The 72,089-nt window shown below is 37.0% G+C and overlaps 1 long non-coding RNA gene and 2 pseudogenes across 1 annotated transcript; 2 read left to right on the forward strand and 1 right to left on the reverse strand.

The window, feature by feature from the left end:
- Window positions 1–1,558: 1,558 nt before the first annotated feature.
- On the forward strand, window positions 1,559–14,661 carry LOC118352020 (peptidyl-prolyl cis-trans isomerase NIMA-interacting 4-like; annotated as a pseudogene).
- A 4,636-nt stretch (window positions 14,662–19,297) lies between these two features.
- LOC125753441 (uncharacterized) lies at window positions 19,298–29,304 on the forward strand. The gene is made up of 3 exons (XR_007405310.1): window positions 19,298–19,926; window positions 20,758–21,091; window positions 28,872–29,304. It is a non-coding gene; the product is annotated as an uncharacterized LOC125753441 (long non-coding RNA).
- On the reverse strand, window positions 27,690–28,225 carry LOC112661193 (chromobox protein homolog 3-like; annotated as a pseudogene).
- Window positions 29,305–72,089: the final 42,785 nt, after the last annotated feature.

The following is a 72,089-nucleotide window of genomic DNA, read 5'->3' on the forward strand; positions in this document are numbered from 1 at the left end:
ATGAGCTGCCCTAAAGCTACCTATTTAAAGAGATTTTAACAGTGCAGGTGATAATGCTTTTCTTAAATCTCATCTGTCTTATTTTTTAGTAATAATCTGCTGCTGTTCAATAAGTAGGACTTGTTCTACACTAAGAAAAAGCAGGGTGTGGTCTCAGTGCTTGCATGTGCAATTGGTCTTTTTGCAGACGCTCCGTCTCTGGCTTTTTCTGAAGAGTATTTTATCTGTAAGCTCTAAATGTAATGTTAGAAAAGAGTGACTTCAAACACCTATAAGAGATTTAAAATGTGCCTTTTGTTTTTAAGAGTTGCTTTATAAATAAGCATAAAATTATTTTTAAATATACATTAACAGTATCATGTAGTACATAGTGGAGATTTACTTAGTGAAATTATTTTTTTCCCATTTTCTTTTTAAGTTGCTTCCTTCCCTCCATTACCTAGCGTTCCCAGACCATAACTCTGTACCACTCCCTGCCAGTAACCCATTAAATTTATTTTTCCTGTTTAAATAAAACTTACATTGTGCTAATATGAGCTGGGCATGTTCTAAGCACTTGACACACTTTAGAAATTTGGTGAATCCCATTGATTTTTCTCACAAAACAATAAAAAAATGCATAACATAAAATATATAGGATTATAAAGTAATCAATTGTATTAAAATTAAGTTATCAAATCTTAAAAATATCACCATACATATGATACTTAATACATTAAATAGACCTAGCGTTAGGTCAGTTGTCATATTTCAAAGTAATGAATATAAATGATATTTTGAGATATTTGTAATATCTCTGATGTGACATGAAAATATCTATAACACAATCATATGTACTGCAAATAACATTGAGGTTTGTTGCCTACATTTATAATTGAAGTGCTAAGCTTTAGTTTGATGTGAAAATAAAGGTATAATTTTTTTTCTACCAAGTTTGTGCATCAAACACTAGGTTAAGATAACACTTTTTGGTGGAGGAATTCCATGTCTGCTAAGTGAACAAAGAGTATTGAATTCTGCATGTTCAAAGCTCATTAGAATATAGTTCAGTATTCAGGGAAACCATGGTTTATGTTTACCCTATTGGTACAGGAACAAATAGGAATTGCAAAGGGTATAGGGAGCATGTATGCTCCCACAAAGAACATCCTGTAATGGGATATAGTGGAATCTCCACATGGTGCTAACTTGACTCTGGGTAGCAAGATTGGTTTAAAATAATATGAAATACAGAGCACTTGGTTGGCTCAGTTGGTAGAACATATGACTCTTGATCTCAGGGTCGTGAATTTGAGCCCTATGTTGGGGGTAGAGTTTACTTAAAAAAAAAAAAAAGAATAGATTTGAAAAAAATATTGTGAAATAAAGGAAGAAAAAAATCCTGAAAAAATATTGGTAGAATTAATTTCAAGTACAAAATATAAGCAAATTGAATTCTCACAGACTGGAAATATTTTTCATATACTTCAAACAAATCTGAAGATGTCAGTGCCTTTATATCACACATTTAAAAAAAAATGCCACTCTGGAGTTGAGAGGTCAGACACAAGTTTCAAAGATGCCACGCAAAGGAAAAAGCAGTTCCAGGAAAGAGGGAATAAGTTCCAGGGGTGATAGTTCTGACAAGAAGACTCAAGACCCAAAGGTGGTGGCAATGCAGTAAAGGTCAGACACATTATGTGGGGAAAAATGTGTGAAAATCATGGAAGCCATGGATAAGTTAAAGTCTAGAATGAGATTCAATGAAGTGAAGATATAGTGAAGATAAAGCCAGGGCACTTGGGTTGGATGACCAGAGGTTCTATGATGGGACCATTTCAAGAAGCAGCATTGGCCTTGCCTGTAAGTGGGCTGGATAAGCCTGTGTTTACAGACCCTCCAGTTAGGATGAAATGTGGATATTATTATGGTTGGAGGGAGAAAATAAAATTGTTCAAAAGACTGAAAAAAAAAATGCCACTCTGGGAGGTTCAGATTTCAGCCTTGATGCAGGAGGTAGGTTTGTTCTGTCAGGCAAAAAGCTGATGATAGTGGTAGAGAGAGCAATGTAATCCTCTTCTAGGTAGGGCAACTCCACTTCATTTCTATCTGAGAAATGGACCCTTCACATCCTTTGATTCTATTGTAAAGAAGACTTAGCCTCAAATCACCCACTTGATGTTTTAGACATAGATTTTGTCTAGTCACTGGAGAAGCCCTACAACTATGCTCTAAACAATGGCTTTCAAACTTTTGTGACTACAGTACCCAATAAAAAAATACAGTTTATCTTGAGAGCCAGTATCCATACACTCACATAAATGATGCAGACTTCATGAAACAACACTGACTTTTACCATGTGGAATGAGCAGATATTTATTTTCTGTTTCAGCTCATTTTATTTTATTACTTTTTTTCTATTTATGCCAGATACTTCATAGAGTTAAAGTTCCTACTTGTTTCCAAAAGGCATTTAAAATAACAGTTCTGGGATGCTTGGGTGGCTCAGTGGTTGAGCGTCATCTGCCTTTGGCCTGGGGCATGATCCTAGAGTCCCGGGATCAAGTCCCACATCGGGCTCCCTGCATGGACCCTACTTCTCTCTCTGCCTGTGTCTCTGCCTCTCTGTGTGTATCTCATGAATAAATAAATAAAATATTAAAAAAATAAATAAAATCACAGCTCCTGTGAAATGTACAGGCATTTAAGGGGCTATTTGCTAGATGAATTTTTTCTAGAGACCTTTTTGGAGCAGTGATTTTCATATCAAGGGTTGGGATATTAATAAAAATTAAAAACAGAGACACATATACATGTATAAATATATTTCATACATATTATATACATATAAATGTGTATATGTACATACACACAAATACATTCATACACACACCTTTTTTCTGTTGATTTCAGTCAAGAATTGAAGGCCACTATCTGAGACTATAATTACTGAGTTTCTTCAGTAATATAGAAGTAAAAATAATAAAATGTGACTCTGATCTTTTCCTTGCATGTCTGAGGCCTGACATGTTGGCCTGTACCCTCAAAGCCGGTCAGGACCTGTGCTCCTTCAGGCATCCCTTCTTTTAGCAACATCACCAACCTCTCCACCTATCTCAGGAGGCCTCCTTACCTGTGCCACATGATCCTATGCAACTGCTGCCCGTGTAATTGTGGCTGCATTCCTTGACAGTTCTTCCCTGCTACAGCAGTACTGGTAGCCTTGGAAAGCTAAGGAACAACTCAGGACACTTTTTAATTTCTGGCAAGGTTGTGCTTGGTTGGATAATAGCACAGCAAAGGCAACATGAAGGAAGTTGATGGGGGATGCCTGGACTTTAGCTCACAGGAACTCCAGTTTTGATAGCACATTGGAGATCTCACTTGACCCTTCTTGCTGTTAACTTTTCTGTGACTATTTTCTCTCTTCCTTTGTGGGTAGGAAATGTTCTGTTAGGGAAACTAGCCTAAGTACTAAAAGATTGTCACAAAATTGTTTTACTATCTTTTTAAAAAAAATATTTTATTTATTTATTCATGAGAGACACAGAAAGAGAGGCAGAGGGAGAAATGGGGTCCATGCAGGGAGCCCAATGTGGGACTTGATCCTGGGAATCCAGGATCAGGCCCTGAGCCAAAGGCAGATGCTCAACCACAGAGCCACCCAGATATCTGTACTATCCTCTTTTTTATTGTATCAGGTGACTCCCCAAAGACACTATTCTGTTGATATGGCAACCCTCCATATTAGGGAATGGAGAAAGGGGGAGCATCAGGGACTTGTGGGCAGATGGGACATTTTGAGGTCTGTGAAGGATGAGTTTTCAAGTTTGTGGGTTAGGAACACTTTTTTATAATGTGTTACTCCTAACAGTCTGGTCTCTGTAGCTGAACAGCATCGTTTGGCTTCTATCTGTCTGTCTAAAAATATATTCATGCTTATTTAATATTTAGGTAGATTTTTAAAATGCCCACTGAATCTTTCCTTCATTCCTTTATTTTATTTTATTTTTTATTTTTTAATGGATTTTTAAAAATTTTTAAAATTTATTTATGATAGTCACAGAGGGAGAGAGAGAGGCAGAGACATAGGCAGAGGGAGAAGCAGGCTCCATGCACCGGGAGCCCGATGTGGGATTCGATCTCGGGTCTCCAGGATCGCGCCCTGGGCCAAAGGCAGGCGCCAAACCGCTGCGCCACCCAGGGATCCCTCATTCCTTTATTTTACCCAATTTATCAGAATCTCCTAGATGTTCATGGCAAATCTTTTTCTCTTTTGTTTTTTTAGATTTTCCTCCTTTATTTATTTTAGAGAGGGAGAGAGACAGTACAAGTGGGGGCGGGGGAGGAGCAGAGGAAGAGGGACAAGCAGACTCTGCACTGAGTGTGGGGCTTGACTTGGGGCTCAAACCCACAACCCTGAGATCATGTCCTGAGCTAAAATCAAGAGTCAGAGGCTTACCTGACTGAGCCACCCAGGTGTCCCCTTGGCAAACCTTCCTACATTGCTTCTTTCTCATGGCCCATGCCCTTGCAAGCATGCTTCTTAGACAGTTACTCTAACAAATGAAACTATTTTTTCAAAAGTTATCAAAACTTTAAAATGACTAAATTTATTTTTGATTATGGAAAATTTCAGAAATATACAAGAGTAATGAGATTAGTATAATGAACTTGTTCATTAGCCAGCTACAATAGTCATCAACATATTGCCATGCTTGGTTTCTTCGTCCTCCCTATTCCCATGACTTTTTTTCTTAATTCACATTCTCTTGACTTCTTTGAAGTGCTTAATTTAACTAAACAGCCCTTTTTCCTTCAAATGGACTCTTCCCTTAGCTTCTGAGAATTTACAGTCCTCTGGACCTTTTCTTATGTGTTGGATTATTTCTTCTTTTTTTTTTTTTTTGGATTATTTCTTCTTAATTAGAAAATGCTAAAGAGTCATTCTGGAGAGGTGTCTTCTCTTATGAAAATGTGCAGAATTTAAAAGTACAGATCACTTATGCTTTTCAGGCCAAACTCTGGGAATAAAGATTGGATCACCCTGAGCAGATACAGAGGAGTCAGGAAAGTAGAGAAGGTAGGAATTAGGAAGATAGAGCCCAGTGTGGGCTGTTGGCACCTGGGAAGACGATGTGGAGGAAAAAGACTTTCTCCTTATTAGTGAAGAGTTCTCTAAATTTTCTGAACTCTCATGAAAGAGTTTATGCCATTTGGTCACATCTGTTAAAGCTAAACGAATGCCCACACAATGACCCAGTAATTCCAATTTTATCTAGCAGAAAAATTAGGGCACATATCTACAAAAAGATATACAAGGATGTTCACAGAAGTTTTATTCAGCATCCTAAGTACTTGCATCAGCCCAAATGTCTGTCAATAGGAAAACGGATAAACAAAATACAGTATATTCAAGCAGTGGAATTCTGTTCCTTATAAAAAGAAATACTGATGCATGATGCAATCTGGATTAATCATCAACACAAAGTGTATACTATGGAGATTCCATTTAGGTGAGTTTCAATAATAGGCAAAAGTCATCTGTAGTGTTAGATTCACAATTCATTCTGGTAGAGATGGTATTGACTGACAAAGGGGTAAGAGGGAGTCATCTCAGGTGTTGAAATGTTCTCTATTTTGATCTGGTGGTGGATATACAAATACATTAATTTTGCCTATTCTTCCACATAATTTAAGTAGAATCATCTAGGGTATATCCCCCCAATATTTCTTTTTTATATCAATTTTTAAATTTACATTTTATTTAGTTAACATATAGTGTAATATTGGCTTCAGGGATAGTATTTAATGATTCATCACTTACATATAATACCCAGTTGTTCATAATGATGAGTATTCTCTTTAAAGCCCATCACCCATTTATCCCATATTCCCTACCAATCTCCTCTCTAGCAACCCTCAGTTTGTTCTCAATTGTTTTTTCTTTTTCAAGATTTTATTTATTTATTTGAGAAAGAGAGAGAGAGAGAGAGAGAGCGAGAGCGAGCACACAAGCAGGGACAGTGGCAGAAGGAGAGGGAGAAGCAGGCTGAGAGGGAGCCTGATGTAGGTCTCAATTCTAGGACCCCAGGATCATGACCTGAGCCGAAGGTCATGCTTAACCAACTAAGCCACCCAGGTGCCCTTGTTCTCTATTAAGAGTCTCTTATGGTTTGCCACCTTTTTTTCCCTTCCCCCTTCCCCTATGGTCATTTGTTTTGTTTCTTAAATTCCACATGAGTGAAATCATATGGCATTTGTCTCTCTCTGACTGACTTATTTCACTTAGCATCATAGACTCTAGCTCCTTCCACATTGTTGCATATTTCATTCTTTTTGATGGTTGAGTAATATTCTATTGTATATGTATACCACACCTTCTTTATCCATTCATCAGTTGATGGACATTTGGGTTCTTTCCATAATTTGGTTATTGTTGATAGTGCTGCTATGAACATTAGGGTTCATGTGCCCCTTCAACCAAGTATGTTTTTATCCTTTGGGTAAATATCTAGTTGTGCAACAGCTGGATCATTGGCTAGCTCTATTTTTCACTTTTTAAGAAACCTCCATACTGTTTTTCAGAGTGGCTACACCAATTTGCATTCATGCAGAGTGTATTCTTTGATCACGGAAGTCAGAACTTTACCTGGAATGTGGTTATACAGATGGACACATGTAAAAAATCATGTTTGTAAACTTAAAACTCTATATGTATCTTAGAATGTAAGTTTTTTTTTTTAATGTTTCTATTGTCAGGGTTGTAGCTGGCAATTAATGTTATTGTCAGTCTCTGAAGATAAGGCCTTATGCTCCAAGTTCTCCAGAGCAACTAGTCAGTTTACATCCTGATCTTCTTTATCTCACCTGAATCTTCCCCTCAGTAAGTCAGAGAGGTGGGACTTACAGGTTGTGGCTCAGGCGGAAACAGGACATTGATGTAACAGAACTAGTTCTCCATTGAAAGTCCTGCCATTTCTATTCATTTGCAAAGTCTTTCATGATGGCCCTCTGTGACATCTCATCTAGACTTTAATAGCCACCTTCACAAGAGCCACAACTGCAGAGGCTGCAGGCAGAACTGCAGACAGTCATTGCCTGCTTAATGGCCTCCCAAAGGCAAACACTTTTTTACCACCCTGGAAGCCAATTTCAGTGCTCAACCCACTATTTTTATTCTGCTATTCTCACCTCTAGTGACACTATTGTGGGGGTTTTCACTTATTGGTACTTACAAATGGTCATTTGGATGAAATGTGACTGTCTCTGCACAGAAGTTTGAACTGGCTGGTTTGTAAGGCAGCATCTTCTCATGTGCACACAACAGAAAGCTTGTCGCAGAAATATATCCTGAGTATTGGTCCAGGCGTTTTGTTTATCAAGTGTGTTACCGGGAAGGGACAAGACAGTAGCTTCATTTATTTATGTAGGAACTGGAATTCTTCCCTTATAGGTCATAGGAAGACCATAGGCAATGACCCCCTTCCTGTTATCTACCTGCCTAGCTACTTAATGGAATCATTAATATTTATGGAAACACTTTTCTTACTTGCAAATTATATATTTAATAATGTTTTTAACAAGTAATAGAAGAATATGGTCTTAAAAAATCACATAGAATGAGTTTGTCCGATGAAAAGTTACTCTCTTTCCTGCTCTTGACCTTTGTGCCTGTCTTTTCTTTTTTAGGACAACCATGGTGACTGGTTTCTTATGCAGCCTTCCACAAATAGTCCCAGTATATACAAGCATCTCTATATCACTGCCCTTAGTCATGATTATTTCAGTAATCTAAGTTTATCAGCTTAATTGAAGTATGTATGTAAAGATACTTTATCAGTGAATATAAACCAGCACTTGAAAACCTGCTAAAGTCATTCTTAAACTTCAAATGTATTAGCTTTTTCCATCCATACTGATTTTTCTCTTTGTTCTAAAAAAAGGTCATTGAGTAGACAGGAAATTACTTGCCAGACTTTGAGTGATCCAAACCTTCATTGCAGGCCCTACAGGGAGAATATGCCCAGCATGGAACTCAGCATAGTCTAGATTTCCTGGAGGTTAAACATTACTACCTTAGATAGAATTAAGTGGTAGCTGAGGATGAAAGTGAATGGTAAAAAATGGAAGAATAACCTTTTTCCAAACTCTAGAATACCAATTCTTCTTAAAAACTCTTTCATGTAACTGGGCAGTCCTTTTTTGACTGCTCTCTGTGAACTCATCAACTCTGTTAGCTTCTTTCTTCTTCTGCTTCTTCTTCTTCTTCTTCTTCTTCTTCTTCTTCTTCTTCTTCTTCTTCTTCTTAAGATTTTATTTATTTATTTATTCATGAGACACACATACACACACACACACACACATACACACAGAGAGAGGCAGAGACACAGGCAGAAGGAGAAGCAGGCTCCACACAGGGAGCTCAATGTGGGATTTGATCCTGGAACTCCAGGATCATGCACTGGGCCAAAAGCAGGTGCTAAACCACTGAGCCACCCAGGGATCCCTTCTGTTAGCTTCTTAAACACATCATAGCTGACCTGCATAATAACTCTGCCAGGTATTTATTTTTTTTCTCATTGCCAATTTACAGAAGAAAGATTTTATAGAAAGAGTTTCTGTTCATTGTCACAGAGCTAGAATATAATTTAAGCTGAGTTAGGGTCTGAATCCTGGTTGTCTTTATCCCAAAACTCATTTCTTCCTACTTGATGCTGACATTCATGCATAACTTTACCAGTTTCCAAAGCAACTAAGGTCTAGCCTGTTTCATGTTGGAAAATCAACATAGGGTCAAAAGTTCCTGGGTGATATTTTAAGTTTTGAAAAAAATATCTAGAGTGAGAGGAAACATGAAATTGCATAATGGCTGAATGAAGCATTTGAATACTTCTTACCAATACACCCATCCCTGCGCATTCCCACCTGACATTTCTACTTTAAGGCTACAAGGTTCAGGACATACTGTGGACCCTTGTGGTTCTGGTTGGAGATATTTAGGTAACAGAAGTCTAAGTAATAGGGATCAGTATAGGGGTCAGTTTGCATAAGACTGTTGGATGAGGCAAGTTCTAACCTTGGAAAATCTGTTAGAAAATCTGGTTCTCCTGTTCTTTCTTTGTCATGGAGGTGACTTAACCTGTTTATATTATTTGTAAACATTTATAAAATCTAAATTTGAGGCTCTAATTTGCTTAGAAGTTTTATTTTTATAACTTTTTGTTTTCAAATAATTTGAGACATCAAAAAAGTTACAATATAGTTCAAAGAGCTCCCTCTACCCTTCACCTAGGTTTTCCTAATGATAATGTATTGTGTAATAATAATATCAAAGCCATTATCTAAACCAGGAAATTAATGTAGGTATAATACTACTAATTAACTTACAGACTTTATTTAGTATCATTTTTCTAGTCCAGGATATCATCCAGGATCCCACATTGCATTTAGTTGTTTTGTTTCCCTTGTCTCCAGCCTGTGACAATGTGTGTGTGTGTGTGTGTGTGTGTGTGTGTGTGTTTGTAAACTTGACACTTTCAAGGGTTTCTAGTCAATTATGTCATCCCTCACACGGTGTTTGTCTGATATTTTCTCATGATTTGATTGAGATTATGCATTGCTGGCAAGGAAACTACAGAAATGATGTGTCTTTCTTAGTGCATCATGTTGGGAGATATATGATATTGATGTTTTATTATTGGTGATGTTAACTTTGATCACTTGGTTAAAGTAGTGTCTTACAGATATCTACACTGAAAGGCTACTATTTTCTCTTTTGCAATTAGTGTCTTATGGGAAGACATTTGGAGACTATGGGTTTGTCCAGCTTTGATTTTAGGTTCTTCCTTCCAGCCTAAGCCAAAAGAGTTCTGCACTGGGTATTGGACCAAAACCTAATTATAACCATGGTTGCCCTATGTGAGTATAAGATACTATGATGGGGGGAAGTAGCTGGTCTGAGGCAGGGTTTGAGTGTTCCCAAGTTTCTTGGTTTAACACTGTCTTCTTACTACTCTTTCCAATTCCTAAAGGACTTTTAAGGTTTAGTCAAAATAATGGACCTTTAGGAAGTAACTTGAATTTTATGGGCCTTAGTTTATTTACCTATACAGGTAGGTAGGACAGACACCTCAAAGCCTCTTATTCTTACTCATTCCCTTTGCTAGTAAGAAATTAAAAAAGAACTTTCCAAAACCACCCAACCCCTCCACCCAGCTAATCCTATTCATCTTTCATGTCCCAGCTCAAATATCAGTCTCAGGGAAGTCTTCCCTGACATCACAGCTTAGGGTACTTGTCTGATCAGTCATACAGCACCCTCTACTTGATCTTCTGCAACATTCATTATAATACATATAACAACTTCTTCAAAGTTTGCTTTCTTGCTACACTGTAAATACTATAAGTTTGGTTTACTTTGATACCTGGCTTTTACCACCATGACTATTACTTAGTAGTCAATAACCCTAAATTGTTAAAAATGTGCACAATCACATGTGCTATGGAATTGGGCAAGCTTGAAAAAGGGCAAGAAAGCAAAAATAAAAAGCAGTAGCTTTTATGGGAGACTAAGTTATGCTCCTTCCCCTGCCCTTAATCTCTGGAATTTGTATTATTATATATGGCAAAGGCATTCTGCAGATATGATTAAATTAAGCACTTTGAGATGGGGAGGTGATCTGAGTGGGCCCTAAATGTAATCACAAGCATTCTTATAAAAAGGAGGCAGAAATTTGACCACAGGAGAGAAGAAAGTGATATAATCATGGGACAGTAGATTGAGTTCTCTGCTTTGGAAATGGAGGATGGGGACGCAAGCCAAAGAATGAATACAGGTGGCCACTAGAAGTTAGAAAAAAATCAATGAAATAGATTCTTCTCTCAGAGCCTACAGAAGGAGCCAGCCCTTATGACACATTCATTGTGGCCCTAACTCTGGACTTCTGGTCTCCAGAACTGTAAAAGATAACCTTGTGCTGTTTTAAGTCATTGAATTTTTTATTTGTTACAAGGGCAATAGGAAACTAATATGGGTATTAAAAAAGAAGAATGTATCAAAACCTGAAAAAAACAACAAAGTTACAATGAGAATGACAAGCACATAGGAAAACAAAATAATTCGTAAAAGTAAGACATTACATTAATTTTAAATATATATTAACTAACATAGCAAAGGCAGCATTCCACAGTTGGCTCAGGACAACATTGTTGAGGCACTGAAGCAGCATCTTTTTGAAAATCAGGGGAGTGCTGACTGCATGCCCACATGCTAGAGAGGAGCTCTGCACCTCTGCCAAATGGTGCATGGCAGACTTGTTTGAGGAATTCTCACTGAATTTGGAGACCTCAGTACATCCTAGTAGTGTCATAATTTTAATTTGTGAATGCCAATTTTTATAAATTCATAATAACTAGTATGTTATTAAGCCATATAAAAAGAAAGTATATATAATTCCACATTATTTCCTTGAAATATAACATCAGAGTGTGGCTCTAGGAAGATCTGTAGGGGGCATAGACCATGATTAGAAATACACTGGACAGAATGATTCTTTTTTTTTCTCCAGCTTTATTGAGATATAATTGACATATGACATTGTATAAGTTTAAAGTGTACAATGTGATGATTTGATACATGTATGTATTAAGAGATGTTTACCACAATAATGTTGTTAACATACCCTTCACTTCACATAATTACCATTTTGTTGTTGTAATGGTGAGAATATTAAAGCTCCAATGTCACAGCAACTTTCAAGTATACAATATGGTATTGCTGACTATAGTTACCATGTTGTATCCTAGATCTCTAGAACATACTCCAGAACATCTCATAGCTGAAAGTTTATATCCTTTGTGCAACATCTCCCCATTTCTCCCTCTCCTTAGGCCTTGCCAAATACCATTCTGCTCTCTGTTTCTGTGAGTTTGATGTTTTCAGATTTCACGTATATGAGATCATATGGTATTTATTTTTCTCTGTCTGTCTTATTTCACTTCACATTATGCCCTCAAGGAACCATCCATGTTGTCACAAATGGCAGCATTTTTTTCTTTCCCATAGCTGAATATATACACACAGTCCATCCCTATGTGGACACTTAGGTTGTTTCCATATTTTGGCTATTATGAATAATACTAAAATGAATGTGGGATTGCAGGTACATGAAGACAGCAATTTCATTTCCTTTGGATATACACCTAGAAATGAGATTTCTGGATCATATGGTAACTCTATTTTTTTTATTTTCTGAGGAACTCTCATACTGTTTTCCATAGTGGCGGCACCAATTTACACTCCTACCAAAGTGCATCAGGATTCCTTTTTCTCTACATACTCATTTGTTATTTCTTCTGATTTTAATAATGGTCATTCTAACAGGTGTAAGGTGATACCTCATTGTGGTTTTTTGGTTTGCATTTCCATGATGATTAGTGATGTTGAGCATCTTTTCATGTGCATTGGCCATTTGTATGTCTTTTTTTTAAGAGAGATGTCTGTTCTACTCCTCTGCCCAATTTTAATCAGATTGTTTTCTTGCTACTGAGTTGTAGAAATTCTTTTATATTTCAGATCCCAGTCCCTTATTATATATGTGGTTTGCAAATATTTCCTCTGTTCTGTAGGTTACCCTTTTGTTTTGTTGGTGGTTTTCTTTGCTGTGCAGAAGATTTATAGTTTGATGTAACCTCACTTGGTTTTCAGTTTTGTTGCTTGTGTTTTTGATGTCACGTCCAAAAAATAATGGCTGAGACTAATACCAAGGAGCTATTTCCCAAAGCTTTTTTTCAAGAAATTTTGTGATTTTAGGTCTTAAGTTTAAGTTTTTAATCCATTTCAAATTCATTTTTGAATGATGTAAAATAGAGATCTAATTTCACTTTTCTGTCTGTGGTTATCTAGTCTTCCCAACACTATTTGTTGAAAAGACAATCCATGCCTCACGGAGTACTCTTGATTTCCTTGTCAAATATTACCTGACTTTATGCTAAGGTTTTACTTTTGGACTCTCATTTCTGTTCCATTGGTCTCTAATATCTATCTTTATGCCAGTACCATTCTATTTTGGCTACTATAGCTTTACAATGCAGTCTGAAATCAGGAAGTATGACACTTCCAACTTTGTTCTATTTCAAGATTGTTTTGGATATTTAGAGACTTTTGTGATTTCATACACATTTTAGGATTGTTTTTTCTATTTCTGTGAAAAATACCATTGGAAATTTGATAGGGATTCCCTTGAGTTTAGATAGCTTTGGACATCTTAAAGTATTAATTTTTCTGATCCAGGAACATGAGATTTCTTTTCATTTTTTTGGTGTCATCCTCAATTTCTTTCATTAAAGTTTTCTAGTTTTTGGTGTACAGATCTTTTATCTCCTTGATTATACTTATTCCTAAGTATTTTACTGCTTGTGATGTAAATGATATTGTTTTTTAAATTTCTTTTTCAGGTATCATTTGTTAGTGTGTAAAAACACAACTGATTTTTTTTTTTCACAACTGATTTCTATATGTTGATTTTGTGTCCTAAAATTTTCGCGAATTGTTGACTAGTTTTACCAGTTGTTTGCTGGAGTCTTTAGGATTTTCTCTATATAAGATCATATCATTTGTAATGAAAGACAATTTTATTCTTTCCTTTCTTATTTGAATGTCTTTTATTTCTTTTTCTTGCCTAATTGTTCCAGTACTTTGTTTAATAGGAGTGGTGAGTGTGGGAATCCTTGTCTTGTTACTGATTTTAGAAGAAAAGCTTTCAACCTTTCACCATTAGTATGATGTTAGCTGTGGGCTTGTCATAAATTGCCTTTGTTATGTTGCTGTGTATTCCTTCTATACCCACATTTTTTAACATTTTTATAATGAAAGGATGTTATGTTTTGTAAAATGCTTTTTCTGCATTTACTGAGATGATCATATGATTTTTGTCTTTCATTTTATTTGGAGAAGTAGTCACCTCTTCAAGACTTTATAGACTAGCTTCCATGAAGAAAGGTCTTCATCTGCAGATGGAGACATGCTGGAATGCACTGTGACCCTGGGTCTAGTCATGTAGATCAGTATAGGGATGTGTGGGGACTCTTGGTCCAGGAGAGTGTGATGTTAGGCTGCTTAGGTCCACAACATCAATAAGTGCATAGACCTTGTCAAGAGTGTGGAGCTTCACAGTGGCTGCAAAGGCTTTGGTGTCTTCAGCAATGCCTCCAGGTCCAGCAGTTAGGGGCCAGCATGGGTAGTGGTGGTGGCCAGAGCTGGCTATGTGCACATTCAACTGTAGGGGCCAGCTGCAACTGCTTGTATAATGAGAAGGGCTGGTTGCAAGTATACCTATAATGGTGGGGGCTAGGGCCAGTAGCAAAGGCTTGGGTCAACTGGGGGTGCACTGGTAGTTGTGTGGCACTAGATGTTGGTATGTATTCCTACAGCTACAGGGTCTCCCAACAGCATGCACAAAGAAGTGGAGGCTGGTGACGAGGGTTGGGCAGGAGGCATGCAGGTGCACTGCTGGGGGCTTGCTATTAGTGTTTGCATTGGTGTAGGCCAGCAACTGGAGGTAGGGCTAAATATATGTCCACAAGCAGCTGTGGGGCCTTGGTTATATGTATGTTCTTCCCGACTGCAAGATCTCACCATGGGTATGCACACAGTAGTAGATACCGGTGACAAGAGTTAGACTTGTGGCATGCAAGTACACAGCTGGATGGGCTAGCTCCAAGTGTGCACACAGTGGTATGGGTCAGCTGTGCATGTCTAGGCCGGTATCTTGCACTCATGCAGCCTCAGAGGACTGGGCTGGCTACTGGCGTGGATCCCAGGCTCCATTAGGGACCAGAAGGAATTCAGATGTCTGGCATCTGGGTATGCAAATACCTGTAGGGTAAAAATCATTGAAATCTACAGGAGTCCACAGCTATAGTGGCCACTGGTTTCTTCAGTGGTGAAAGTAGCTGGGTCCTCTGCAGAGCAGGGTACCAGGAACCATGTCACTCCTGCCCATGGCCAATAATGGTAGCTCCTGCCTTCATCCTTGTTCCTAGCCAGTTCTATATACCTCAGCTTTGTCAGTCTCTGGATGGAGTAAAACCAAAGCACTCCTGAAAGGCAGAATTCTGCTCTCTGTTTTCTGGGGAGGAAAACTCTTTCTAGCTGGAGAGTTCTCTCTTGTACTGAGCAGCACTAGCCTGGGGGATGGGATGATGCAGCCAAAATGAAGCTGTTTTTCCCTTCCCTTTTTGTGTGGTTATTCTCAGGGTTTTTGTTCCATTGTGTTGCTGAAGTTTCTTGAGTGGACTCCTGACCTCTCTCAGGTCTTCTTTTGTTTGTGGATAGCTGTCTAATTGTCATTCTTTGTCAGGTACCTGGGCTTGGGCTAGTTTACTGTTTGGTGACATCATTCCAGAAATTTCAGTGATCTCTTTTAGTTTATGACTTAAGAGCCATAGTGAAGGTTCTGTATTTTCTTGCAAAGTTATGGTGGCTTATTTCTTGCCACACTTCCCCTTCAGCATGCCTCATTTTCCCCTGGGCTGTACTTCTGTGTAAAATACAATTCTTGAATTATAATCCATGTGGAGGGAAATGAATGTTGAAAAGTACCTTCTTGGTCAGCGGTCCTACATTTTATTTCCCTTCCCTGCCACGCTGTGATGCTGGACCATGGACTTGGAATCCTGCTAAGAGTTCTCATTTACTCAACTAGTGGGTCTTACATCTTTGTCAATCAGAGTCATTGTGCATAAGTAGGAATAGTATAATTGGATTCTTGGACTTCACATTTACTGAATCAAAGTTTACTGGTGTAGTGCATAGAATCTGTATTTTTTCCTCAAGGTTTACCAAATGATTGTTTTGTGTCTCTAGGTTTGAGAATCATTGTAGCAGATGGTAAAAATATGTGAAGCCATAGAGCATATTTTGTTTCTCTTTCTTTTTTTTTTTAATTTATTTTTTACTGGTGTTCAATTTACTAACATACAGAATAACCCCCAGTGCGCGTCACCCATTCACTCCCACCCCCCGCCCTCCTCCCCTTCCACCACCCCTAGTTCGTTTCCCAGAGTTAGGAGTCTCTACGTTCTGTCTCCCTTTCTGATATTTCCCACGCATTTCTTCTCCCTTCCCTTCTATTCCCTTTCACTATTATTTATATTCCCCAAATGAATGAGAACATACAATATTTGTCCTTCTCCGACTGACTTACTTCACTCAGCATAATACCCTCCAGTTCCATCCACGTTGAAGCAAATGGTGGGTATTTGTCATTTCTAATAGCTGAGTAATATTCCATTGTATACATAAACCACATCTTCTTTATCCATTCATCTTTCGTTGGACACCGAGACTCCTTCCACAGTTTGGCTATCGTGGCCATTGCTGCTATAAACATCGGGGTGCAGGTGTCCTGGCGTTTCACTGCATCTGTATCTTTGGGGTAAATCCCCAACAGTGCAATTGCTGGGTCGTAGGGCAGGTCTATTTTTAACTCTTTGAGGAACCTCCACACAGTTTTCCAGAGTGGCTGCACCAGTTCACATTCCCACCAACAGTGTAAGAGGGTTGCCCTTACAATGCCCTTTTCTCCGCATCCCCTCCAACATTTGTTGTTTCCTGCCTTGTTAATTTGCCCCATTCTCACCGGTGTGAGGTGGTATCTCATTGTGGTTTTGATTTGTATTTCCCTTTATTTCTCTTTCTATTTTTCAAAGCTCTGATGCCAGTCTCTAGTCCTATATTACCAGTATATATTTTAATGGATCTGCAGAGGGGTTCTTCAATTACAATGAAAGTAAGATTTTTAGGTTTTCTCAGAGAAGAATTAAAAATGTTATTATGTGGCTACTATTCATTGATGCTACTTTGTGCCAAGTATTTATGTGTATTATTTCTAGAACTTTTAACAACCCTAGAAATTGGATGGGAACATTCTCTAAGAGGTATATTTTGGAAAAGGAGGATAAAGTTCCCACAGGGCAATTTTTAGTTAGGAGCCAGGATTATGGAAAGAACTGAGTCACATAACTAAAATCTCAGCATGTATTAGGATTTTTTCCTTTGGGTGGAATTCTTAAATATTAATTGGAGCTGGACGAAATACCTTATATATTAAATGATCGTTTGATGTACAGAGGTTTACCTTCTTTCATATGGCAGCTGCTTCTCAGTCTGCTTTGTACCTGTCCTTTTCTCTTTCAATTATTAACAGTTGGAGAGCATGGGCACTCCACCCTGGGCCTTGTTTGTCCATGCTTTCCTGTAGGTCATCTCACCAGTCACCTATGTGTGAGGACCACTGAACTGTTCAGGAATGCCATGTTTGTATGTCTTTTGTGCACAGACATTTGCAGTTGGACATCTACCAGGGCATCTTCCTATTTACAGTTTGAAATAGGTCTGTGGCTTTCCACCCCACTCCCTGTTCTCTTCTCAGATGGAGCCCTTTCCCAGATCAGTGAGGACCACCCAGTTATGCAAACCATTCACCTGCTTATAGGACACATTCACCAATTGTGAAAACCAGAAACCTGGGAGATATCTTTAGTTTTCTTCTCTCTGTCACCCCTCATATCCAGTCCATTGGCAGGGACTGCTGGTGTACCCTCTAAAATATTTGCCCAATCCTTCTACGTCACTCTGTCTCCAATGCTGTCTCCTAACCCAGTTCCCATCACCTCTGACCTAGTCTCTTGAATTCCATTTTTCTTCCTCTGTAACTTGTTCTCTATAGTTATTTCATAAAAACATAAATCAGACAAACCCAGTCCTTGCTTAAAACACTTCAAAGGCTTCCCTCAGAACTTAGAATAAAATCCAAAACTTTGACATTGTCTAAAGGCCTTTCATGGTGGCTCTTTGCTATCTGTCAGATCTAACTGCTTCTTTCTCACTCTTCCCAGAGCCCAGCTATACTGGCTTCCTCCCTGTTCCTCAAACATGCCAATCCCATTACTGCCTCTGGACCCTTGTGCATGCTTGTTTCCTCTGTCTGAAATATTTTTTCCCTACTTTGCATAGTAAGATCCTCTCGCCCTTTGGGTCTCAATTCAAATATTACCTTTTCACAATGGCCTTACCAAAATAGTCTATTGGATCACCTACTTCTTTGTTACTCTGTTGTGATTACTCTTAAATTTTAACACAAGCCATTGAATATATTCTAATGTGTAGAGTTAATTAGTATCTACATAGCCTTCCATTAAAACAATATGAAAAATGTAGTATGCTTTTATGTCTTCTGCTTCCTCCTATTTCCTCATTTCCTGTATTGATTTCAACTGGAATTTAGTTTCAGGTTATTTGGGTATTTTAACCGACAATTATTTAGACTGAAGAATACATTTTTGTAATATTTCATATACCTACTTATTCCACTGAGCTTCATTTTCTTTTTACTGAAGTTCAATTATTCATTTTTCCAGCATGGATTTATGGGTAACAATAAATTGAGTTCTTTCATGAAAGGTGACTTTATACATTTGCCAAAATTCTATACTTAAAACCTGTACATATTACAATATATAAATTAATTCAATAGAAAATAATTTTGGGAAAAATTTAATGGATGAACCAATGGATACAGCTGAGGATTCAAGCTAAACAAATTTCTTAGAACATAGCACAAAGAGATGAAGAGATAAATAAATGGAGAAAATGGACAAATGTATGAATATGGAGTTAAGAAGAACAGATACAGAAATTGTAACATTTGATTAGCAGGGTTTTAGGAGAAAATCCAATCTCTTGGAATGAGAAGTGGAGTGAAAGATATGCCCAGAGAAATGAAGGAAATTTCCTAGAATGGAAGGCAGATAGAAAGGGCCAACAGAGCTATATACATATGTACTTTTTAAAAAAAAAAAAAAGATTTTATTTATTCATGACAGATACAGAGAGAGAGAGAATGAGGCAGAGACACGGGCAGAGGAAGAAGCAGGCTCCACGCAGGGAGCCGGACGTGGGACTCAATCCCGGGTCTCCAGGATCACACCCTGGGCTGAAGGCGGTGCTAAACCACTGAGCCACGGGGGTTGCCCTGTACTTTATTTTTTAAAAAATATTTGATTTATTCATGAGAGACACAGAGAGAGAGAGGCAGAGACATAGACAGAGGAAGAAGCAGTCTCCTCCAGGAGAGCCCAAAGTGGGATTCAATCCAGGGACTCTAGGACCACACCCTGAGTGGAAGGTTGATGCTCAACCACTGAGACACTCAGGCGCCCCTAAATATGTACTTTAAATCCATATTTAGATACATAGCAGTTAAAGTTAAGAGCATTGGTGCCAGGCTGGCTCAGTTGGTAGAGCATGTGACTCTTAATCTTGGAGTCATTAGTTCAAGCCCCCTGTTGGGCATGGAGCCTACTTGAAGAGGGAAAAAAAGAATATCAAATTTGACATGAAAATTCCTGTGTCAGACATAATTTTACTTCACAGGACACTATATTGTATGAGCCATATGTTCACTCAGTGCTAACTTTTGAGTGTTTCCTGTGTGCCAGGGATTGTACCAGAGTTTTAGAGGCATATGAAAGATGATTCTTGCTTTAAAGAAATGCCTTGTCTGGGAAGGGCGATAGACAGTTTAGTGAAGAACTGTAATCAAAAGGTGATCAATGGAAAAATAGAATCTACAATATACAGATGGAGTAGCCCAAGGGAATAATCAGTCTGGTTAGGGCTGTAAGCATGTCCCATTCAATTGAAGTGAGAAATCTAGAAGGGGACAATAACATGCAAATAATTTTGTTTTTTCTTTTCAGAATATAGTTCTTTGAATTGCTTTAGTAATAAGGTGTGGGCATGAAAGACTGGCAGCAAGAAAGATACATATGTGAGTTCTGTTAGCTGCAGTCAAGTTACTAAGGTTAACGTGGTAACTGGAGCAATGCATAGAGACCCAAATGATTTGTGGAAAGCTTTCAACCACAAGCAAGCCACGAAGGTAATTGCAGACTAAGGGACTAGGTCTAAATACCTCTGGGATTCAGTTATATTTGTGAGAAAAAAGAGAAAGGTCAAATAATTTTTCTAGAATTTTTTAGGAAAGAATACATTGTTTCTTTTTCTTTCTGAATATAAAACTGTTTATTGATTACTGTTTATAATAAAGTGAGCAAAATATAGCTGGATAACACTTTGATTACTACAAAGTTACTGTTTTTTCCTGGCTTCTGCTGAACCATTAACCCAAATTCTGAGAAGATTGAGCCTACGTGTAAGAAATGAGTTGGGATAAAGAAAACACGTGCAGGTCAAGAATTTGAATTCCAAAAGTCTGTTCACCCATTTATTCCAATAGGTCCTCAATTGCCAACATCTCCGGCCATCTGATTATGATTAGGTTTTCATGAATGAAGTCTTAGGCATACCATGAATCATGACCTTTTAGTCCCATTTTGCCCCATTTAGTCAGTCTCTTCTAGGGATTTCAACTTGTAAAGGAGTAGTTCACTGGAAGGACCTTATAAATGTCTATGTAATTAATTTTGCTTACTTAATTAAAACACACTAGAACTTCTCTAGTTTTCTCATTTGGGTGGAGAAATTGTTGGTAGTGATAAAATTTTCCTTTAAGGGGTTTTTCAAATAAACTTGCATTTATTTAAATGTAGATATGGATATGGATTCTGACATGACTGCTTTTAAGTTGTCCAATTTAAATCATTTACATTATATTTAAATTGTCCAACTCATTACAGAATCATCTATTTGATTTGAAAGGTTAGAGCTTGAGGAAAAATGTCAACCTAACTTGTAGTGATTTATTTCTTAGGTTGCTCCAAATGATGGCATCCCAGAAACATGGGCTATCCATGGTTATGAAATGTTTTGTTTTGGTGAATGCTTAAAAAGGAAGAAAAAGAAAGGAAAAGAAAGAAAAAGGAATGAAGGAAAATAAATGCACTTATATATGTGATATATATATATACAAAAAAAAAAAACAAAAAAAAAAAAACAAAAAAAAAAAAAAACGACTCCAAATAGCCAAAAAACCAGAATGGTCCTTAGGCATATAGAAGTTAAATACGAATACCCAAGAAATCAACCTGAGGACTGACAGAGTGATCTGCACAACTAGAGGAAGAGAAAAGTCCACACAGAGGAAGGTAGGAAGTGTGGGGACATGGTTTGGGGAAGAAATGTACACAGGTGCTGCAGAGGAGAGGGAGCCTTGGTTGCAGAGAAAGGTGAAAAAGAGTGGAGCACACAGGATATGCACAAGGAGAACACTTCCCCAAAGCCATTGGCTGGGAGAAAGAAAGGGGCTGATTTTCATGAGTTTTTGCAACTAGAGGTGCTCAAAGACTGGAGTTTTAGAGATCAATGGACTTGGCTGGGATAGAGCCCTGAGGGTGCTGCCCTGCTCCTGGAGAGAAGGCATGCAAGCAATTCCCAGGGCAGTCAGTGTGATGTGATGATCGCCTAAGGCACATGGGGAAAAACTGTTCATTCTTCTTGGATCACATCTGTGAGAGGTGGTGTTTGCAGAGACACTTCTTCAGGGATAAAAGAACTGGATGGGGGTCTTTAATTCCCTCTCCAACACCTCAGCACAAGCCAAGAGACACCTGCTGAGGGCAGGCAGCTAACCCAGACACTGACTGTTTAGCCTGTTTTACTCCAAATCCCATGTCCCTGCATTTTAGTACAATTGCCCTTCTTGGTCAAACCTGCATCAGCACAGCGAGACCCTTGCTACAGGGCGTCTCTAAAGTTTGGAATTTTAAAAGTCAGCAGTCTCAGCTGGGATAGAGCCCAAAGTGCACTGCAGTGCTCCAGACAGACAAGCAACCTAGGGCAGAGAAGATGAAAACAGCCATCTGAAAAATGCCTGAGATGCAAGAGGAGAAAGTACTCACTCTTCTGGGAGTACTTCCCTAAAAGCAGCAAGCATGGAAGCCCCTCTCTGGGGACAAAGTAGATGGCTGCCACCATTTCCCTCCCCTGTGCTTCCCTCAGCACAGACCAATTTCAGTAAACAGCACAGTGCCAAAACTGGCTGCCTAACCTGCTTACACCAAGTCCCATATCCCTGTGCTCTGCTGGTACTGCTTTTCTTGGGCAAATGTTCCTGAGGACCAGTGCAGCAGGCCCCCTCCCCAGAAGACCAGCAGAACATCTGTATGCACCATGTCTATTGACCATAGAGTTCAGCAATGCTTCAGTTCTAGTGTAAGTAGTATCAGGTCTCATTTAACAAGCCAACCAGAGCATGCCTAGTTAAAACTCTATACACTCTGACCAAGGTGCAAACACTGCCCACTGCAGGCAGTTGGTGAAAACTTTTTTAATTTGGGGAAGGAAACAGATACACAAATCCAGGAGACACAGAGAACTCCTATCAACATTAACAAAAGCAGGACACCAGCACAACATATTGTAGTAAACTTTGCAATATGTAGTGATAAAGAAAAAAATCCTAAAAGCAGCAAGACAAAAGAAGTTCTTAACCTACAAAGGAAGATCCATAAGGCTAGCTGCGGATTTCTCCAAAGAACCTTGGCAGGCCAGAAAAAAGTGACATGATATATTCGATGTGCTGAATGAGAAAAATCTGAAGCCAAGAATCCTCTATCTATCCAGCAAGGCTATCATTTAGGATAGAAGGAGAGATAAAGAGTTTCCCAAACAAACACTAAAGGAGTTTTTGACCACTAAAGCAGAAATATTAAAGGGGACTCAGAGGGGGAAAGAAAGACCAAAGGTGACAAAGATGAGAAGGGAATAGAGAAAAATCTCCAGAAACAATGACAAAACGAGTAATATAATGACACTAAGTACATATCTATCAATAATTACTCTGAATGTAAATTTACTAAATGCTCTAATCAAAAGATATAGGGTGTCAGAATGCATAAAAAAAAGGACCCATAAAATCTTAAAAAAAAAAAGAAAGAAAAAAAGAAAAAAGGGGTAGCCCAGGTGGCTCAGCAGTTTAGCACTGCCTTCAGCTCAGGGCGTGATCCTGGAGACCCGGGATCGAGTCCCATGTCAGGCTCCCTGTATGGGGCCTGCTTCTCCCTCTGCCTTTGTCTCTTCGCGCCCCCCCCCCCCCCCGTCTCTCATGAATAAATAAATAAAATCTTAAAAAAACAAACAAACAGGATCCATCTATATGCTGCTTATAAGAGACAAATTTTATTTATTTATTTTTATATATTTAAATTCAATAAATTAACATATAATGTATTATTGATTTCAGAGGTAGAGGTCAGTGATTCATCAGTCTTATATAATAACCTGTGTTCATTATATCACATGTCCTCCTTAATGTTCATCACCAAGTTACCCTGTCCCCCCACTTCCCTCCCCTCCAATAATGCTCAGTTTGTTTCCTATGTATAAGAGACTAATTTTAGACGTAAAGATACATACAGATTGAAAGTGAGGGGATAGAGAAATATTTATCATGCAAATGGAAGTCAAAAGAAAGCTGGAGTAGATTATGCATACCAGACAAACTAGATTTTAAACCAAAGACTATAACAAGAGATGAATCATCATAAATATGATAATATTATATAATATATATATGTATAATATATATAAAGGGACTTATCCACCAAGAAGACCTAACAATTATGAATATTTGTGCCTCCAACATGGAGCACCCAACTATGTAAAACAAATATTAACAAACGTAAAGGAAATCATTGATAATAATACAATCATAGGAGAGGAATTCAACATCTCACATCAATGGACAGATCATTTAAGCAGAAAATCAATAAGGAAACAAGGGCTTTAAATGACACACTGGACCAGATGAACTTAACAGATATATTTGGAACATTTCATCCTAAAACAGCAGAATAAACATTCTCTTCATGTGCACATGGGACATTCCCCAGAATAGATCACCTATTAGGTCACAAATAAGGCCTCAAAAAGTACAAAAAGATTGAGATCATATCATGCATATTTTCTGGCCACACCGCTAGGAAACTTGAAGTCAACTACAGGAAAAAATTTGGAAAGACCACAAATACATGGAGGTTAAACAAGATGCTACTAAAGAATGAACGGGTCAACCAGGAAATCAAAGAGGAAATAAAAAAAAGAACAACACATGGAAACAATAAAAAAGGAAAATATGATGATCCAAAAGCTTTGGGATGCAGCAAAAGTGGTCATAAAAGGGAAGTATTTAGCAATATAGGCCTACCTGAAGAAGCAAGAAAATTCTCAAATACACAACCTAACCTTACAGCTAAAGGAGCTAGAGAAAGAACAACAAACAAAGCCTAAAGTCAACAGAAGAAGGGAAACAATAAAGATGAGAGCAGAAATAAATGATATAGAAACAAAGAAAACAGTAGAACAGATCACTGAAACCAGGAGCTGGTTCTTCTTTGAAAAAATTGATAAAATTTACAAACCCCTAGCCAGACTTATCAAAATGAAAAAAGAAAGGGCAGAAGTAAATACAATCACAAATGAAAGAGGAGAAATAACAAACACCACAGAAATACAAACAATTATGAGAGAACATTATGAAAGATTGTATGGCAACAAGTTGGACAATCTGGAAGAAATTGTTAAGTTCCTAGAAACATATACATTACCAAAACTGAAACAGGAAGAAATAGAAAGCTTGAACACACCGATAACCATCAAGGAAATAGAATCAGTATTCAAAAATCTCCCAATAGACAAAAGTCCAGGGGAATTCTACTAAACATTTAAAGAATAATTAATACTATTTTCTCAAACTATTAAAAAAAATAGAAATGGAAAGAAAACTTTCAAACTCATTCTATGAGGCCAGCATTACCCTAATCCCAAAACTGGACAAATACTCCACTAAAAAAGAGAACTAAAGGCCAATATCCCTGATGAACATCAAAGCAAAAATTCTCAGAAAAATTCTAACAAATTGAATCCAACAGCACATTAAAAGACTCATTCACCACAATCAAATGGGATTTATTCCTGGTCTGTAAGGGTGGTTCAGTATTCACAAATCTATCAACAGGATATACCACATTAATAAAAGAAAGGATAAGAACCATCTGATCCTTTCAATAGATACAGAAAAAGCATATGACAAAGTACAATATCCATTCATGATAAAAACCCTTAACAAAGTAGGAATAGAGGGAACATACCTCAGCATCACAAAGGCCATATATGAAAAATCCACAGCTATTATTCTCCTCAATGGGGAAAAACTGAGAGCTTTTCCTATATGGTCAGGAACAAGACAGGATGTCCACTCTCACCACTGTTATTTTTTTTTTTATTTTTATTTATTTTTTTTTCACCACTGTTATTTAACATACTACTAGAAGTCCTAGCCTCAGCAATCAGACAATGAAAGAAATAAAAGGCATTCAAATCAGCAAAGAAGTCAAACTTTCACTATTTGCAGATGACATGATACTCTGTAGAAAATTCAAAAGGGGGACATCTGGGTGGCTCAGTGGTTGAATGTTTGCCTCTGGCTCAGGGTGTGATCCTAGAGTTCTGGGATCACATCGGAATTTCTGCAGTGAGCCTATTTCTCCTTCTGCCTTTGTCTCTGACTATCTGTGTCTCTCATGAAAAATAAATCTTTTAAAAAATCTTAAAGGCTCAACAAAAAATTGCTACAACTGATACACAAATTCAATTAAATTGCTGGTTAAAAAATCAACATACAGAAATCTTTTGCATTTCCATACACCAATAATGAAGCAGCAGAAAGGGGAATCAAAGAATTGATCCCATTTACAATTGCATCAAAAACCATGAGATACCTAGGAATAACCTAATGAAAGAGGTAAAAGATCTATATTCTTAAAACTATAAAACACTAATGAAAGAAATTGAAGATGACACAAAGAAATGGAAAAATAGTCTATGCTCATGGATTGGAAGAATAAATATTTTTAAAATGTCTATTCCCACCCAAAGCAATGTACACATTTCATGTAATCCCTATCAAAATACCAGCAGTTTTCATAGAGCTAGAACAAATGATCCTAAAATTTGTATGGAACCACAAAAGACCCCAAATAGCCAAAGCCATCTGGAAAAAGGAATGCAAATCTAGAGGCATCACAATTCTGGACTTAAAATTATATTACAAAGCTGTATTGATCAAGGCAATATAGTACTGGTGTAAAAACAGACACGTAGATCAATGGAACAGAACAGAAAACCCAGAAATGAACCTTGGTCAACTAATCTAGCAAAGAATAGCCAATAGAAAAGAAAAGTCTCTTCAACAAATAGTGTTGGGAAAACTGGACAGCAATATGCAAAAGAATGAAACTAGACCACTTTCTTATACCATACACAAAAATAAACTCAAAATGGATGAAAGACCTAAATGTGAGACAGTAATCCGTCAAAATCCTAGAGGAGAACACAGTCAGTAACCTTTTTGACATTGGCCATAGCAACTTCTTACTGGATGCGTCTCCTGAGGCAAGGGAAACAAAAGCAAAAATGAACTATTGGGATTTAATTAAGATAAAAGCTTCTGCACAGTAAAGGAAACAATCAACAAAACTATAAGGCAATGCTCAGAATGGGAGAAGATACTGCAAATGACATATCTGATTAAGGGTTAGTTTCCAAAATCTATAAAGAACTTATCAAACTCAACACCTACAAAACAACTAACCCAGGTAAGAAATGGGCAGAAGACATGAATAGATATTTTTGCAAAAGACATCCAGATGGCTAACAGACACATGAAAAAATGCTCAACATCACTCATCATCAGGGAAATGCAAATCAAAAACCACAATGAGATACCACCTCACACCAGTCAGAATGGCTAAAATTAACACAGGAAACAACAGAAGCTGGGGAGGATGTGGAGAAAGAGAAGCTCTTAACACTGTTGGTGGGAATGCAAATTGGTACAACCACTCTGGAAAACAGTATGTAGTTTCTTCAAAAAGTTAAAAATAGTATTTCCTATGATCCAGCAATTGCACTACTAGGTATTTACCCAAAGGATACAAAAATACAGATTTAAGGCACATGCACCTTGATGTTTATAGCATCATTATCAACAATAGCCAAATCATGGAAAGAGGCCAAACATCCATTGACTGATGAATGGTTAAAAATGTACATGTATCCAATGGAATATTACTCAGCTATCAAAAGAATGAAATCTTGCCATTTGCAACAATGTGGATAGAACTAAAGGGTATTATGCTAAGAGAAGTCAGTCAGTCAGAGAAAGACAAATACCATATAATTTCACTTATATGTGGAATTTAAGAAATGAAGCAAATGAACATGAGGGGAAAAAGAGGAAAGCCAAGAAACAGAGTGTTAACTATAGAGAACAAACCGAGGGTTACCAGAGGGGAGGTGGGTGGGGGAATAAGTGAAATAGGGGATGGGTATTAATGAGGGCACTTGTGATGAGCACTGGGTGTTGTATGTAGTGATGAGTCACTGAATTCTACACCTGAAACTAATATTATAGTGTATATTAACTACCCGGAATTTAAATAAAAACTTGAAAAAAAAGCAGGTTACAAGAAACCCCCCCAAAATCCACAAAATAATCAGTGCTGTATTGCAAAAAACTCTGCTATTACTCCCCCAATAATACTTCAAAACATATCAAACTTGATTTTCATTAGAATGTCGTTATGTACTTATGCTAATAGACATAAAAACCCAGACTATATATATATTTAGTTGTGTATATATATATATATATATATATATATATATATATATAAATGAAAATAATTACTGAGCTTTGTCTTCCACATAAGAATGCCAGGTTCATCTCTCTTCATAGAAAGCAATTACAATTTGAGTACACTTCATATTTGTCTCTTTTGCCAGCATCAGCTCTGCCTCATCTGAATCTTTCCATGAATGGCAAACATTAATTCACCACTGCTGTCTGTGGCACTAATTGTTCAGGATCAAGACCTATGGCAAAGCCTTTCAGTTTCTCAGCTGCATTTCTTTTCTTTGATTTGCTGTCATTGCATTCGCTGTCAGATGAAGGTCTTCTTTTGTATCAGGTTTTGAGGATTAATAAATTAATAAGTGAATCAATTAACTCTGGACAATCTAAATTTTCTTGAGGTTCCCAAGTATTGTCAGCATTGTCAGTAAGTCCCCTTCCGCTTCAGGAAATACTGAATACTTCCCATTCACCAGTGTCTGTCGGTACTTTTTCTACCAAGATTCTTCAGGTTCTGTCTCTTCCAGTTTTTACTCTTTCCATTCTGTTTCTCTCTCACTTTTTGCAATGTAGTTTTATTGGGTGCCATTTAAAGATTACTTTAATTCCAGTATAGTTAATATACAGTGCTATATCTGTTTTAGGTGTACAGTATAGTGATTCAACATTCCATATATTACTCAGTGCTCATCAAGGTAAGTGTGATCTTTAATCATCAGTTTGTTCTCTATAGTTAAGAGTCTGCTTTTTGATTTGTTGGATGCCATTTTTTATTGTAGACTTGAAGAGCTGTATTATTAACTGCCTCTGATTTGCTCCAAGTCTGGTTGGTAGTGTCTCTGGCCATGTATGCTCTAAGTCCGAGCTCCAATGTTTCTTTCTTTTTTTTTTTTAAGATTTTATTTATTTGTTCATGAGAGACACAGGGAGAGAGGTAGAGACATAGGCAGGGGAGGAAGTAGGCTCCTCTAGGGGAGCCAAATGTGGGACTCGATCCTGGGACCCTGGGACACGCCCTGGGCCCTTCGAAGGCAGATTCAATCACTGAGCCATCCAGGCATCCCTGAGCTCCAGTGTTTCTTAATACAATGCTTTGACTTGATCTTTTATGGCTTCTATCTAAAAGAGGGATAACGAATGAGTGGGTTGGGTTGGTAATAAACGGGTTTTTTTTGTGTGTGTGTGTGGCTGAAATCTAAGATGATGTTTATCTAAATTTTTTCTTTCTCATATAGCTGTTGATTTCTCAAAGAAAAATATCACTAACACTGAAAGTAATTTCAAGTTGCATAAAAAAACTTAATTGGAAACAAATATCTTCAGTCTACTTATGCAAAGAGCCAAAGACAATGATTGAATAAATTGTAGAATTTGGATGAAACCGAAATAATGACATATTCTATCTGGGCTGCAACTCATTACCAAGGTTTTAGAAATACTGGTCCTGTCACTACTTATGCTTATGAGAAAATGTTAAAGGGAACTGGATTCATTAAATTCTACTTTGTTAAGGTGGGTTCACATGTGGCTGTAGAGTGACACATTGACATGGTGAAATGAAGAAGTAAAATTAGCTGGTGAAGGGTGTACCTTTATAGTCCAATCTAATTTCAGAAAACAAATACACAGATGATTTTTAATAGCATAAATAAAAGTCTAGCATTTTATCTTATGGCACTGATAAATGAAATATACAACTCTTTGCTCTCTATTTTTTTCTTAGGTACTATGATGCTAAGGTCTATGTTTTTAATCCGTGGACCCAGTGTCTCCATAGGAGATTCCCATCTTGGCATGTATATTGTGTTAGCCATTTTTACCTTACCAGGCATAGGTTGGTCATTATTATCTAGCTTAAAAAACAAAGTGGGCTATCATGAGACAATGCACAGGTAAATCTTGGTAAGAAACAGGAAGGCAGGATATAGACATAAGACAGTTTTTGGGGAAGCATAGTAGAACTAAACTGTGAAATTTGCCTCTCAGTATGACCTCCTCTTTCTGAACACATTCTCCTTTCCACAATTTCCACACCCCAAACTCTCATGCTGCTCAACTTACAATCAATTAACTTATACAAATGGGTAACAATGTGTTTTCCTTCTTAAGAACACATATGCCTTTAAAAAATGCTATTTCGTTTAATTCAAGAAATGCATTTCAAATATTCAAAGGCATGGAGAAAAGATCATTTGCAGGAGTTTTGGGGAAGACCAACCTTAGAAACTTTGGCTGTAATCTCAGGCAGGTAGAACGGTATTTACAGGGACAGGAAAGTTGTGTCTGTTGTGGGGAGGGGTCTGTAGTAGGAATAGAAAGGATAAAAATGTCGGATGATGCCAATGGATACAAATGGGGAGAAAGTAGGTGTTTGGAAAATAATTAGTTTTAGCTCTGGAGATTGGTAACTTCTATCTTCAAACTTTTGAAGGACAAGGGCACCCCTTCAATTTCATGCTGCACAGCTTGGGTTTAAGAGTGTACTCATTCCAAATCTGGAACAGATCTGCAAGGCCTTCCGAGAAGAGGCTAGACTTCCCTAGAATTTAATATTATCTTTTTCTTAGTCTTTAGTCCTGGCAATTTTCAACCAACATATATGTCCTCTGGGTACTAACCATGAACATTTTTCAAAACTTTTATTGTGGGAAAATTTTAATATACACAAAAATAGAGATAGTATAATGAACCCACTGTACCAGTTTCACCTAATTTCAATAGTCATTACCATTTGTTGATTTTGTTTTCTCTATTCTCACATAATATTCCCTTCACTCTCCTACTTAAAGCATTTTGAAGAAAATCCCAGAGAACATGTCGTTTTACCTGTATATACCTCGGTAAAATCACTGGCCATCTTAATTTAATAATCCTAGATATTGGGGTGAAAATAAAATAGATTATTATAGTCTACATTTATTATGTTCTACTGTGTTCAGAACTCTATGCCAAGCAATTTGCATCATGTTATTTTATGTCACCCTTTCACAATTCAATCAACTAGGCATAAAGGTTCTCACTTCTCTGACAGGGAAACTAAAACCCCAAGAGTTGTAGTAAATTGCTAAAGGTCACACAGCTAGGAGGTGATGCTACTGGGATTCAAATTTTCTTTGCCTACTCTGTATGCTGTTCCTCTAATCATTGTTTACAAATGTCTTATCACTGGAGCATACTTGTCCTCTGAAAATAGACCCACAAGGAACACCTTTGCATGGATAAAAGAATTGCTTTGCATACAAGTATTTATCCTATTGCTTAGTGCCCTTGAATAAATTCCTTGTTGACTGAGAATGTTTGGGAAGGAGTATTGGCTTTGGAATCATATGGCTTTAGGTTGGACATATAGTTTGAATACTTTCTGGTTGTGAGATTTTGGGTAAGTCATTAGGACTCTGCGAATCAGCTTTTTAATTACTTCCTGGAAGATTAAATCAGACACTTTATGGAGACTGAACCCCAGTATATTTTGGTACTCTGCCTCCACTTTCTCTTCCTCCCATCTTCCCATGACATTTCACCATGAGTGTATTTTTCCTTTCTTCTCCTGCCAGCTCTCCTCCATGCTATATAGCCAAGGCTATACTTATATCCATATAGCCTATGTTTATTTATTTATAATTTTTTGGGGGCTTAATTTCTACTCTTTTACATCCTCTCTTATGCATTTTAAAATGTCCAAGCCTGGCTATTGCTTTATATTAACTTTGTGGATTATTTTCATTGCACTTTTAACATAAGCTACCTAAAACTTTAAGGAGTTGGGAGGGCATAAATGATCTATCTCATTATTTATTGTCACATTTTCTGTGGGATATATAGCATGTGCTACATGTGCCATAGAACATTTTTGTCATCATTGTGTTGTCAATTTCAATTAAGGCTGATAACATCTGATGAATAGATGGAGTGGCCAGGGAGGGGAGGGTCAGATAGGCTGATGGTCGTTTTGATAGCCTGGCATATTCTTCAAACCAATTTACAAGGCTGTTTTAATTACCTTGGCAACTCTCCTTGGAACTCTTTCCAAGTTCCTCACATTAAAAAGTCTTCTCATCAGCAACAACCAAAATTATCAATGATTAAAATGTCATAAACCTCCCAGTTCTCTGCTGGGCTCATCATAGAGATGGGCTGTAAGATTTTTATAGTCTGAGATGTCAAGCTGATTCTCTGGTTGCCATTGGTAACAGTGGAGATCTCTTAAAAATACTGAATAAGCTCTTCAGGTCAATGTACCATATTCATATTGTGACTACTGAATGAATCAAATTGGATTAAATAATTTTTATAGAGAAATAAAAGGGGCTTCTTATTGGAAATTGGTACATTACTAGTTGGCACTGGGAGACATATAAAGAGATTCGACATTAATGTTGTATGAATCAACCATATATGGAATTAAATGTATTTTGACTTAGTTGAGAACTAGGGAATATAAATGAAAACTGTACATACACACAGATATATATACACAAACATTTGCAGATCTTCCTTAGGCTAAAAAATAGCCATATGAAGATTGTAGTTTAGGGTCCTTGAGAGAAGAACCAAATTGGATATGATAGTGGCCTTGGAATTATGAGGTAGAGGTGCAGCAAAATAAAGCAGAAATGTGGAAATTCTTAGAATTTTATCTGAGGCAAAGGAAAGTGGTGAGGCTGGCTTGGGAAATTTTGACAGGAGATAAACCTACTGGTCCATTTTGCTTCCAGAGCACAGACTTTCCTACCTGGGCATCATTTCCTGGCTTCCTAAAAGACCCAGAAAGATGAGATCTGGTCTGCAGATGAGTAATAAAGATAAGGAAGTGGAGAAAGAGATTGTTTATTAAGTACCTATTGCTGCATCACAAACCTCCCCTAATCTGAGTATTAAATTAATGGGTATTAAAGCAATACCCATTAATTGCTTATAATTCTATGAATCAAGAAGTCCTGGCAGGACTGGGAAGAGATAGATGGTCAAGCTCACTTATGCAATTGTGTTTATCTGGAACTGGGAGAGGCTATAAGTCCAAGATAGCCTCAATTACATTTTGGGAGCCTTGGTTATGCCTGTCATCTGGGTTGCTTTGGTTTTCTTCCACCAGCCTTTCTCTTCATGTGGTCTCTTTTTCCATCAAGATACCCTGGAGTTCTTTACATGTTGGCTCAAAGTAGCATGAAAGCAAAGGGACCTAGGCATGGAACTGGCAGTGTCAAGTTTGCTACATTCTATTGGTTAAAGCCAGTCACGGGACCAGCCCAGGTTTAAAGGAGGGGCAATAGACTCCACTGCTGGATAAGAGGTATGGCATGGGACCAGAGAAATTATGGAACTCTTTGCATATTATGCCCCACAGATAGCCACCCAAAATTGCATTCCAATGAATGCCTGATGCCTTTGCCTTCTGGTAGGAAGCACTAACAGATTTTCCAAATTTTACAGGGGTAGATGTTGACATTCTGATCCATTTTCCTTTCATTGGGAATGTGGTGCAGGAGGAAGAGCCCAGGTTTGACTTTGGACTGTAATCTGATCCTTACTTAGCCATTCATAAGATATATGAATAGCCATTCATACAATATATAGCTTTGTGGCCACTTCATACTCTGTGAACATTACTTTCCTCATCTCTGAGTTAGTAATAAATATTATTTACCTCCTATGGAAGTGTTGAGATGTAACTGAAATAACTTACATAGTGTCTAACCCAGTGACTACCTTACTTAATCAAAGCAAGAACTCAGTAATATTAATATGCTTCTATCTACACTTGATCTGGGAGAGGCATAACTGTGTGCTCATAAGAGGGGTGACCATAAAATTTATTGTCTAAATGAGGACACTTCTGAGTGTGCAACAATGCATTATTAATACTTATGCTAGATAAGAGTCCTATGCCAGGAATATCCCAGGCAAACTGGGTCACCCTGGTTGTAAGGAGCTGCTGGATGGGGCAAGGACAGGGAAATAGCTGATGACTTCAATGAGAACTTTGCAGAGTCTATTCATATTAAATATTATTAAATATGCTTTAAATTAAAGACATTATAAAGCAGATGAGAAAACTAATTAGATGAAATCAGAATTCAGAATAACTGCAGGACAATATTTTCTATTACCCTGCATTTCTTTGTTGGTGATGGTATATCCTGTGGCAAATTTATCTTTTGTAGGAAAGTTAAAAAAAAAACCCTAAGTTACAAGGGAATTAATCAAATCCACTCGAAAGCACTTTCTCCCTCTGTATCCGACTCCCCAACTGTTTTTTTCTCTAGATCCCATCTCAGCGTTATTAAATGTGTAATTCCAAGAACGAATAACTGACTAGGAGAATTCATGTTATCAGAGTCTGGTACAGAGACAATTATATTTCTGTACATCTTGAATGAGAACGGATCAGCAATGCCAGAAATTCTCACCCCATACAGAACCACTTAAAATATGGTTGGTAAAAAAAAAAAAAATATGGTTGGTAAAGAAAAAAATCAGATCCATGATGTTCTGAGAACTTTTTTTTGAGAGATTAGTAGGCTCTTGTAGTCCATATCAGGAGTGTAGACACGGCAGAGGAAGAGAACAAGTTGAAACTGAATACAAATGACCAAGATTGCATGTTATAATTTCATGTCCGATGGTTACGATGTTAAATGTTAGGTCATATCTCTTTTGGCTATCATCAATAGCAAATCTTTTTTTAAAATTAATTAATTTATTTATTCATGAGAGACACACAGAGAGAGGCAGAGACACAGGCAGAGGGAGAAGCAGGCTCCATGCAGGGAGCCCGATATGAGACTTGATCCAAGGTCTCCAGGATCACGCTGTGGGTTGAAGGCAGGTGCCCAACTACTGAGCCACCCAGGTGTCCCAGATCAATAGCAGATTTTATTTTTTTATTTATTTTTATTTTTATTTATGATAGTCACAGAGAGAGAGAGAGAGAGAGAGAGAGAGAGGCAGAGACATAGGCAGAGGGAGAAGCAGGCAGGAGCCCGACGTGGGATTCGATCCCGGGTCTCCAGAATCGCGCCCTGGGCCAAAGGCAGGCGCTAAACCGCTGCGTCACAATAGCAGATTTTAATGTTGTTTTATACTTGTACAGAATATGGTGTGTTCAATCCTTATTTTTTCAGTGTTGTTTTCTAAACTCAAGAAAAACAAGAAAGATTTAATTCCTTTGGTGGTAGATGCAGCAAATATGTATTAGGCATGTGTTATGTGTTAGGCTATCTCCAACATATTCTCAAATGTACTAAACTATGTTTTAATGAACTTTAAAAATCAATTGATTTTATCTTCTTCTTTAACAACACGAAAGTTTTAGCCTATTGAACATCCCTCCAACATCACCTCAATTACTGTTACTGTTTTCTTTCATGTTGTAGATGCATACTATTTTGATTCCACATTGTTTTAAAATATAAATTTAATTATCTATACTCTTTTATCATTCAACTTGTTTGCATTTAAGAAAACAGTTTGTTAAAAAGAAAATACAATTTGCTGATTTCTTTATTCTTTGCCTGTGGGTTTATTTTTTTCCTACCCAAGTATAGCTTTTAGTATTTCTTTTGGTACGGTTCTGTGGATAAAAGAGTTTTTTAGTCTCACTTAGGTTGAAAATGCTTTCTTTTTCCCCCTCTGTCTCAAATGATGGTTTCATGTAGTATAGGATATTAGGATCTGTATTCCATCAGTATTTTGGAGATTTTTATTATCTCTGGCATTTATTTATTCAGTAATGTTTTGGTAAATGATTTCTGGAGGTTGAGAAAAGAATCTTGATTTGTAGCATTTGTCAGTTTCTGTGGTATGAATATCCCCAATATGGTGATTTCAAGCTACTGATATTTTAATGAGTGGCTCACAAGATTTCTGGAAATTCGACAACCAGCTTTTTGAGTTGGTACAGACCAGCTCTAGCATGCCATAGCATCTATTGTTGCTGAATAGAATTTGTGTCAGTATGATTATCTTTTCTATCCTAGGTAATCTTTCTCCCTGGGAGCTCTTAAGATTTTCTTTTACTATTGATGGTCTGCGATTTTAAATTATATATATAAATTATATACATATATATAAAATAGATTATATATATTTGAGAGAGAGTGTGTGTGCATGCATGTGAACTCATGCGAGCAGTGAGGAGAGGCAGAGTGAAAGGGAGAGAGAAAATCTCAAGCAGACTCTATGCTCGGCACAGAACACTGCAGGGCCTGTTCTCATGACCCTGAGATCATGACCCGAGCAGAGATCAAGACTCAAACACTTAACCGACTGACCCACTCAGGTGCCCCCGCCCCCTTAAATGATATTTTGGTGTGAATTTACCTTTATTTGTACTACCTGGGACCCAGTATATGTTTTCATCTAAGGAATCAAATCTTTTTTCTACTCAAAAATCTGAGTATAATAGGAATATCCATTACCTCTTCCCTATTCTCTCTAGTTTCTCTCTGGAATTCTGATAAGATGTAATATGGAGCATCTAAATATGGTTTCCATGGTTTTTGTTCATTTTTAAAAATTTATTATTCTTCCTGTTTCATTTAGGGTTTTTAGTTTATTCTTCTGTTTATTAATCTTTTCACCTGTAATTAATTTACATGTAATTAATTTGTGTATTAAATTTTTTTTCAGTAATTATACTTTTCTTTAAAAATGTTAAAAATGGGGGTACCTGGGTGGCTCAGTGGTGGAGCCTCTGCCTTTGGCTTGGGTCATGATCCCAGGATCCCGGGATCGAGTCCCACCTCGGGCTCCCTGCAAGGAGCCTGCTTCTCCCTCTTCCTGATCTCTGCTTCTCTGTGTCTCTCATGAATAAATAAAATCATAAAATTTTAAAAAAATAGTCCATTGATAATTTTTTACAAATGTTTTTCATAAATTTCTGTTTTTATGTTCTGATATACTTTGAAGCTTTTATTACACTTAATTTGAAGTCATTTTTGGATTGTTTGATTATTTCTGTTCCTTCAGTGTGATTTCTTCTTTATTTTTTAAGATTTTATTTATTATTCATGAGAGACATGGAGAGAGGCAGAGACATAGATAGAGGGAGAAGCAGGATCCTTGCAGGGAGCCCGATGTGGAACTCATCCCCGGATGGGATCACACCCTGAGCCAAAGGCAGACGCTCAGCTGCTGAGCCACCCAGGCATCCCTAGTATGAATTCTTCTGTTTGTTAGGTTTGTGGTTTATCTCTTGGCTATGGGGTATAATAGTTAATAATTACTGAATGTTCACTGGGGAGTCTCGAGAACTTTATTTGTGTTATCTTAATCTTCCCAGTAAACTATTAGGTAGATACTATCATCCCACATGATAGATAGGGATACTGAAGGGTTAAAAAATTAAGTAACTTGTGTAAAACACATAGGTAAGAGAGGCAGAGCCAGGAAGAAGTCTAGATTCGGAGTTGACACTCAATCATTATTCAATGCAGCCTCTTATGTGTCTTTTTCCACCCCAATAATATTTCCACTGAGGTATGAATGAACATACATCTATAAAATTATTAAAAATTATAATGAGATGGCTTGGTGAATTTCCACAAAATGAATGCACTCACACCCAGATCAAAGAACAATATATGTCCAGCACCTTAGAATCTTGTTTGCAAATTACTAATGTGTTTTTATCTTGAATTATTAATTCTAATAGTTGCCTCGAGATTGTTTTGCATTTTTTTGTGCACACAATCATTTTATGTGTGAATAATTGTAGTTTTATTTTTTGCTTTTCAGTTTGAATAATTTTCCTTACCTTGTCTTATGAGTAAGGACTCCTGTACAGTGTTGACTAGAAATAATGCTAGAAGGCATACTTATCTCATTCTCTATCTAAGAGAGAAATCTTCATTAAATATGTGAATTGTTATAAGGTTTTGGTGGATACTCACTCTCAGATTAAGAATTTCATTTCTATGCCCGGTTTGGTAAGAGTTTTATCATTAATGAGTTGTATTTGATTTCTGTCATTGCTATCACATTATGTCGTTTGGAATTTCCTTAATTTGTCTTTTATAACCGCCAGGCTTGTTTTCTTTTTTCTTTTTTATTTATTTATTTATTTATTTATTTATTTAAAGTAGACTCAACACCCAACACAGAACCTGAACTCATAAACCCTGAGATCAAGACCTGACCTGAAATCAAGAGTTGAGCATTTAGCCAACTGAGCTATTTAGGTGTCCTAAACTTAGTGGCCTTAAATGACATAAATATATTATTTTATAATTCTTTAGGTTAGAAGTCTGCCAGGTTTTGGTATTAAGCTTATGCAGACCTGAAAAAAAAAAAAGGATCTCTCTTTTCTTAGGATATAGGTGAGTTTTTGTAAAATTGTTACTATTTCTCTCTTAAATATTGGCTAAAATCACCAGGAAAGATATTTGGGCCTGGAGATTTTCTTTGTGAGAATGTATTTATTAATAAAATTGATTTTTTGGCGTGCCTCAGTGGCCCAGTTGGTTGTTTGATTTCGACTCAGGTCACAATCCTAAGATCCTGGGATTGAGCCCCACATTGGGCTCCCTGCGCAGCGTGGGGAGTCTGCTTCTCCCTCTGCCTTCCCTGGCCTGTGCTCATTCTCTCTCTCTCTCTCACATAAATAAATAAAATCTTAAAAAATAAATTTAATTTTTTATAGATATGGTCTATTTTTAAAAACTTTTAAAATTAGATTCAGAGTAGAATTTAGTGATTCATTAGTTTCATGTAACACCAAGTGCTCATTATATCAAGTGCCCTACTTAATGCCTATCATCCAATTATCTCCTTCTTCCACCCACCACCCCTCCAGCCACTCTCAATTTGTTTCCTAGAGTTCAGTGTTACTTATGGTTTGCCTCCCTCTCAATTTTCATCTTATTTTATTTTTCCTTCCCTTCCCCTATGTTCATTTGTTTTGTTTCTAAAATTCCACATATGAATGAAATCATATGGTATTTGTCTTTCTCTACTGACTTATTTCACTCAGCGTAATACCCTCTAGTTCCATCTACATCGCTGCAAATGGCAAGATTTCATTCTGTTGAAATCTGTTGATGGACATCTGGGCTCTTTCCATAGTTTGGCTATTGTGGACATTGCTACTATAAACACTGGGGTGGGGCAGCCCTGGTGGCTCAGTGGTTTAGCGCCACCTTCAGCCCAGGGCGTGATCCTGGAGACCCAGGATCGAGTCCCACGTCAGGCTTCCTGCATGGAACCTGCTTCTCCTTCTGCCTATATCTCTGCCTCTCTCTCTCTCTCTCTCTCTCTCTCTCTCTGTCTCTGTCTCTCATGAATTAAAACAAAACAAAACAAAAACCCACCCTTAAACACTGGGGTGCATGTGCCCCTTTAAATCACTATGTTTGTATCCTTTGGGTAAATATGTAGTGCAATTGCTGGGTCATAGGGTAGCTCTATTTTTAACTTTTTAAGGAACCTCCATACTATTTGCCAGAGTGGTTGTACCAGTTGGGATTCCCACTAACAGCACAAGAGGGTTCCCCTTTCTCTACATCCTTGCCAACATCTGTTGTTTCCTGAGTTGTTAATTTTAGTCATTCTGACCCTTTTGAGGTGGTATCTCATTGTGTTTTTGATTTGTATTTCTCTGATGCTTAGTGATGTTGAGCATTTTTTTATGTGTCTGGTGGCCATCTGTATGTCTCGGAGAAATGTCTGTTGATATCTTCTGCACATTTCTTAATTGGATTTCTTGTTTGTTTGTTTAGGTGTTGAGTTTGATAAGTTCTTTAGGGATTTTGGATACTAGCCCTTTATCTGATAAGACATTTGCAAATATCTTCCCCCATTCCATAGGTTGCCTTTTAGTTTTGTTGACTGCTTTCTTTGCTGTGCAAAAGCTTTTTATTTTGACAAGGTCCCATTAGTTCATTTTTGCTTTTGTTTCTCTTGCCTTTGAGGACACGTCTAGCAAGAAGTTGCTGTGGCCAAGGTCAAAGAGGTTTCTACATGTTTTCTCTCCAGGATTTTGATGAATTCCTGTCTTATATTTAAGTCTTTCATCCATTTTGAGTTTATTTTTGTGTATAATGTAAGAAAGTGATCCAGTTTCATTCTTCTGCATGTTGCTGTCCAATTTTCCCAACACCATTTGTTAAAGAGACTTTTTTCCGTTGGATATTTTTTCCTGCTTTGTCAAAATTAGTTGACCATAGAGTTGAAGGTCCATTTCTGGATTCTCTCTTCAGTTCCATTGGTCTATGTCTATTTTATGCCAGTACCATACTGTTTTGATGATTACAGTTTTATAATACAGGTGAAGTCTGGAATTGTGATGCCTCCAGATTTTTTTTTTTTCAACATTCCTTTGGCTAGTCAGAGTCTTTTGTGGCTCCATACAAATGTTAGGATTGTTTTTTCCAGCTCTATGAAAAATGTTGATGGTAGTTTGATAGGGATTGGATTAAATGTGTATATTGCTTTGTAAAATGCATAGATATTTTAACAATATTTGTTTTTCCAATTCATGAGCATGGAATGTTATTCCATTTCTTTGAGTTATCCTTAATTCCTTTCATAAGTGTTTTATAATTTTCAGAGTACAGATCCTTTACCCCTTTGGTTAGGTTTATTCCTAGGTATCTCATGGTTTTTGGTGTGGCTGTAAATGGGATCAATTCCTTGTTTTCTCTTTCTTCTGCTTCATTGTTAGTGTACAGAAATGCAACTGACTTCTGTGCATTGATTTTATATCCTGTGATTTTGCTGAATTCCTAAACCAGTTATAACAATTTTTGGGTGGAGTCTTTTGGGTTTTCTACATAGAGTATCATGTCATCTGTGAAGAGTGGGATTTTGCCTTCTGCAAAGGGGATTCAACATCCACAAGTCAATCGATGTGATACACCACATTAATAAAAAAGAAAGGACAAGAACCATATGATCCTCTCAATAGATGCAGAAAAAAGCATTTGACAAAATACAGCATCCTTTCTTGATAAAAACTGTCTGCAGTGTAGGGATAGAAGGATCATACCTCAATATCATAATAAAAGCTATATGTGAAAAACCCACAGTGAATATCATCTTCACCAGGGAAAACCTGAGAGCTTTTCTCCTAAGGTCAGGAACATGACAGAGATGTCCACTGTCACCACTGTTGTTCAACATGTTCAACATGTTGTTCAAAGCCTAACCTTTACCATCAGACAACAGACAGAAATAAAAGGCATCCAAATTGGGATAGATATAGACTATTAAAATATTCTCTTTCTTCCTATGTTAATTTTGGTAAGTTGTGTTTTCTAGAAATTTGATTATTTCATTTAAATTTGAAATTTATTTGCTTAAATTTGTTTATAAGAGTCTGTTCAATTTTTAAAGTCCTATTTTTCATTCCTGACAATAGTAATTTGTAACTTTTCCTTTTTTTTCTTGGTTAATCTTCTTAGAGATTAATCAGTTTTATTAATCTTTTCAAAAAACCAACATTTGGCTTATTTTCTCTGTTGTATTATGTCTCTGACATCCTTAAGTATGCTCTTAAATTCATCATTCATCTTCTATTCTCAGCTTGATTTTCTAACCCCCCTTTTAATTTCATGAAGACATTTAATTAATTGATTTTTAACTTTTGTCTTTTTCTAAGGGATGCATTTGAAATTATAGATTTTACCCAGCACAGCATTAGCTGCATTTCATATGTTTTATTTTATTTTTTTAAAGATTTTATTTATTTATTCATAGAGACAGAGGGAGAGAGAGAGGCCTAGACACAGGCAGAGGGAGAAGCAGGCATCATACAGAGAGCCTGACATGGGACTCGATCCAGGGTCTCTAGGATCACGCCCTGGGCTGCAGGCGGCACTAACCTGCTGCGCCACCAAGCCTGCCCCATTTCATATGTTTTAATATGTTGTATTCTCATTATCATTCTGTTAAATATATTTTATAATTTCCAGTATAATTTTTCTGCTATGTATTATTTAGAAGAGTAATGCTAAATTTACAAATATTTTGAAATTTTCTAATTATTTTTTGTTATTGATTTACAGATTAATTTTTATAGATATGCTCTGAATGATGTTGACTGAAATTTGTTGACTTGCTTTTGAACTAGCTTTTTGTTCATTTGAATGAATATTTTATTTCACTTAAATATTTCTCTCATGTTTGAGTACAGCATTTCTCCTGTTTCTTGTTTCTCTATCACAAGCCATCACAAACACTAGTGACTTAGAACATTATCATTTATTTTGCACTAAAATCTGGAATTTTGGCAGAACACAGTGGAGACAGTTTGTTTTGGTTTATGTGGTATTAGCTGGGATGGCTTAAAAGCTGGAAGATAAATTATGTCATTCAAGGACTTTGTCCATTGTATCTAAGAATTTGAATTTACTGGCAAATAATTTATCCATATATTTTCTTTAGTAAACTTTTGATATTAGTAGTATCTGTTTTGATAGACTTCCATATAATTCCTGCTATTGATTTTATGTCTCCTCTCTTTCTTGATCAATCTGGCTAGAGCTTTATTAATATTTGGGGTTTTGCAAAGAACCAGATTTTGGTTTCATTGATTTTCTCTTTTTTACTTTATGTTTTCAACTTCATTGATTTTTGGATTTTATCTTTATCATTTCTTTCCTTATAGTTGATTTATTTTTATTTTATTTTATTTTTTTTTAGTTGATTTGATTTAGATGTAATTTTCTTTCTTTTTATTCCTCAAGTTTGATCATTGGTTTTAGACCTTTCTTCCTTTTTAGTATAAGTATTTAATGGTATAAATATCTATCTAAGCTCTGTTTTAGCTGCATCCTACAAATTTTGATATATTGTATTCTCATTTTTATTCAATTAAAATATATTCTAAAAAAATAAAATAAAATAAATAAAATATATTCTAATTTATTTTGTTTTTGTTTTTGTTTTAAGTTTTTATTATAATCCCAGTTAGTTAATATACAGTGCTATTTTAGTTTCAGGTATACAATATAGTCATCCGATACTTCAAACATCACCCTTGCTCATCACAAGTGCATTGCTTAATCCCCATCACCTATTTCACCCATCCCCTCACCCACTTCCCCTCTAGTAACTATCAATTTGTGCTCTAGAGTTAAGAGTCTGTTTCTTGGTTTGCTTTTCTCTCTCTTTTTTCCTTTTTCTCTTTGTTCTTTATTTTGTTTCTTAAATTCCACATGTGAGTGAAATCATGTGGTATTTGTCTTTCTCTGACTTATTGTGTATTCTAATTTCCATTGAGACTTCTTTGATGCATGAGTTTGTTAGGCATGTGTTCAATTTCCAAATATTTGGGGATTTTTCAGATATCTTTTAGTGATTTATTTCTAGTTCAGTTTTATTGTGGTCAAATATTTTGTATAATTTTATTTGTTTTATGGCCCAGAATATGATCTGTCTGGGAGAATGCTCTATGTGCACTTGAAAAGAAAACTAATTATCTTTCATTGAGTGGAATGTTTTATAAATGTTAATTACGTCAAGTTGGTTGGTAATATTCTTCAAGATTTTCTAAAAATTTACTATTTTTAAAATCTATTCTAGGGATCCCTGGGTGGCGCAGCGGTTTAGCGCCTGCCTTCGGCCCAGGGCACGATCCTGGAGACCGGGGATCGAATCCCACTCGGGCTCCTGGTGCATGGAGCCTGCTTCTCCCTCTGCCTATGTCTCTGCCTCTCTCTCTCTCTCTCTCTCTCTCTCTGTGTGACTATCATAAATAAATAAAAATTAAAAAAAAATCTATTCTATAATTACTGGGAAAGTAGTGCCAAAGTCTCCAATATAATTGTGGATTTATTCTTCCTTCAGTTATTAATTTTGCTTTTTGCATTTGAAATTTTGTTAAGTGCATATACTTCTTTTCTGTTTAAGATTTTTAGAATTTATTTATTCATGAGAGACACACAGAGAGAGGCAGAGACATAGGCAGAGGGAGAAGCAGGCTCCCTTTGGGGAGCCCCATAAGGGACTCAGTCCCAGGATCCTGGGATCACACCCTGAGCCTAAGGCAGATGCTCAACCACTGAGCCACCCAGGTGTCCCAAGTGCATATTCTTCTAACATTTTTATGTCTTTTTGATGTGTTGATCCCTTTATCATTATATACTGCTCATCTTCATCTCTGATCATATTGCTTGTTCTGAAATCTACTTTTCTGTGTCTTTATATTCAAAATTACTCTACTGAGGGCACCTGGTAGAGACAGAGGTAGAGGGAGAAGCAAATTCCCTTTGAGCTGGGAGCCCAATGTGGGGCTGAATCCTAGGACCTGGAGATTATGAATTGAGGTGAAGGCAGACTTTTAAGCATCTGAGCCTCCCAGAAGCTCTACTTTTATAGTTCCTTTATCAAATTCTGATGCCATGCAAAGTATTTTCAAATTCTATGAAGGTAAAAGTGGCTTACTTGGGTTACCTTTTTGACATCTTGGCTTCTCAAGCCTGAATTGCCTTGGTGGCTCTGAGCCTTCAAATAGGTTTTATATTCAATTTTTCTAGTTATTCTTGGAGGAATAATTGTTCTTCCACAAGCTATTCTATCAAATCATATAGCAATTATATATTATGACTGCCTAATCTATTATGTGTTTTTTGGCACCTGAATTTTATAACAACATGAATATTCTATATTCTATATTTTATAATTTCTATGAGTTTTTTAAAGGAAATTATCTTATATACATGTTTATATGTGTTTTGTGCACATGCATGTGTGTGTGTATATGTGTCCTGTATTATGTTTTTAGTAGTGGAGGCTTCTCTGCAGGGCAATTTCATTTTTGCTTTGGTTGGAACTCCATTTTCGTATCAGTTTTCATATTAGTTTCTATGATTACATGTTTACTGCTCCACATTTGATTCTCATCCATACGAAGTTACAAGATCTAATTTCTTTCAGGTTATTGTCTCCACTCACGACTTGAAGTGGATGACTACTTTATACTGTGGTTTTGGGCTAGTGGGTTGAGATTTTCTGATCTCAATGAAGATAGACTGGTTTCCTTGTGTCTGGACTTAGTTGATGAAATTAACTAAGTCTGGATCATGTGAACAGAATTGTGCAATAAATCACCATGTGTTAAAAAAAGACACTTGATGAAGCAGATTCAGACCCATTATATGGAAACACTATTATTTATAGGAGGTAATAAACTATTAAAACATATTATCCACAAGACTTATGGAGTGAAACTAGAAATATACGGCAGAATATTTATGGAAATTAGTGAAAGTGGGAGAATTGTTAATAAATCTGATATACATTAATATTTCTAGCTTCTAGGCTAAAATATAGTAGTGGTGTCATTGTTGGAAGGGAGAGGGAAGGGACGGGAACCTTAATATATTAAGTCATTACTATGTGTAGGCACTTTATATATTTTATTTCATTTATTTCTCAAATCAGTCTTGTGAGAAAAATATTAGTTTTTTCATTTTACTGGCCAGGGAAATATGACTTAAAGAAGCATCTCATTTAAGGCTACAGAATTCCTGTAGCTGTCGCTTATGTCTAAATTAAATTTATTTCAGTTTCATCAGAATATATTGAGAGGAAACTGGGGTACAACGGTGGAAGAAGACAGACTAGGTCCCTGACCTTTATAACTGGATGAGCTGCCCTTGTGGCTTCTCTCGAAGCACCTGCTTTCCTCTACCATTGCATATCTCATTTTGTATGTAATTATCTTTTTAGATGTCTGTCTTCCACTCTGGGCTGTGAGTACCTTGAGTGTAGTGACAAGAGCCATATCTATCTTTGTATCCTTAGTGCTAAATCAATGAACAAGTAGTGATTGCTAAATCCCAAGTTCAAATGGAGATTGGTTTCATAACAAAAGTTGTTCCCCTTAATCCATAGGGCCATAGAAAGAGTAGAATATGTTAGGAAACCCTACCTAATGAAATATGCCAATAATATGCTCTTCAGTGCCTGAGCTATATATCAGCAGGGATAGGAGGAATCAGTTTTCACTTTGATTTTGGAAAGAGTATTGGCATTGATAATTTATATAAATAATTTCCCCCTTTTCATGCCACATATCATCTTTTGCTGAATAACAGGAAATAAAAATGACTGATAGTAATATAAATGGTTAGCTTCAATTTCTTTTAAGATGTTTTTTGTCTTTAAATATATTTCTCTTATTATTTAAAGCACAGTGATTTAACAGTGACATAAATGGCTAACTTCTCCAATCTTTTAAAAATAGTTTTGCTCATAAATACATCTCTTTTATTATTGAACATACGAACAGTTCTAATGGATGGTTGGTATAGTTTCCCTAGGAAGGTATGAAATTGCTTTATCAGATTAATTTAGTAAGACTCCGTTTTTGACAGCTTCTTTAGAAGGCTGTGGCAGTGGATACATATAGGCAAAGCTGTTATAACATGGGGAAGTGTGGAACATCATAGTAGTTTACAGAAGAATGTGGTCTATTCAAGTCTCATAAAGGAGTTTTGAGGTGAGTGGTACAGGTGAGGACAGGTCAGTCCTACACAGTCACTTAAGGACACAGGTTTCTTTCCTTTTGTGGATTTCTCTACATGCTGGGGCTTTGTCTTCATCTACATGGTCAAGCTAAGTCTTAAACACACCAGATGGGGAGGAGTGGATGTTTGGGGCAAGTAGTCTCTTCTTATAAGTAAGCGAAGCATAAGTTGCACATCTTACTTCTGCTTGTGGTAAATTGATGATAAGGGTTATATGGCTAAACTGAGTTTCAAGGCTAATCAGGCAATGCAGCATTAACTGGGCAACTATTGCTTAAACTCTATTACTGTAGAAGAGCAAAATAGATTTTGTGAGACAATTAGCCGTCTCTACTGCTAATGGCAATATTGGAACTGACATGACAGAAAATGGGTTTTGGGGAGTGGGTTCCAGAAAATCTTTGGTATTTATTGCTCATAAATGACTTAATGTGGCTAAGCTCCTTTCACAAATCTGAGATTTTACACATTTTAATACTGGGAAGTGTTTGTTTAGTTAGTCCTGAAAAATCTCTACTCCAGTTTGAGGTAGCTAACACAACATAATTCCCATATCTTTTTTTATGAACCAGTCAGAGATATATTACTTGACTGTTGCCCATGTGTCTGGTCAGTTAGTTGTGGATTCCAAAGCACAGACACAAGGAGTTTTGATTTGCTGAGTGTTAAAACAATACCAGACATGAATGACTTTCTGAGCCATTCAGCCAGGGGTTTGATTTTATTTAGTAGGAATTTGTCAGGGGCACCTGGGTGACTCAGTAAGTTAAGCATCTGACTCTTGGTTTTAGGTACACACTCAGTGGGGAGTCTGCTTGAAAATTGGCTCCCTCTGCCCCTTCCTCCACTCACTTTCTCTCCCATACTGTCTCTCTAAAATACATAAATAAATAAATCTTAAAAAATATAAATAGAAATTTATCAAGTGTTGCTCATTGAAGACGAATCTTTTGATACCAGTTGTTGTCAAACATTCTTGCCCAGTCATGTTTATGCTCTTCAACTGTCGTGTTCATTTTTTTTTTTCCTTGACATAAGAAATGTCTTTAATAGAACATTAACTGAGACATGTGATGTAACCAGTCTCTTTCAGGTCTTAAAGTATTAGCTCACAAAAAAAGCATTTCCAATCTTTATTTAAAATGTTCTCAGAATCTATGTATCTAATAGGTTGCTGAGTAATTGCAAAAGTAAAAACTAAAATATCTAAAGTAAATGACCCTCTTTTAGAAAATATTTAAGGTGTTCAGTCTTCTTAACTGTGAGTTGATGGAAGAGACTTTTTGGGCCCCCTGGTGCTTCTAATAGAGTGGTATTTATACTATATCCTAAGTTGGCCAATTTATCATCAATGAAAATATTAGTTTGTAGATGGAAAAATATGAAAAGCTGCCTCTTTATTTAACTTGGCAATTCAGCTTGAGTGGAACATTTTATGGGACCTCCTCATTTCTTTCTGCTCTCTCCTGCCTCTCTTTCCATATCAACTTAAGAGGCAACTTTGTTCTCTAATGAATCCCAGTGTGTGGCAAGATGTGGGTTGAGGTGTTTGGAATGCGTGCTAATAAAGATGCTGATAGGACAAACAGTTCTATGGTTGGTCCTGGAACATTTAGGTATAAATTGGGAAATGAACGCTCATTTGTTTTTGTTTCTGAAACTGTTCTGTCTCTACTAGATCTCTGTTACTTAAAGTGTGGCCTCTGGATAAACAGCATCAGCATCTTCTGGGAGCTTGTTAGAAATACAGAAGTTGAAACGCTACTTCAGACTTGTTGAGTCAGAATCTGTATGCTCTGCACATCTCTAGATGATTCTATATACAGTTAAGCTTGGGAAGCACTGTACTAGAAAATCTGATGAAGCCTAGCTATCTAGCTTTTAATAAGACTTTAATAAGTCATCCTCAGATTTACTGTTCCATACATATAATATCTCAGTTGCCTCTAGTCTCCTTGAGACTTTAGAAACATGGAGCCCATGAATCATCAGATAATTGCAGTAGCTCTTTTTAGAATAACCTGGTCTAACAGTCTGAACTAACAAAAATAGAGTTGCAAACCACTAACAATACAGATATCTCACACAGGACTTTTGTCCAGAATATACAATAAATTATATAACTTGATAATAAGAAGCTAAATGATCCAATAAAAATGGGTAAAATATTTGTATAGGCACCTTACAAAGAAGATATTTGAATGCCAGTAAGTCTGTGAAAGATTCTTTTTTTTTTTTTTAATTGAAAGGACTGAAATTATTTTTTATTTATTTTTTATTTTTATTTTTTTTAAAGATTTTATTTATTTATTCATCCATGATAGTCACACAGAGAGAGACAGAGAGGCAGAGACACAGGCAGAGGGAGAAGCAGGCTCCATGCTGGGAGCCCGATGTGGGATTCGATCCCGGGTCTCCAGGATCGCACCCCGGGCCAAAGGCAGGCGCCAAACCACTGCGCCACCCAGGGATCCCTCTGTGAAAGATTCTAAACATCATTAGTGAGCATAAAAAAAAAATAAAATCACAGTAAGATTGCTTCGTGTGCCTACTAGATGGCTAAAATTAAAAGGAAAGTACTACCAATACTAAGTGTTGGAGAGGATCTGGAACATACATAAGCTACTATTGGTAGTGTAAGATGGCACAGCCTTCTTTGGAAGATGGTTTGGTAGTTTCTTATAAACATATGATTCAGCAATTCCACTTTGAGGTATTTACTGGGGGAAAAGAAAATATATGTCCAAACAAAGAATTGTACACAAATGTTCATAATGGTTTGTGCATATTAGTCCCAACCTAGAGAAAATCCAAATGTCCATCAATAAGTGAATGCATAAAGGAACTGTGGTGTATCCATACAATGGAATATTACTCCACGATAAAAAGGAAAGGACTACTGATATATGCAACAACATTGATGAGTCAGTCACAAAAGCTTTATGAGGAAGGAAGTTTTATCCCCAACAATTGCATGGTGTATGATTCCATTTATAAGAAATTGTAAGAAAAGGGAAATCTTTTTTACAGTGGCAGAAAGCCAATAAATTCTTATCTGAGGCTGGGAGTTTAGAAGACTAGACTACAAATGGTCACAAGGAAACTTTTGGAGTGATGGAAATAATCTATGTTTCAATCATTGTAGTTACAAGCATGTATATGTGTATACTTTCTCAAAACTCATTGAACTGTACATTTAAAACAGGTGCATTTTACTATATGTAAATTATTAATCAATAATGTTGATTAAACCAAACCAAAACAAAACCGAGCAAACTTAAGGTTTAATTAACAAGATCCACACCTATCCTCCAGGAAAATCTAATATCAATTTGAGTCTTTTTTCTTTTTAATAAGGCTGGCCAGGGGTTTATCTATTTTATTAATTCTTTCAAAAAACCAGCTCCTGGTTTTGTTGATCTGTTCTACAGTTCTTCTGGTCTCTATTTCATTGAGTTCTGCTCGAATCTTCTTCTGTTTGGTGTAGGTTTTACTTGCTTCTTTCTCCCATTCCTTTAGGTGCAAGGTTAGCTTTTCCAATTTTTTGAGGGAGGCTTGTATTGTGATGTATTTCCCTCTTAGGATTGCTTTTGCTGTACCCCAAAGATTTTGCATAGTCATATCTTCATTTTCATTAGTTTTCATGAATCTTTTTAATTCCTCTCTAATTTCCTGGTTGACCCATTCATCTTTTAGTAGGATGCTCTTTAACCTCCACGTGTTTGAGTATCTTCCAAATTTCTTCTTGTGATTGAGTTCTAGTTTCAAAGCAATGTGATCTGAAAATATACAGGGGACAATCCCAATCTTTTGGTATCAGTTGAGACCTGATTTGTGACCCCGTATGTGGTCTATTCTGGAGAAAGTTCCATGTGCCTTTGAGAAGAACGTGTATTCAGTTGCACTCAGATGGAAAGTTCTGTATATATCTGTGGAATCTATTTGGTCCAGTGTATCATTTAAGGTCCTTGTTTCTTTGGTGATGTTCTGCTTAGAAGATCTGTCATTTGCTGAAAGTGCTGTGTTGAAGTCTCCCAGTATTAGTGTATTATTATCTAAGTATTTCTTTACTTTGGTTATTAATTGATTGATATACTTGGTGGCTCGCACATTAGGGGCATAAATATTCGTGATTGTTAGGTCTTCTTGTTGGATAGACATTTTAAGTATGATATAGTGTCCTTTTTCATCTTTTATTGCAGTCTTTGGTATAAACTCTAATTTATCTGATATGAGGATTTGTACTCCAGCTTTCTTTTGAGGACCATTTTTTTTAAATTTATTTTTTATTGGTATTCAATTTACCAACATACAGAATAACCCCCAGTGCCCATCACCCATTCACTCCCACCCCCCGCCCTCCTCCCCTTCTACCACCCCTAGTTCATTTCCCAGAGTTAGCAGTCTTTACGTTCTGTCTCCCTTTCTGATATTTCCCACACATTTCTTCTCCCTTCCCTTATATTCCCTTTCACTATTATTTATATTCCCCAAATGAATGAGAACATATAATGTTTGTCCTTCTCCGACTGACTTACTTCACTCAGCATAATACCCTCCAGTTCCACACGTTGAAGCAAATGGTGGGTATTTGTCATTTCTAATAGCTGAGTAATATTCCATTGTATACATAAACCACATCTTCTTTATCCACTCATCTTTCGATGGACACCGAGGCTCCTTCCACAGTTTGGCTATTGTGGCCATTGCTGCTATAAACATCGGGGTGCAGGTGTCCACGAAGGCAAAAGAAACAAAAGCAAAAATGAACTATTGGAACTTCATCAAGATAAGAAGCTTTTGCACAGCAAAGGATACAGTCAACAAAACTAAAAGACAACCTACAGAATGGGAGAAGATATTTACAAATGACAAATATAAAGGGCTAGCTTCCAAGATCTATAAAGAACTTATTAAACTCAACACCAAAGAAACAAACAATCCAATCATGAAATGGGCAAAAGACATGAACAGAAATCTCACCGAGGAAGACATAGACATGGCCAACACGCACATGAGAAAATGCTCTGCATCACTTGCCATCAGGGAAATACAAATCAAAACCACAATGAGATACCACCTCACACCAGTGAGAATGGGGCAAATTAACAAGGCAGGAAACAACCAATGTTGGAGAGGATGCGGAGAAAAGGGAACCCTCTTACACTGTTGGTGGGAATGTGAACTGGTGCAGCCACTCTGGAAAACTGTGTGGAGGTTCCTCAAAGAGTTAAAAATAGACCTGCCCTACGACCCAGCAATTGCACTGTTGGGGATTTACCCCAAAGATTCAGATGCAATGAAATGCCGGGACACCTGCATCCCGATGTTTATAGCAGCAATGGCCACAATAGCCAAACTGTGGAAGGAGCCTTGGTGTCCATCGAAAGATGAGTGGATAAAGAAGATGTGGTTTTGAGGACCATTTGAATGATAGATGGTTCTCCACACTTTCATTTTCAGGCTGGAGGTGTCCTTAGGTCTAAAATGAGTCTCTTGTAGACAGCATATACATGGGTCTTGCTTTTTTATCCAGTCTGATACCCTGCATCTTTTGATGGGATCATTTAGCCCATTCATGTTCAGAGTAACTATTGAAAGATATGAATTTAGTGCCATTGTAATACCTATTCAGTCCCTGTTTTTGTGGATTATTTATTTGGGATCCCTCTTTCTTTTACCGGGTTGCCCTTAATATTTCTTGCAGAGCCAGTTTGGTGGTCCCATATTCTTTCAGTTTCTGCCTATCCTGGAAGTTCTTTATCTCCCTTCTATTTTGAATTAAAGCCTTGCTGGATAGAGGATTCTTGGCTGCATGTTCTTCTCATTTAGGAGAATATATCCTGCCAGCACTTTCTGGCCTGCCAGGTTTCTGGAGAGGTCTGCCATTAATCTAATATTTCTCCCCATATAAGTTAGGGATCTCTCGTCTCTTGCTGCTTTAAGGATTTTCTCTTTATCTTTGGAATTTGCAAATTTCACTATTAAATGTCAAGGTATTGAATAGTTTTTATTGATTTTTGGGTGAGTCCTCTATCTCTCAGATCTGAATGCCTGTTTCCTTCCCCAGATTAGGGAAGTTCTCAATTATGATTTGTTCAAATATACTTTGTGGTCCCCCCCCCAACCCCATCTCTTCTGAATCTCAATCAGATGTATTTTCTTCCTTCTCAAGCTGTCATTTATTTCCCTAAGACTTTCCTCGTGGTCTCTTAATTGTTTTTCTCTTCTTTCCTCAGCTTCCTTCCTTATCAACTTGTCTTTTATGTCACTCACTCTCTCTTTCATCTCATTAACCCTAGCAGTTAGAGCATCCAGTTTGGATTGCATCTCATTTAATCTATTTTTAATTTTGGCCTGATTAAATCTCAATTCTGCAGTAATGAAGTCTCTAGAGTCCTTTATGCTTTTATCCAGAGCCACCACTAACTTCATAATTGTGCTTCTGAATTAAATTTCTGACATTGTATTTAAATACAAATTCTGTAACTCCGTGGCAGAGAGTATTGTTTCCGATTCTTTCTGTTGTGGTGAATTCTTTCTTCTAGTCATTTTGTCCAGTGCAGAGTGGCTGTATGAGCAGGCTGAGTCAAAAATATCAACCACGACCTAAGTAAAAAGCACCCTGATGATTCCAAAATAAATAATCAGAAAATAAAATAAAAGAACAGAACAAGGGAACACTAAAGTGAAAAACAAATTTTAAACAAAGTAGTAAAATAAAAAGCCAAAAAAAAAAGAAAAAGAAAAAGAAAAAAGAAAAGAAATGCAAAGAAAAGAAAAAAAAAGGGAGGGGAATGGTGGTGGTCAGGAAGTGGTAGTGGAGAGAAAATGTAGTCTACCTGAGGGGTGCTAGAGGGTGATCCTCTTTGTTCTGAGTGTATTTTGTTCTGTATGTTAGAAGATGCTCAATTCCAAATTTATATAAATCAGCAATACTTATATAAAGCCCCAACACTGACCACAAAAACATAAACAAGATAAAAGAGGGGGGCAGAATGGGAAGGAAGAGAGAATATAATCTCACAGAATAAACCAACACAGTGTTCCACTTGGTTCTGGGTGTATTTTGTTCATGTGTTAGAAGGTACTAACTTCCACCATTGTAAAACAAAACAAAGGAAAAAAAAAAAGCAAACCCAAAACCAAAAAACAAATACTCATATCTTGTATATCTACCAAAATTAAATTGAATGTGTTGAAGGGAATCCAGAAGTGAAAAATATATCTAAGACATGTAATTGTAGAAATATGAAAGTCAAAAAGGAAAAAAACTTAAAAATGAAGAGTTAGTAAAATATTGTAGTTAAGGTGTGAAAAGAGAAAAAATATTAGAAATTTTTAGTCTGCTATGAAAGCGAGTCATAATGGAAAAAGAGAAAAAAAGGACCCTCTAGTTCTATATACTATTTTCCCTCAGTCCTGGAGCTTTCCAGTGCTGCCTGGTCAGTAAACTTAACTATTCCCTGTTTCAACTGGTCTTCTGGGGGAGGGGTCTGCTGTGCTGATTGGCAGGCCTCTGTGCCTGGGTGGAGATGCCCTGCCCCTTGCCAGGTGTTGGGCTCATTATTAGCTGTTTATCCTGTGAGGCCTTTTTTCCCTAGAGGCCTCACCTCTCCCAGGCACAGGTGAAACTAACAGGAAAAAAATTGGTAGCGGCCAGATTTCCAGCTCAGGAGTCAAGCTCCCCGTGAGTAACTAACCGCAGTCTTCCAGTCCACACTGGCCTAGATGCTCCCGGGGCTGGCACGGGTGCACTGATCTGCACAGCTTGTGGGGAGCCCAGCAGCAGGAGAGTTATTGCTTCCCTGTACCCTCCCTGCTTCCACCTGTGCCAGGTGTAACAAAGTACTGCAGGCTTTGTCTGCTTGGGCACGCTGGGATCTGTGTCCTTGTGCTGCTAGACCCATGCTCCTGGGGACCGCCTCTTCTGAAGGGAACAGAGTACAGCCACCTCTGTCTGTGTCTTACCCTAGAGCCCACCTAAAGGACTGGCTTCTTCCAAAAGCCCCCGAGGGCTGCACGCTCCAGCCCTTTACTGATATCAGATCCTGGTTTGCAGTGAGCTTTCCCTCGGGTGCCTCTCCTCTTATAGTAACTCCAGGAATCTGGATGCTTCACTGCCTCTCCTACAATTCTGCCCAATTTCCCTGCTAAGCACTTTTCCATCAGGGAAAACTCCAGTGTGGATTTTTAAAGTTCCCACTTCTCCAGGGCTGGGCTTTGGTGCCCTGGAGGCTTTTGCCACTCTGCTTTAACCCTGTTAGTTGTGGTTCCCTCCCCCACTTCCTTTTTTTTTTTTTTTTCCCACCTTCCTACCTTGTTAGAAGCAAAAACTCTTCTCTCTGTAGCATTTCAACTCTTCTCTCTTTAAATCTCAGGTCGAATTCATAGGTGTTCAGGATGTTTTGAAAGTTATCTAGGTAAGTTTGTGGGGTCAGGTGAGCTGAGGACCCCTATTCCTCTGCCATCTTACCCCTCCCTCCCAGGAAAATCTAACATAAGAGAAAACCCTTAATACCATAATATTTACCTTCTTTTTCCTTTGTAGTTCCTGGGGGATTTCCCTTTATTTCCTGTGACTTAAAAAAAAAAAAAAAAAACCCAAATCAGAGATGCTTATATTTTATGAGCATTTCTACACTTTTGTTGGCTGGGAGAAACTTAAAGATAATTTTAGTCCACTGTTTTTTGAATTTTAAATTTCCATGAGAATTATGGAATTACATAAGTAATATAAATCTCTCCTCCTCTCTTTACAACCTTTCAGTATAATCTAATCTCTTATGATTTTCTTATGGAGTACTGGGTCCTGTTTTATTTATTTATTTGCTTATTTATTTATCATTATTTTTAAATATTTTATTTATTTATTCATGAAAGACACACACACACACACACACACACACAGAGGCAGAACTTAGGCAGAGGGAGAAGCAGGTTCTATGCAGGAAGCCTGATGTGGGACTCGATCCCAGGACTCCAGGATCATGCCCTGAGCCAAAGGGAGATGCTCAACTGCTGAGCCTCGCAGGCATCCCTGTTTAATTATTTTTAAATATTTTATTTAACTATTCATGAGAGACGCACAGAGAAAGGCAGAGACATAGGCAGAGGGGGGAAGCAGGCTCCGTGTGAGGAGCCTGATGTGGAACTCAATCCAAGACCCTGGGATCACAACTTAAGACAAAAGCAGACCCTCAACCACTGAGCCACCCAGGTGCCCCTGAGTCCTGTTTTAACAATGAAGGTAAAGCCAACACTTTCTGTAAGAAGGATAAGTGCATATGGATCACAGTCACTGCTCTAGAGAGCTAAATGCTCAAGTTATATATCATGTAGGATTTATCATAGAAGTATCCTTCTAAAACTTTCTAGATGATTCGTAAACAATATACTTTTATTATTTTATTTATTAAGGACCAGAGACATTTGTTTAAAATTTCTCATTGTGTATATACTTTATAAATCTATAAATTGACTCATGTCCCTTATTTGGCCTCACCATCCCCAACCCCATACTCTGCTCTAGAGAAGACTTATTTTTCCAGCATTTCTCCTTGCAATTCTTTGAAGAAGCCATTAATCCCTATATCTGCATCTGCCTGTTTGCTCTTCCTTCTGTTTGAAATACTTGTTCCTTTTTATTCATTTAATGAACTTATGCTTATTTTTCAAATTTCCCTTTCTCCAGGAAGTCTTGCCAGCCAACCACAAAGTTAGTTGCTTTTGTCTCTGTATACTATAGCATCTTGTATGTGGTTCCATTAAGAATCTTAACCATATTAGTAGTTATTTAGACATCTGTTTCCCTCATTGTACTATGAAGACTGGGAGGGCAGGAAATACTCTCTAGTTACCTTTGTTTCCCTATTATCTAACACAGAGGCACAGAAATAGACCTATGGTCTACATGGATAAATAAATCCATGTTATTAATAATAAAATTAATTTTAAAACTTGGGAAGCAAAGGGTTGAACCTTTGAAATAAATTGCTATATTTTCTTCTAATAATAATGAAGTGTAAAAAATAATAAAAGGTAATATAACCTATTCCCCTATTTCTCTGTTAGAAACTCAGAGCAAAATTTTTGATTAACAATTCTCAACTTCTTGATATTCCCTGGTTTGCTTGTCTTTGGTCCTATTTTAATAATCTTTGATCTTATTCTGCCTCTGTTTTTATTGTAAGCAATACCAAGTGTGTTTTAAGATGTAAAGACCTGAATAAAAACTAAAGAACACTATGACGCTGGATTCAAGGGGATGCCCTTAGAGCATCTTGGGACTGGAAAGAAAAGAAGCCACTGCCCTTGATGTTTCTGGTGGAGGGGAAAACATTCATTATTTGTTCATCAGAGGCAGAGAGGAATATCCCTGAGCATTTTGTTAAGTCCTTAGCTGGGGCCAGTTTAAGGAAAGGTATAGAACTTCTCTGAGCTGCTGCATGTGATAGTACATTATATAGTCAAATTTGGATAATGTGATTTATATATTTTCCAGAAGGCTTTGAATTCCAAGAAATTTAACAGCAATATTTTTAAGCATTACAGTATTTTAAACTGTAAGGCAATTTTACATTGGAAATATAATTGACTTTCTAAGTGCCAAGGAAAACACTAGTATGTTAGAGACTGAAATCAAGTCCACCCTGTAATCTTTATTTCTTTTTGTTACACTCATCTGCCTATCCTCATCCCCTCCCCCCCATTTCTCTCCCCACATGCTCCCTATTCTTCCTCCCTTCCTTTATTTCTTTTTTTTGATTTTATTTGTTTATTCATGAGACACACACATACACACACACACACACACACACACACACACACACAAACAGAGGCAGAGACATAGGCAAAGGGAAAACCAGGCTCCATGCAGGAAGCTGGATGTGGGACTCGATTCTGGGACTCTGGGATCATGCCCTGAACCAAAGGCAGGTGTTCAACCACTGAGCCACTCGGGTGTCCTGTTCCCTTTTCTATTAATCCAAATTCAACATGAAGCTTTTGGGTTTTTAATGCTTTCTTTAAAAAAAAAAGATTTTATTGATTTATTCATGAGAATACACAGAGAGGAGAGAGAGAAGCAGAGACACAGGCAGGCTCTATGGAGGGAGCCTGACGTGGGACTCAATCCCAGGTCTCCAGAATCACACCCTGGGCCGAAGGCAGTGCTAAACCGCTGAGCTACCCAGGCCACCCTTTTTAATGCTTTCTTTGGAGTCAATCAAGAACACATGGGATTTTGCTTCCTACCTCAGACATTTCCACCCACTGCCTCTAAGGCCAGTGGAAACCTCAACTGCTTGATTCTTCACTTACCTTCTAGTTTAGGAAATGTGTGGCTCAAAGGAGCCAGAGAAAGAAGAACTTTCATCTTTAGGGTTCTAAGACACTAATTCAATTATATAATGAATTCAAGTCTTTGAAAGTCTATGCCTGGGATCTAACCGTATCTCGAGTTCTGAAAAACCAAATTTGTATCATTTGATTATTCTTTCTTTCCACTTATATGAAATTTTTCTTCGTGTCCTAAAAACACTTGTTTTGCTTAAATAATACACAAAAGTGTTACATAAATCTAGACTGGGTAAAAAGAGGTACAGAGAGGCCAAGAGAGAGGGTATGCTAATGTAACTAAGAAGCTACTTAGAGTTCAGTAAGTCTTTATTATAGAACTGCCTGCAGCTTTGATGGAAATTATCTATATGGCAGCAGGCACAATCCTATATTTAGAGACTAGCATTATTTCTATGCCCTGGGACAGTCTGAAAGTCTTCCTATGATTTAACTGTCTTCTTGTACTTTATATCCTATGCCGGGGGTGGTAAACTGTAGCTCATAGGCAAAATTCTATGTTTTTATTTGGTCCATAAATTAAGAATGGCTTTTACATTTTTAAATGGTTGACCAAAAAATTAAAAGAATATCTGGTGGCACATGAAAAATTATGTGAAATTCTAATTTCAGTGTCCATAAATAAAATTTTATTGGAATATTCTTTTACCTATGGTCCACAGTTGCTTTCATGTAACATTGGAAGAGTTGAGTAGTTGCAGCAGAGACTATATGGTCCACAAAGCCTAAGATACTTATTTTATGGCTCTTAATAGAAAATATTTGCTGATACTGGGACTAGACTTCTGTTTCTCTTGGTTCCTGTACTCCCTTGTCCATGTGGACTGTTTCTTTCTTTCTTTTTTTTTTTTCATGTGGACTGTTTCTAAATTGTTTCAGGACATCCTCGATGTATAAGCCCATCCCTTCATTGCTTCCACTGGAGAAAAATCATTGCTATCAAGTTTTTCCATATTTTTGAAGACTTTTACTGAATTTTGGGGGTGAGACACAAATATCTTGCTGCTTGCTTGTTATGGCCCTTTCTCCTCTTTTTTTTTTCCTTTCCTTGACTCTATCTGGTATAACTAAGAATTTCTTCCAGGTCACTCCTACACATTCTCAGGTTCCCTGTGGGTCTCAGGATCTACCTTAAGCAGGCTTGTTGAGAAACTGTTACCAACAAAGCTAGTGCTGTCTCTGGAAGAATTCTGGTGAATAGATTTTTCACCACTAACTACTATGGGAGAATAATAGTTCTCCAGTGATTTAGCCAAGGCTCAGAGCCTTCTCTAGGTGCAAATGATTTTGCTCTTTAATTCTCTTTTTTCTTTTTTTACTCTTTAATACCCTTAGACAGGATCTCAGTTGGATCATAAAGTCTCTTCACAGTGTACTTCATCCCTACATTCTTTCAGACATTATACCTCTAGATGGTCTTTTGACTTTAATCCTTGTCTGCATCAATGAAAGAAAAGATCAGAGGCTGTTCTTTGAGATGTCTTCAGCTACTTAAACTCATAATTATAGTATCCTGATTCTCATTGTACAATGCTTAGCAATTTAGTTTTTAATCAAAACATTACACTCAGAACTTTAGTCAGAGTGATGCGTCAGTGATCTATTGTTACATGGAAAGATTGCCTAGTGAGTAGCTGGGATTATTAAAATATACAGCGGTGTCAGAGATTCTGGCTGGAGTCCTGATTGAGAGAGATTAGAGGATATTTATCAAATTCTTCTGAGGGCTACTCTTTGTTCGCCTGGTCATGGTTTTAAAAGCTTAAAAAGAGTCTTACTTGGTAGCATAGTTAAACAGATAGTAAAATATGTATATTAAATATATAACATTCTATTCCTTTCAGCATATTGAAGGAAAAATATAGTAAAAATATTTGCATATCATTATGTATTTCTGGCCAAGTTACAGTTGTAAATTTTGTTTCAAACATGTTGGAATGATAAAGTATAAAAGACATAGATGGGCAAAATATAGAAGAACATTTCAATGGGCAGAAAATCAAAGTTTGATTGAGGTTCACACTGTGGATTTGCTGGGCTTTGGGTGTACATGAGAATAGGGACTATATGAGGCTCCCTGTTTAATGTCCTGTTCTGGAAATGAGACACAAAGAGGCTATTGTGGGCTTATGACTAATAGGACTCGATGAACCTGGGGAAGTTGGGATTCAGTCTTACCAATGGCAACTGAACAAGCCTCCCACTGGCTCAGAGACGGAACTGGATTTTTTTTTTACATTTCCCCAAATCACTCAGGGGTAAGGCCTTTTAATCATCAATATAAATTTTCCTGGAACTGATAGAGAAAGAGAAAGGGAGAGAGAGATGAAAATATTCTAAAATTGATTGTGGTGATAGTTGCACAATGGTATTAATAACTGATAACCATTGAATTGTACACTTTAAATTTGAATGTATGTTTTGTGAATTATATCTCAATAAAGCTATTTTTTAAACAAAGGAAAAGAATTTTTACAAGTCAATATTGTGAAGACAGCCTGATTGAAAAACAGTCAAATGATGTGAAGAGACATCTTGCAGAAATGACATCATTCTTAAACATATAAAAGAAGCATATGAAAAAATACTTAATCTTATTCATGGTAAGGAAAATGCATGTTGAACAACGGAAATGTCATTTTTCACCTATCATTTGGCAAAGGTCAGCAACTTTGAGTATACCTTAGGTTGGCAAGGCTGTCAGCAAACCACTCCCCTCATAGCCAGGCAGTAACTTGTCTTTTCTTGACAAGTTATCTAGGAATCACATTTCATTGTCTACATTGCAAGACACTGTTGATGTAAGATTTTTATACTCATAAACCCTTCTGTCAAGAGTGATTTTCTTAGCGCATAAATCAGTCATTTTCCTTCCATTGTACCCAGCCATCATCTTAATGGTGTTCCTTGCTTCTTGCATTCCAGGTATCATTGCACACACTAATTCCTTCACCAGGAATGCAAGAAATAACAAATAAAATTTGGTATAATATATCAGTCTACCTAGTTATTATCTAATAAGAAAGCTCCTTAATTTTAGGAAGTTAAAAGGATGAAAAGATATATATTCTGGATGAAATTTGCAAGATGAATAGTGTTGAATGGGTGTGTATTTGAAATATTTTAAATTCCCAATACTGATTGGGACTGAAATCTGAATACGAAAATATTTTATTTAAAAACATCCAGCAGTGAACATGCTTGAAAAAGTATATAGGGTTCATTCATTCATTCCCTCCTCAAAAATTTATTGAATGTTTTTTTCAGTAAGAGGGCTTGACATTGTGGGGGTATATCAATAAAAATGAGACAGTGATTCTTTCCTCAACTAGTTCATGCTATTCTCTGAAAAGAGAAGTAACCTGAGACAGGGGCTGGAAAATTATGTCCCTGTGAAGCACCAAATATTAAATATTTTAAGCTTTACCAGTGACATGGCCTCTGTTGCCCAGAGTATTATTATACCTTCCAGGTATAAAGTACTAATTTCATTTAAGAGATTCTAATAGATAGGGATTCAGAGGAGGGAGAGCTTGCATTTAGATAGCAGTCTTCTGTAAGGACTTCATGGGGGTACTTAATCTGGAACTTTGGTGTTGGGTAAAATATAAATTTTGGGGTATGATAGCGAGAGAGGTGAAACTGAGGCAGGAAAGATGCTCTTGGTAGAAGAAAATACATAAACAGAATTACAGTGGAGTTGGCTAGCCAGTGGGCATGGAGTAGTAATTCAGTTTGGTTTAAGAATAGTATACATTAAATGGAGTGAAACATAAGTGGGAAGGAGGGTTTGGGTAAGATCAAGAAAGGCTTAACAATTAGAAAAAGAAGAATGGATTTATTATTTTGTCAACTTGGGAGGGCTGGTGGAAAGCCATAGAGTCACAGAGTGGCATGGTCAATCACGCCTTAGGAAAGTTAAATCTGGTGTTCTAGGAGTCCTGAAGCTTAAACAGTTAGGGATCATCTTCAAAAAAAAAAAAAAAAGAATACAATACTAAAAATATGACGTTAGATAGAAGACTCTAGGAGGGGCTCAAAATAAGTGTTGGGCCCCCAAATCTGTTTCATATCCTCCTGGAAAATCACCTCTGTGGGTATCATGAGGGGTGGCTACAACAGTAGTCTTGGCAAGAGATAACAAGAATTTGACAGAAATGGCAGAGGGAATTGGGAAGAAGGGAAAAACTCAGTCTATAGAGGTTAAAGTGTAGGGCTTTGCAACTGGCAAACAAAAAATGCACAGATTTACATCATCTAGTGGAAGCAAAGAAGAGGAAACAAAGTTAGATCTGAGATTTACAGTTTAGAAGGTGGTGATGACAAATAGAAAAACGTAACACCGAGGAGGTACAGCTTTGCAAAGGAAGAAGATGCAGTTAGTGTTGAACAGAGTGAGCTTGAGATTGTCTAGGTAAAATTATTTAGTAGGCCATTGAAAATGTGAAATTAGAGATTGGGAAAGAAATTTGAATTTGGGATTACCCACATCAACATGAGTATTGTGAGAGAGTGAGATTATCCAGGGAGAGGATACAGAGATATCAGATGTCTTTGGATAGAGTTGCCTCCTCATTTGGTGGAGGTTGAAATGGAAAATGGCTGCACAGAGAACTGATAAGCTATCTTAATATTCTTATCTCCTTTCTGGCTTCCAAGCTTTTCTTTGGAGATCCCTTAACTTTAGCAGGAATGAAACTACTTTTTGGAATGAAACTACTTTTTATGCTACTTTATTATCCATTAGATGGTATAGGTATTGCCCTGAAATATAACATTTAAATAAATTATTTATATTCATTCTGACTTTAAGCACCTATTTTTTTTAAGATGACATTCACCATGTTTTTTTAGTCTCCTTTCATGAAACTACAAAGATGTGTGAAGTATATGCCCCTCCTCCTGACAGATAACCTTTAAATCTGTCTTTCTTCCCTAGTATTTATAATTACTCTACCTCAGAAGGGGTCAAATCTGTAGAAATGGAAGGAAAGAAAAACTCTTGAGAAGTATGTAATTATAAGTAATAGTTATGCTCTCTTACTGTAATTGCAGTTCCATTTTAGGGCTTCCGTTTGTCCCTTCATGATTACTTCTGACATTAGCAGGATCTAAAAGTTTGGTACAAGTGTCTGGAAAAAATACTTCTTGAGAGTATTTGCTTACTTATCTGATCTCAAATGGCTGGTACAAGAAACCAGGATATTCAGGATGTTCATATCCGTCCAAATAGTCATCTTTCCTTCTTTAAGAAGGAGAAAGGTTTCTTTAAGAAACCTAGTCATAATACATATCATACTTTTTTCCCCTATTGTTGTTTCTCTATTGCTTTAATGATTTTTTTCCCATGAATTCCCCAATTAACTATTTTCACTGAGTATTTTGAGAAGCACATTCCCCTTTCTAGATTTCTTGAGATTATTTGAAACATGGTAGAAGTACTTTTCCAGAGACTTTATTAGAAAAAAATATTATAAAACTGGTTTCCAACCTGGTTCATTATCCAAATAACCTGGATGACTAAACCTACACAGATTTCCAGCAACACGTTGTGCCTTTTCTTGGGTTAGAATGCAGTACTTTCCTTCTTTCTTATGTTTTACTGACATATTTTACCTATCCTTAAGGTTCAAAATATTATCTATATTCTGATGACCCCCAGTTATATGTCTCCAGTCCAGTTCTTTTACCATAGCCCGATTACATGCCTAGCATTTCCACTTGAATGTTTCACTTATATCTCAATAACATGTCCTGAACTCATCTACTCCACCCAACTTGAGTTTATCTCCATATCTTTTCCTTTATCAGGGAGTAGCCGCCATATATGAAGATATGTAGGAACCACCCTTGATTTTTCTTTCTCTGACATCCTATTCCTGCTCTACATCCATTCATGGGCAATTCCTATAGATTCTTTCTAAAATATAGCTGAAAGCTATCCATCTCCATGCCATCAATATCATCTAAGCTTTGATGTTCTCTCATGTGGGCTAATGCAAGTCTCCTAATTGGATTCCCAGCCTCATTCTTGCTTCCCCCATCAGTGGGGCTTAACCTGATTGTATATTGGATTCAGCTGAAAACACACAAACTGCTGGTACTTGGGTCTCACACCCAGAGATTCTGATTTAATTGGTCTGGGGCATGGCCTGGGTATGAGGTATTTAAATAATTGCCCCAAGTGATTATAATGTGCAATCAACCAGTGATGGAGAATCACTGCTCCATCCCACACACAGCATGGAGAGCCAAATCCTTAATACTTTAATCAGTCTGCTTAAAACCCCTCTATGTCCTCCCAATGACCTCAAACACATTAATATCTCTATTCTATTGCATCTGTTGATCCTTCTGACTAATGCATCCTCATCTCTTTATCCACTTTATTCTGCTTTGCTTCTGGGTTCGGCTTCCTCACTTTTCTAGTACACCATTCTATACAATGGATCTTGGAAGTGGTTAGGTACATGTAACTTGGTGGCTATTCTTCTGCAAAGCAATCTCATCTCGTTTTTCAATCATAATTTGGACTGAGAGAACTTCATTCTTTTACTCTATCCCTATTCCCACTTTGTGCTTAGGAATATGACCTAGGATTTGCTTTTCAGAATATTCTATCAGAACTAATCAGCATCCTTTCTGATAGTTTTTAGCTGGAGATATCAGGAGTTGTGAATTGCTAAAGTTATAAACCTGCTGCCATGTCCCCTGGCTGAATGCAGAGTCATCTCCAGTAGGAGACAAAGTGACTAGCATGTCAAGAAGAGAGAGGCTTTGAGATGCACGGTGCTGCATTTATATGATCTTATTTAATCCTCACAATAACCCATCAGATTATTGCTATTCCCATTTTGCTGATGAGAAGAGTGAATGCCAGAGAAATTGGGTAATATGCTTACATGTTACTGTTTGAGTTAGAATTCAATTTTAGATATAAAAAATCAGCTTATGAAAATCAATTTCTGAAGTATATTTTACAATGTTCTCTCCATATAAGAATAAGTTTATTGTGAATATTTCACATCAGTATACAAAAGCCAAGTCTTCAGAATACGCATTAACTATTTACTAACACTCTTGAAGAAACAGGATATATGTTTTGCATAAAAGTTAGTGCTAGGGGTACCTCGTGGCTCAGTGGCCGAGCATCTGCCTTTGGCTCAGGTCATGATCCTAGGGTCCTGGGATTGAGTCCTACATCAGGCTCCCCATAGGGAGCCTGCTTCTCCCTCTGCCTATGTCTCTGCTTCTCTCTGTGTGTCTCTCATGAATAAATAAATAAGATCTTACAGAAAAAAGTTAGTGGTAGTGGTTGTTGGCAGATTTATAACATGGCTCTGAATACTGTTGGCTCAGATGGGTTATGTCAGTTAATACTTCTCTGTTTTCTGTGTGTGTGTGTGTCTTTTAGATTCCATATATAAGTAAAATCACATAGTATTTATCTTGGTCTATCTGATTACTTCATTTAACATACTACACTGTAGGCCCATCCATGTTGTCACAAAGGGCACGATCTCATTGTTTTTTTAATTTCTGAATAATATTCCATGGTGTGTGTATATGTATACATATATACATATATGGGATGTATATATATATATGACATCTTTGTCCATTCATCTATTGATGGACCGTTAGGTTGCTTCCAAATCTTGGCTATTATAAATAATGCTGCAATATGAAACATAGAAGTACCTATATGGTTTTGAACTAGTACCCAGTATTGGGATTAGTGGATTATATGGTATTTTTATTTTTAATTTTTTGAAGAACCTTCATACGTTTTCCATAGTGGTTGCACCAATTTGTTTTCCCACCATGATTTCATAAGGGCTCCTTTTTCTCCACATCCTCACCAACATTTGTTATTTATTGTCTTTTTGATACTAACCATTCTGACTGGTGTGAGATGATAAAAAAAAAATACACTCATAAATACAGAGGACAAACTGATCATTGCCAGGAGGGAGGGGGGAATAGGGTAAGGGGATTAAGAGGTATAAACTTCTAGTTATAAATTAAATAAGTAATAGGGATGAAAAGTAAACTTAAGGAATGTAGTCAATATCATTGTAATATTGTGTGGTGACAGATAACAACTACACTTACTGTGGTGAGCATTCCATAATGTACAGAATTCCTAATCATTATGTTGTACACCTGAAACTAATAAAACATTGTATGTCAACTATGCTTCAATTAGAAAGTTAAAAAACCCCAATGCTTCTCAAAAATGTAATGTCACAGGAATCACCTGGAATCTTGCTTAGATGAAACTACTGATTTAATAGAACTGGGATGTGATCTGAAATCCTGAATTGCTAGCAGGTTCTCAAGTGATGCTTATGCTGCTGTTTTGTGCACCACTCTGAGTATCAAAGGGTTAGAATTTCAATGACATAAGTTATATTCATTGCACCAAAATCCCTGTAGCCCTCTCATAGGTTAAAGCTTAAATTGTAATCATACCCAATTGAATATCACACAGAATTCATTGACACAAGAAAAAAACCTATCATGAGTTGGTGCTCATGTGACCACTTTATTTATTTTTAAAGATTTTATTTACTTATTCATGATAGACATAGAGAGAGAGAGGCAGAGACACAGGCAGAAGGAGAAGCAGGCCCCATGCCGGGAGCCTGACACTGTACTCAATCCTGGGACTCCAGGATCATGCCCTGGGCGGGAAGGCAGGCGCTGAACCGCTGAGCCACCCAGGGATTCCCTCATGTGGCCACTTTAAGAGTTAGATACTCACTGTACTGTCATTCTGGGGACAGATTAGTAGAAGAAACTTCTGTAAATCTTCTGGAATTCTGAGGGAGGAGTTCTTAATAAGTAGTAAATTGAAGCTCTGGTGATGAGGAAGCTCCAGAAAAAAAACACAAATGAAGGAAGTGAAGAATCTGCAGAAAGGAGATATTGCTACTTAAGATGTAAGTTCTTCCCAAATGTCGAACACAATATACAACTACCATAAATAAATTACTCTTCTTATTCAAGTGTAGAACCATTCTTGGTAAATAGAGGCCCTGGCACTTAAATTTTTTAATGGGGGCAGGGGGGGTCCTTTTTTTTTCTTTTTTCTTTTCTTTTCTTTTCTTTTCTTTTCCTTTCTTTTTCTTTCTTTTCTTTTCTTTTCTTTCTGGAAATTTTATTTTTCTCCCTATCTTTCAAGCTGGTTTACTGGGAAAAATAATTTGTTTTACCTGTCTATAAATAGACTAACTTCAGGACTGAGAAGAATTCAGATTTCTGAAAAGTTGGGTATCCTGGAGTTTCTTTGCCACATAGGAGGAAAAAAAAGTGTCCTGTGCCAGTAGATACATAACAAAATTAAGGAGGCATACTGTTTCATGAAAATTTACAAAACTGAAGTTTTGAAAAGCTTTACATTGGGAGAAGCCATGTTTTTGTCTGTTTATTTTAAATTTTTGTTTAAATTCTAGTTAACATAGAGTGTAATATTGGTTTTAGAATTTGGTGATTCATTACTTCGTATAATACACAGTGCTTATCATAACAAGTTCATCTAGTTAATACCCATCACCCATCTAGTCCATCCCCCACCCACATCCCTCCATCAACCCTTTGTTTTCTATACATAAGAGTCTCTCTCTTTTGTTTTTAAAAAATGATTTTATTTATTTATTCATGAGAGACAGAGAGAGAGAGAGAGAGAGAGAGAGAGAGGCAGAGACACAGACAGAGGGAGAAGCAGGCTCCATGCAGGGAGCCCGATGTGGGACTCATCCTGGATCTCCAGGATCACACCCTGGGCTGAGGGTGGCGCTAAACCGCTGAGCCACCCGGGCTCCCCCATTAGAGTCTCTTATACTTTGCTTCTCTTTCTTTTTTTTTTTCCTTCCCATATATTCATCTATTTTGTTTCTTAAATTCGCTATATGAGTGAAATCATATGGTATTTGTCTCTCTGGCTGACTTATTTTGCTTAGCGTAATGCACACTAGCTCCAATCACATTGTTGCAAGTGGTAAGATTTCATTCTTTTTGATGGTTGAGTAATATATATATTCTATGTACATAATATATATGTCACTTCCTTACTTTAAAAAAAAGATCTTACTTATTTGATAGAGAGGGAGCACAAGCTGGGTGGGGGGAGTAGCAGGCAGAGAGGGAGAAGCAAGCTTCCCACCGAGTGGGAAGTCCAACACAGGGCTTGATCCCAGGACCCTGGGATTATGACCTGAGCTGAAGGCAGGCGCTTAACCAACTGAGCCATCCAGGCACCCCTATACCACTTCTTTATTCATTCATCAGCCCTTGGGCATTTGGTCTCTTTCCACAATTTGGCTATTGTTGATAATGCTGCTATAAACATCAGGGTGCGTGTGCCCCTTTGAATCTGTATTTTTTTGTATTCTTTGGGTAAATACCTAGTAGTGCAATTGCTGGATCATAGGGAAGTTTTATTTTTAACTTTTTTAGAACCTTCCATACTGTTTTCCAGAGTGTTTGCATCCCCACCAACTGTGTAAGAGGGTTCTCCTTTCTCTGCATCCTCCCCAACATCTGTTGTTTCCTGTGTTGTTAATTTCAGCCATTCTGACTGGTGTGAGGTGGTATCTCATGGTGGTTTTTACTTGCATTTCCCTGATGATGAATGATGTTGAACATCTTTTCATGTGTCTATTGGCCATCTGGATGTCTTCTTTAGAAAAATGTCTATTCAGGTCTTCTGCCTATTTTTTAACTGGAGTTGAGTTTTTGTGTTTTTTTGGTGTCAAATTTGATAAGTTCTTTATAGATTTTGGATAGTAACCCTTTATCAGATATGTCATTTGCAAGTGTCTTCTCCCATTCTGTGTGTTGCCTTATAGTTTTGTTGATTTTTTTTCTTTACTGTGTGGAAGCTTTATTATTTTTTTTTCTTAAGATTTTATTCATCTCTTTGAGAGAGAAGGAGTGAGAGAGAGAAAGAGAGAGAACTGTCAGGGGGAGAGACAGAGGGAGAAGGAGAGAGAGAGAAGCAGACTTTCTGATGAGCAGGGATCCCAATATGGGGCTCAATCCCAGAACCCTGGGATCATGACCTTATCTGAAGGCAGATGCTTAACCAACTGAGGCACCCAGGTGCCCCTGTGGAAGCTTTTTATCTTGATGAAGTCCCAGGAGTTCATTTTCGTTTTTGTTTCCCTTGCCTCTGGTGACGGGTCTAGTAATAAGTTGCTATAGTTGAGGTCAAAGAGGTTGCTGCCAGTGTTCTCCTCTACGGTTTTGATGGTTTGTTATCTCATATTTAGCTCTTTCATCCATTTTGAATTTATTTTTTTTGCATGGTGTAAGTAAGTGGGCCCATTTCATTCTTTTACGTGTTGCTGTCCAGTTTTCCTGAGACCGTTTGTTGAAGAGGCTTTCTTTTCTTTTTTTTTTTTAAATTTATTTTTGTTTATTTATGATAGTCATACAGAGAGAGAGAGAGGCAGAGACACAGGCAGAGGGAGAAGCAGGCTCCATGCACCGGGAGCCCGACGTGGGACTCGATCCCGGGTCTCCAGGATCGCGCCCTGGGCCAAAGGCAGGCGCCAAACCGCTGCGCCACCCAGGGATCCCGAGGCTTTCTTTTCATTGGATATTCTTTCCTGCTTTGTTGAAGATTACTTGACATAGGGAAAGGGTATATTTTTAAAACTAGTGATATTCTTCCTGTAACTGGGCCCATGGAAGTAAAATATTCCCTTTGTCTTTGGGGCAGCATTGTGAGGGCAGTATAAAGCTTTGGAGGTGAGGAAGAAGAAGGCACCACAGAGTAATAATTTCATTTTCTTTTGTGAAATGTGAAGATAATTTTTTTGTATGAGTAGGATTGAGGGCAAATTTGAAGACTGTAGCAGGCATGAAAGCAAAAGGGATTAGTTTAAATCAGCAGTGAGAAGGACCTTGCTGGGCAGTCCTGAGTTATTTCCAATATTTCCAAAAAAAACTAAAAAAACTTTGGTGATTAACTTGTTATAACATCATAGCTCCTTAATTTTGGCTTGTATTATAGAATGTAAGGAGATAATGCAGGTTTTCTGGAGGCAATTAGAAGTACTGATTGGGATTTATATGCCTTTGTTTAAAAATGAGATACATTAATTATAATATGATAGACTAAGTCTCTCAAAATAGGGGATTGATGTGGATTTGGAATTAAGACTTTTGAGTATTGAAAAGTTTAGGGACTATTATTAAAAATCAAGTTTATTGCCCCTTTGGAGATACATCTTGAACCAATTAACTTATTTGTTGTCATTCAGCAAATATTTAATGAGCATCTTCACATGCCAGACACTGAGCTGGGCATTTTGGGATTTAGTAATGAAGAAGTCAGGATCATTTCTTATGAAACTTATGGAGGGAAAAGGGAATATTAAAAAAATAGCTGCATGTAATGTTAATATAAATTATCCTAGAGGCTCCTGATGCTAAATAAAATGTTGATGTATTTAATTTCCTTATTTATATATTTAAAATATAAAATTCTGAGAAGAAACCAACAAATAGTTACCTGTGAGTAATACAGACAGTGAATGACCTTTGGTACCCATATGATGCATATCCCTTGGGTTGGTTATCATCCTACGAATATATCCCTTGTAGTTTTTTTCCTAGATGTATTTCCTATAAGCAACTCACATAAAAGAGCTGATGTCAGACAATTGGTGAAATTAATCACTTTCATTCAAACAGCATTTGTTGTGTTCGTTTTAGGTTTTGAAATCTAGTCCCACGTATTTCCCATTTTAAAGCCTAGAGTTCAAGTTCATGCTGTTCTGCAATGATCAGCTGTTGCCTGTTTGCATTTGGTACTTTGTTTTATGAATCCTATTTTGATTTACTTTCGTCATCACCTGCTTATCCTGGTTTTCATAGGGAGCCATAAATAACCTCTGTCTATTTTTCTCTTGGTACCTTTTCTTCTAATTTTTCATATTTCTCAGCCATTTTTACATTTCTTCAAATGCTTGAATATTGATTGTGTAATTAAACTTTCAGAAACACACAAATTATTTGATTAAGTGAACTAATGTTCAGGAAAACAGAAACATTTAAATCTTTTATATGTAATATTTTAATTTGAGAAATAGTGACATGCTTAATGTTACACATTGTAGAACATCAGAGGTTAATCGCAAGTGTTCTATTTCTTAAATAACTGGATGAGTGCATGAGCACAATGGGTTCCTCTATTGTTCTTCTTTATGCCTTACACATGTTTTATAATTATCCCTTTGTATCTATTGAATGTAAATAAAAATTAAATTTTTCAGTAACAGGAAACTGGAAAGAACAATTGACGTGAGAATGTGTGAAAACTAAAGGCCATAGTTAAGCATTACATTTTGTTTCCATTGACCACACATAAAAAAGTGAATACTTCATAGTATTTACCATGATACCAAAGTTAAATTTATTTTGTTGAATTTATGTCTGTTTCCAGAGATTTCCTATAAAGTTAAAAAATTTATTGTAATAGTCCAAGAACTGGCTTGTAAGTCAGAGTTGAATGTTGTGGGAAAATTCATTTGTTACAATATTTGTGGCAGAAAAAGATGTATTTGTTCATTTTAATTTGTAAGTTTGCAATAGCAGGTTGGTTTTATGTATCAACTTTGTAATAATTAGTTCATTGATCTTATTAATAAATTTGAATGAATTCAGTTATTTAAAAAATTGTGAGCATTTTTCTCTACATCAAGAAAATATCAAAGGCCTCTAACTTTTAAAACTTATTTTCCAAGTAAACAAATAACAATGTAATTTAAAAACATATAGAATCTTGACTTTCTGAGAAACCATCAACATTTAAATATTAGCATGAAGTTTTCCTGTGATCATTGAATGCTTAGATTTTCTTTGGCTGAATGTAAATACACAAATATTAGCCCTAGCTAGACTTAGAAATATTACTTAGAATTTTTTTATATATAAGTCTACACACATACACATATACACCACAATTGTTATTGGTGTTACAGAGAAAAATTAAAACCTGCAAAATATTGTATCACATGGGACTTAATCTAGTCTGAGTACATCAAAATAAATTGTTTTGTTAGATAGCAGGATGCTAAGTCACTGAAACACAAGTTAAAATTTAATTGGAAAACAGGCTGTTGAAAATAGGCTGAGGCAGGAAGCCAGGATGGGAACACCTGGGTTGTGCAAATGAAAAAGGAGAGTGGGAAACATTTTGAGGTTAAATTGGCTTCTTCACAGCCAAGGCCATGCTGTGGTCTTTACTTGGATCATTCTTCTTCCTCCTGCCACTCCATACTCTGTCTTCATTTTCTGTATGGATGACTTATTTCATCCTTCAGGTCTTAGGTCTAGTGTCTTCTCCTCAGAAATGCTCTTATGTTAAGTATATACCTGCCTCCACCAAATGACTCCCAGGACCTGTGTCAGAGCACTTAGCACAATTTTCAATCACTTATTTGTTTGCTTACAGTGTGGTTGTCTATTTCCCTTCCCCATTGACAACTTCTATTCTGTTTCCAATCTCTAAACTCCATAAGGAACGATCTGTTGTCTCTCCCAGTGCCTATTAGTGTGCCGGGCTCAGTGGAGGTCCAGTACTTCTTGCTGCTTTCAGGTAGCAATACAGGTAAA

The sequence above is a fragment of the Canis lupus genome, chromosome 23 (assembly GCF_003254725.2).
Source record: "Canis lupus dingo isolate Sandy chromosome 23, ASM325472v2, whole genome shotgun sequence".
Taxonomy (NCBI): domain Eukaryota; kingdom Metazoa; phylum Chordata; class Mammalia; order Carnivora; family Canidae; genus Canis; species Canis lupus.